Source organism: Lathyrus oleraceus, chromosome 7 (genome assembly GCF_024323335.1).
Source record: "Lathyrus oleraceus cultivar Zhongwan6 chromosome 7, CAAS_Psat_ZW6_1.0, whole genome shotgun sequence".
In the NCBI taxonomy this organism is placed as follows: Eukaryota; Viridiplantae; Streptophyta; class Magnoliopsida; order Fabales; family Fabaceae; genus Lathyrus; species Lathyrus oleraceus.
Genome location: NC_066585.1, coordinates 853,817 through 925,905, shown reverse-complemented (window position 1 = coordinate 925,905; position 72,089 = coordinate 853,817). Strand labels below are relative to the sequence as shown.

At 38.8% G+C, this 72,089-nt stretch overlaps 4 long non-coding RNA genes across 8 annotated transcripts; all 4 read left to right on the top strand.

Annotated features, from left to right (window-relative positions):
- Nucleotides 1-20,942: 20,942 nt before the first annotated feature.
- Nucleotides 20,943-21,788, top strand: LOC127108003 (uncharacterized). 2 transcript variants are annotated; one of them, XR_007795890.1, is made up of 4 exons: nt 20,943-21,086; nt 21,229-21,324; nt 21,426-21,487; nt 21,593-21,788. It is a non-coding gene; the product is annotated as an uncharacterized LOC127108003 (long non-coding RNA). The 2 variants fall into 2 exon arrangements; XR_007795889.1 differs by lacking the exon at nt 21,593-21,788 and having other exon boundaries at nt 21,007-21,086; nt 21,426-21,534.
- Nucleotides 21,789-32,779: 10,991 nt separating this feature from the next.
- Nucleotides 32,780-45,354, top strand: LOC127108000 (uncharacterized). 4 transcript variants are annotated; one of them, XR_007795886.1, is made up of 3 exons: nt 32,780-32,984; nt 44,818-45,021; nt 45,228-45,354. It is a non-coding gene; the product is annotated as an uncharacterized LOC127108000 (long non-coding RNA). The 4 variants fall into 4 exon arrangements; XR_007795885.1 differs by having other exon boundaries at nt 32,781-32,984; nt 44,864-45,021; XR_007795883.1 differs by lacking the exon at nt 32,780-32,984 and adding an exon at nt 44,525-44,728.
- LOC127108002 (uncharacterized) lies at nt 33,611-34,401 on the top strand. Its single transcript, XR_007795888.1, has 2 exons — nt 33,611-33,930; nt 34,071-34,401. It is a non-coding gene; the product is annotated as an uncharacterized LOC127108002 (long non-coding RNA).
- A 160-nt stretch (nt 45,355-45,514) lies between the features above and the next one.
- Nucleotides 45,515-46,145, top strand: LOC127108001 (uncharacterized). Its single transcript, XR_007795887.1, has 2 exons — nt 45,515-45,674; nt 45,815-46,145. It is a non-coding gene; the product is annotated as an uncharacterized LOC127108001 (long non-coding RNA).
- The last annotated feature ends 25,944 nt before the right edge of the window (nt 46,146-72,089 follow it).

Here is a 72,089-nt window from a genome sequence, read left to right as displayed (position 1 = left end):
CTTCTTAGCGAACAATCTAATATCATGGTTTAGCAAGAAACAGAATTGTGTATCTCTATCCACTGCTGAAGCTGAGTACATAGCAGCTGGGAGTAATTTTTCTCGACTGGTCTGGATGAAACAAATGTTGTCTGAATACAATGTCTCACAAGAAGTCATGACATTATACTGTGACAATCTGAGTGCTATAAATATTTCCAAGAATCCTATTCAGCACAGCAGGACAAAGCACATTGATATTCGTCATCACTTCATTAGAGAACTTGTGGAAGAGAAGATCATAGCTATGGAGCATGTTACTACTGAAAAACAATTAGCTGACATATTCACAAAAGCTTTGGATGCCAATCAATTTGAATGTTTAAGAGGGAAGTTGGGATCTGTATTCATGAGAATCTATAGCATCAAAGGAGTTTGTGGTTAATATCCCAAAGGATATTTCTGACAAAAATAGCAAGGAGTTTTGCAAGGTGGTTGTAAGAAGAAGATATTACTTCCTCAGATTATATGGAAGTTGGTCCCCCTGCTGTTTGGATGCTGAATAATTTATTGTTTTTTTGAAATATGTGTAATTTGTGGCAGTCCTTACTGATGCCTTTATGTAATATTTTGGGCTCTTAAAAAGTTCCATGGAGTTTTCATTATCTCAGCTATCACAGCTGTGTATAATGATGGTTTGTATCTCCTAACAATTATGTTTTAACATTTTAAATGTTATGACACCTGTTGTGACATTCTCTGCCAGGCTAATTGACATTTATTTTGTCTAATTGATCACCTTTGGTCAAAATTTTGACTAAAAAGGGGGAGAAGTGATTATGTGGAGCAGTTAAAGATGTGAAGATGTGTGGAGATGTATGTGCTGGTGTAGCTGAACAAATGAACAACTATTATTGAAGGAGATGTGTTTATTGTAAGACAGAATGATGTTCTGTTTACAGATGTCAAAGGGGATGTCTGATGTGGTGCACAGGTGATGTTGAAGCAGATGTCAGAATGACATTCTGATTGATACAGGTGTTGTGGTTACAGGTGCTGTTATTATTAAAAGAGATGTATATGGTGCACAGATTTAGGGGGAGAAGAAGTACCCTTGTGCATTTGTGTGTCTTACTAGTTGCCTCTATAACTAGTAATTCTGTTTGTGTTGCACAAATTTAGGGGGAGAAGAAGTACCCTTGTGCATGTGTGTATTACTAGTAGCTATAGCTAGTAATTGTGTTTGCTTCTGCTGCTGTTTAAACTGTTGTTTAACTGCTGATAGTTTTCTTGTGAACAAAAAGGACAGATATATGTTTTAGCCAAAATTTGCCAAAGGGGGAGTTTGTTGGTTCTAAGTATTGGCATCAATTTTGGTAAAACAGAGAGTGTTCACAAGATGTTGTATGTGATGTCTTAACATAAGATATCTATGTACCTATTGGAGTTTAAATGGAAAACATAATTATGCAGGATTGTTTAAGGATGTCATACACGATGTCATGATATCTGATATTATGTACCTGCTGGAAATTATAAAAGGAATTATGGAATTATGCAGGATTGTTCCAGGATGTCAGACCCAATGTCATGACATCCTGTACACAGAACATTCAGGGTGAATGTTATGTGTTATGTGATTGCGCATTTAATGGCAATCTATGTATGATTGAAGATCTGATTTGCAGGCGCATTCAATCATTGGTTACAACCTGATTTACTTATTTTCCAAGGAGATCTAACCAGTTGTTATGAGAAGATTTAATTGGAAAATAGTTTTAGGGTTTTCAAGACGTCCAAGCCCAGCTGAAAGCTTCTATAAAAAGGGACTTGGAAAACCTGATTGAACATACAACCAATACTGAGAGAAATATTGAGAGAGAGAGAGCTAGGGTTTGTGTCTTGTTTAGTCGTGATAATTGTAAGCCATTCAAGTCATCCATAGATGATTGAATTGGTCTGATTTGTGGTTGTAATTTGTCACTCAAAGCTTGTAAGCAAGAGTGTTTGTCTACTTGATCAAAGCTGTTAAGCAAGACCAAGTGTGTGTCTACTTGATCAAAGTTGTTAAGCAAGATCAAGTGTGTGTCTACTTGGTTGAAACTGTGATGTAAAATCAAGTGTGTGTTATTGAAAAGTGTTTTCTTTTCACAAGGAATTGTTGTTTAAAATCACAGGGGTGATTGAAGGGAAGTGAGTGGGTTCTCATATCTAAGAGTGCTTAGGTAGAAATTGCACGGGTAGAGATTAGGTGAGAAAGACTGTAACTTGTTGAAGTGTACGGAGAGTCTTTGAACTGATTCTATTTAGTGGATTTCCTTCCTGGCTTGGTAGCCCCCTGACGTAGGTGAGCTGCACCGAACTGGGTTAACAATTGCTTGTGTCTTTTGCATTACCATTCTTTATCTTTATCCTGTTTGCGTTATTCAGATATTAGTGTCGTGACATTACCTTCGACATCTCATATCTGATACCAGAATTTCACACAGTAATTTATGAATATGAAAAATCCTTTCAAAATTTTCTAAAAAATGGGATAGAAAGAAGCAGAATGGCATCCATGATTTATGGGGTCAGTCAGAACAATAGAAGAGGAATTGGGTATGATCCTAGTGAAGATAAAACTTCAACTAATGACAAACCTAAATCTCCGTTTTCCTATCACTATTCACATACACAAGCTCAACGCTTTGATAATGCTAGAAAACCCAAAGTGTTAAGAAACTCTAGGGAAACTAATCACAAAGGACCCAAAGGATTCTGGGTACCAAAGGATAAGATTGTTTATGTTGCAGATATCTTATGCAGCAGAGTTAAGACACTAGTCATGGTACCTGGACTCTGGATGCTCGCGACACATGACGGGAAGAAAGTATATGTTCCAAAACCTGGAACTTAAAGATGCTGGATTCGTAGGTTTCAGAGGGAATCAGAAAGGAAGGATCAGAGGCTCCGGAACTATTGGTAATGGTACTCTTCCCTCTATAACTGATGTTCTCTATGTAGAAGGATTAATGCATAATCTGTTATCAATAAGTCATTTAAGTGATAACGGGTATGATGTAATCTTCAATCAAAAAACATGTAAAGCAATAAATCAGAATAATTGAACAATCCTATTCACTGGCAAGAGGAAAAACAATATTTATAAAATCAATCTTTCAGATTTAAAAGAACAAAATGTAAAATGTTTAATGTATGTTCATGAAGAGAAATGGGTATGGCATAGACGCTTGGGCCACATTAGCATGAGAAAGCTATCTCAGCTAAATAAACTCGAGTTAGTCAGAGGTCTACCCAAGCTGAAGTTTCCTTTAGATGCTCTATGTGAAGCATGTCAGAAAGGAAAATTTTCAAAATCATCTTTTAAAAAGAAGAATATTGTTTCTACCTCTAAGCCTCTGGAACTTCTTCACATTGATCTGTTTGGTCCTGTGAAAACAACACCAGTCAATGGGAAGAAATATGGACTAGTTATTGTTGATGATTTCAGTCGCTGGACATGGGTAAAATTCTTAAAGCACAAGAGTGAGTCTCACTCTGTATTCACTAGCTTCTGTTCCAAAGTGCAAAACGAATTTGACTCTAAAATCATCAGAGTCAGAAGTGATCATGGTGGAGAATTTGAAAATAAATTTTTTGAAGAATTATTTGATTCTAATGGAATATCCCATGATTTCTAAAATTCTGGTATCAGATATGAGATGTCGAAGGTAATGTCACGACACTAATATCTGAGTTATGCAAACAGGATAAAGATAAAGAATAGTAATGCAAGAGACACAAGCACATGTTAACCCAGTTCGGTCCAACTCACCTGCATCTGGGGGCTACCAAGCCAGGAAGGAAATCCACTAAAATAGAATCAGTTCAAAGACTCTTCGTACACTTCAACAAGTTACAGTCTTTCTCACCTAATCTCTACCCGTGCAATTTCTACCTAAGCACTCTTAGATATGAGAACCCACCCACTTCCCTTCAATCACACATGTGATTTTAAACAACAATTCTTTGAGAAAAGAAAACATTTTTCAATAACACACACTTGATTTTACTTCACAATTTCAATCAAGTAGGCACACACTTGATTTTGCTTAACAGCTTTGATCAAGTAGACACACACTTGATCTTGCTTAACAACTTTGATCAAGTAGACGCACACTCTTGCTTACAAGCTTTGAGTGATAAATTATAACCATAAATCAGACTAATTCAATCATCTATGGATGACTTGAATGGCTTACAAGTCTCACGACTAAACAAGACACAAACCCTAGCTCTCTCTCTCAGTATTTCTCTCAGTATTGGTTGTGTGTTCAATCAGGTTTTCCAAGTCCCTTTTTATAGAAGCTTTCAGCTGGGCTTGGACGTCTTGAAAACCCTAAAACAATTTTCTAATTAAATCTTCTCATAACAACTGGTTAGATCTCCTTGGAAAATAAGTAAATCAGGTTGTAATCAATGATTGAATGCGCCTGCAAATCAGATCTTCAATCATACATAGATTGCCATTAAAAATCGCAATCGCATAACACATAACATTCACCCTGAATGTTCTGTGTACAGGATGTCATGACATCAGGTCTGACATCCTGGAACAATCCTGCATAATTCCATAATTCCTTTTATAATTTCCAGCAGGTACATAATATCAGATGTCATGACATCGTGTATGATATCCTGAAACAATCCTGCATAATTAAGTTTTCCATTTAAACTCCAGCAGGTACATAGATATCTTTATGTTAAGACATCACATACAACATCTTGTGAACACTCTTTGTTTTACCAAAATTGCTGCCAACACTTAGAACCAACAAACTCCCCCTTTGGCAAGTTTTGGCTAAAACATATATCTATCCTTTTTGTTCACAAGAAAACTATCAGCAGTTAAACAACAGTTTAAACATCAGCAGAAGCAAACACAATTACTAGCTATAGCTACTAGTAATACACACATGCAGAAGGGTACTTCTTCTCCCCCTAAATTTATGCAACACAACCATAATTACTAGTTATATAGGCAACTAGTAAGACACACAAATGCACAAGGGTACTTCATCTCCCCCTAAACCTGTGCACCACATACACCTCCTTTAATAATAACAGCACCTGTAACCACAACACCTGTAACAATCATAATGTCATTCTGACATCTGCTTTAACATCACCTGTGCACCACATCATACATCCCTTTTGACATCTATAAACAGAACAACATACAACAAACACATCTCCTCTAATAATAGTTGTTCATCTGTTCAGCTACACCAGCACATACATCTCCACACAGCTCCACATCTCCAACATAATCACTTCTCCCCCTTTTTAGTCAAAATTTTGACCAAAGGTGACCAATTAGACAAAATAAATGTCAATTAGCCTAGCAGATAATGTCACCACAGATGTCATAACATATAACATGTTAAAACATAATTGTTAGGAGATACAAACCATCATTATACATAGTTGTGATAGCTGAGATAATGAAAAATCCATGGAACTCATTAAGAGGCCAAAAAATTACATAAAGGCATCAGTAAGGACTGCCACAAATTACACATATTTCAAAAAATAATAAATTCTTCAGCATCCAAACAGCAGGGGGACCAGCTTCCATAACAGCACACACAACAGCCACACCAGAACAGTCTTCCTCACAACACAGTCTTCAAAACATGGAGAACCATTACCACTTAATCTGAGGAAGAAGTATCATCTTCACCTTCATAATCAGAGTTGCCACTAGATTGAGCATTGGATCTCTCACTTGAGGTGTTGACATCTGAATCTTTGGTCTCACTAGGCTTCTCCATCTCTTCCTTCTCTAGGCTACTAATAAGAACCTCCAAAGCCTCTTTTCTTGCCTTGGCAACCCTTATACCATTATCCAGTTCCTTGCAGGTTTCCTTTAATTGATCAATCAAGCTATCTTGAGATGCAGGCTCCTTTCTGGAAGATGTCATGACAACATCATTGACATGACTTCCCTCAAACAGCTTGTAGTGAATAGATAGTGGAGGCTTTCTTCTGCTAGGAATGTCACTTGTATTGAGAATTCCTGGTTGTTGGCTCAAGATAATACCACAAATGATGGATGGGAATGCAATGGGCAGCTTCACTGCATTTGTGGAGGCATGTCTGACAATTTAATCAAACATACACCTTCTAAAGCCAAAGTTTATCCTGGTTCCAACAACATGAATGATTCTTCCAAGACCAACGGAGATGGTTGAGATATGATTAGTAGGCACCCAGCTGGTTGAACCAATCTTGTGCAAGATGGCATATTTGACAGTTAGCTTGCCAACTGATAGGTGATTACTACTAGGCCATTCCTTAACTTGGCCAGCTGTAATAGTCCTACATACCTCATTGTCTGTAGCCTCTAAATCCACTCCTTCATCAGTTCCTCTCCCTAGGAACTTGTTGATTATGGTTTGAGAGAATCTCACACATCTACCTCTTACAAAAACCTTGCAGAATTCTTTGCTGCTCTTTTCATAAATATCCTCAGGGATATTCACAACAAACTCTTTTACTAACCCCTCATAACATTGGGGCAGAGCAACCACAGTCTTCATCAGTCCAACACTCTTGATCAAATCCATCACTTCCTTTACCTCTACAGCCTCCTTTCCCAGCTCCCTTTCAACAACAACCCTCCTTTGAATGACAAACTTCCATTTGTCAGCACCATCTTCTAAATGAAAGGAGATATTGTCTAAGTGCACAACTGCCACTTTGCCTGGAGACTTCTTAACATCCTGCTTTTTAGCAAGGGAGATGTCTGGGACATCGTCTTCGACATCCTCTTCAGAGTCAGAACTCTCTCTTTCTTTCCTCTTCCTAACCTCAACTTTACTCCAAGATTTGGAGGGTCCTACACCATCAACATTTTTCACTCTTCTTGTTGTCCTCATTTCAACCACAATCTTCCCTTTTCTGGTCCTCAGTTTCTTTACTACACTTGGTTTCACAAGATGAACCAAGGTGTCATCTTCTCCCTCATAACTTTCTTCTTCCAAATCAATAATATTCTCAGCAGTTTCATGAGACACATTTACTGGTTTCTTGCTAGGTAAGGTTTTACCTAGAGAACATAATCCATCAGCAGCCACTTCCTTTTCTGGTCTAGACGAGTCATCATCTTTCTCAACTTGGGGTTCCACCTCAGGAGAGGGGTCCCTTCTGGACAGAGGGGTAGAGACACCCTTGACTGCATGCCCTTCATTCAGAATCCTAGTAACTAGGTTCCTAATGATACGATCAGTAAAGTGCATGTCAACTTTATGAGGAGATTTTTCAGGAATGTTACCTTGCTTACTTCTAGCCATGGAAGAAGGACCTTGGGCGTTACCTGGTATCACACAAAGAGGAGTAACATCCAACACGTCTTCATCTAGAAACTCCATGGAGGGAGTCCTTGCATGATGAGTGGGTTTTGATCCTGAGGATGAAGGATGTTGAGACATGTTGTTGAACTTTTGAAAAAAATTTATTTGCCCTAGCAGAGGTTCTCTGAGAAGTTGGATGAAGATGGAAATAATTGTGTTTAGGTAGCGTGTGGAAATGGTATAAATACTAGTTCCAATACTAGGTAATGATTCTTCATTAATGTGGCTCTTTCTTTTAAGTGGGTAGACACTATTTTTATTTCCTTTTCCACTCCACTTTAATTGCCATAATTTCACAAGAATCCAAATCCCTAATTTCCCTCTTACATATTCAAATTGATTATCATCCAAATCCCTTGCAAACTTGTCAACTAATTACATTTCATGCTTTAGAGCTATGAATTTGTCTTCCCCAAATTTTCTAATGGAGTGATGACAGAAATTAATGTGCTTGGTCCAGCTGTGCTGAATAGGATTTTTGGACATAGTTGTAGCATTCAGGTTGTCATAGACAATGTCATGACATCGAGTGTGACATTGTATGCAATCATCAGTAGTTTCAACCAACCCTGTTGAGAACAGCTACTTCCATTTGCTATATCTTCAGCATAAACACCATTTTCATCTTTCAAATGTGTAGGAGCATGTGTCCTTTCACTCTCCATCTCAATCTTCTCAACATTTCTCTTGGCACTTTTGCTTTGAGATAGACACATAGGCCCTTCTATCTGCTTGACTTGTAGCCCAAGTCCAACAAGGCTCTTTCCAACTTCAGACTGCATACGACTAGTAACATGTTCACCCATATGATCCAACCTCCTATCTATTTGAGCCATCATGAGCTTTTCTCCTTTGGAAGTGATGTTAAGTCTGAGCTTCTGGTGTGACATCCTTGTCTGACATTTCCCACAAACTTGTCTTTCATCACTCTTAAGAGTTCCTCTAGCAGATATACTCATCTTCATCCCCTTGACATAGGTACACTTTGAGGAATAATCAATTTGAGAGTTCCACAAGTAACAATTGTCTTTGGTCCTGATTCCTTTCATAATCACTTCACTGTCTTTGTTAGTAATCAGACATTCAGTTTTGGTAAAGTTAACATTGAGACCTTGATCACATAGTTGAATTATGCTTATTAGATTTGCAGTCAAGCCCTTAAGTAGTAGGACCTTGTCAAGTTTAGGCACTCTAGGACAATCAAGCTTCCATATCCCCTTGATTTCACCCTTTGCTCCATCACCAAAGGTTACATAGCTTATGGCATGAGGATGAAGACCAGTTATCAGGTCTTTGTTTCCAGTCATGTATCTGGAACATCCACTATCAAAATACCACTTTTCTTTGGCTGAGACTCTGAGGGTAATGTGAGCTATTAGACTTGTAACATTAGTCTTAAGAACCCATTACTTCTTGTTGACAGACATGTGTTGTTTGGGTCTGGGTTGATAGTGAGTCTGATGATGAACAGGGCTAAGAAAACCATACAACTTATAGCAGAAGGGCTTCAGGTGACCAAATTTCCCACAGTAATGGCATCTCCATCTTTGGTGTTTCCCTTTCTGTTGTCTTCTCTTCTGATGTTGTGACATATGATGTGACATCACAGGTTTTCTTTTACTATGGCTGCATTTAGGTTTGGCTTGAGGTTTGCAACCAGTGTAACTGCACTCAGGCTTAGATTCATTATACCCAATGCCAGATTCGTCTCCTGTTATTTGTCCAGTTTGGAGAATCTTGTCTAGGGAGTCAGATCCATTGTTTAACATTCTTACATACTTGGTCATCTCTTCTAGTTTAGAATTCAAGAACATAGCTTCAGTTTTTAACTTGGAGATGGTTTCCACATGGTCTGCCTTCTCATTCTCCAGCTGTACTATCTTCTGGCTTTCAACTTGTTGACTTTCATCTAGCTTGGCATTCTGAACCACTGCTTCTGTTTTTAATTTGGAGATGGTTTCCAAGTGTTCTACCTTCTCATTCTCAAGTTGAGTTATTTCCTTCTTCTGGCTTTCAACCTGTTTACACAACTCTACACTTTTGTGACACAGCTTTCTGTAGGTAGTGGCCAACTCTTCAAAGGTTACTTCATCATCACTTGAGTCTTCATCAGAACCCCATCTTCCAGTCAAGGCAGTTACCAAATTTGCAGATTCTTCTATTTCACTCTCATCAGACCAAGTGGCAGCAAGGCTCATCTTCTGCTTCTTTAGGTAGGTTCCACATTCAGTTCTAATGTGTCCATACCTATCACATTCATAGCACTGTACTTATTTTCCTTCTTTGGGCTTATCATCTGACCTTGCTCTTCTTCCAGCATTGTTGGATTTACTGATGTCAGATGAGATGATCTTGACATTAGCCTTGGATCTTACATCCATCTTTTTCAACAGTCTGTTGAACTGTCTTCCCAACATTGCTACTTCATTGGCCAAATCTTCATCAACATCTTGACTATTTTCCTCTTCTGTGTTTGATATGAAGGCCATGCTTTTGAATTTCTTTTCAGAACCATCATTCAATCCCATCTCAAATGTTTGGAGGGAACCAATTAGCTCATGAACTCTCATGTTGGAGATGTCTTGAGACTCTTCTATGGCAATCACCTTCATAGCAAATCTCTTAGGGAGTGACCTGAGTATTTTTCTTACCAATTTTTCATCTGACATCTTCTCTCCCAGGGCTCCTGAGGCATTAGCAATTTCAAGGATACTCATATGAAATTCATGAATATTTTCATCTTCTTTCATCCTTAAATTTTCAAACTTGGAGGTGAGCAGCTGTAGTCTAGACATCTTTACTCTAGAGGTGCCTTCATGAGTGGTCTTGAGAATGTCCCAAGCATCTTTAGCCACTTCACAGTTGTTTACCAACCTGAAAATATTCTTGTCTACTCCATTGAATATTGCATTCAATGCTTTAGAATTTCCTAAGGCTAGATCATCCTCCTCCTTGGACCATTGTTCTTCAGGTTTCTTATCAGTTGTGGCTTCTCCTTCTTTAGTAATTACAGGATGTACCCATCCTGTTAACACAGCCTTCCAAGCCTTGTTATCAAGAGATTCTAGGAAAGCTACCATTCGAGGTTTCTAATAGTCATAGTTAGATCCATCCAAAATTGGTGGCCTGTGAACAGATCCTCCATCTCTCTCCATTGTACCAGAAAGTATTGTCCCTAGATCTCATCCAGAACCAGAGCATGATGCCTGCTTTGATACCAATTGAAATTCTGGTATCAGATATGAGATGTCAAAGGTAATGTCATGACACTAATATCTGAGTTATGCAAACAGGATAAAGATAAAGAATAGTAATGCAAGAGACACAAGCAATTGTTAACCCAGTTCGGTCCAACTCACCTACATCTGGGGGCTACCAAGCCAGGAAGGAAATCCACTAAAATAGAATCAGTTCAAAGACTCTCTGTACACTTCAACAAGTTACAGTCTTTCTCACCTAATCTCTACCCGTGCAATTTCTACCTATGCACTCTTAGATATGAGAACCCACTCACTTCCCTTCAATCACACCTGTGATTTTAAACAATAATTCCTTGAGAAAAGAAAACACTTTTCAATAACACACACTTAATTTTACTTCACAGTTTCAATCAAGTAGACACACACTTGATCTTGCTTAACAACTTTGATCAAGTAGACACACACTTGATCTTGCTTAACAGCTTTGATCAAGTAGACAAACACTCTTGCTTACAAGCTTTGAGTGACAAATTACAACCACAAATCAGACTAATTCAATCATCTATGGATGACTTGAATGGCTTACAAGTCTCACGACTAAACAAGACACAAACCCTAGCTCTCTCTCAATATTTCGCTCAATATTGGTTGTGTGTTCAATCAGGTTTTCCAAGTCCCTTTTTATAAAAGCTTTCAGCTGGTCTTGGACATCTTGAAAACCCTAAAACTATTTTCCAATTAAATCTTCTCATAACAACTGGTTAGATCTCCTTGGAAAATAAGTAAATCAGGTTGTAATCAATGATTGAATGCGCCTGCAAATCAGATCTTCAATCATACATAGATTGCCATTAAATGCGCAATCACATAACACATAACATTCACCCTGAATGTTCTATGTACAGGATGTCATGACATCGGGTCTGACATCCTGGAACAATCTTGCATAATTCCATAATTCCTTTTATAATTCCCAGCAGGTACATAATATCAGATGTCATGACATCGTGTATGACATCCTGAAACAATCCTGCATAATTATGTTTTCCATTTAAACTCCAGCAGGTACATAGATATCTTTATGTTAAGACATCACATACAACATCTTGTGAACACTCTTTGTTTTACCAAAATTGTTGCCAACACCTAGAACCAACAATTTCTCCTGTCCTAGAACTCCACAATAAAATGGAGTTGTAGAAAGGAAGAATAGGACACTCCAAGAGATGGCCAGAACCATGATCAATAAAACAAATGTGGCTAAGCATTTTTGGGCTGAAGCAGTAAATACAACGTGTTATATTCAGAATAGAATCTCCATAAGACCTATTCTGGAGAAGACTACCTATGAACTGTGTAAAGGAAGAAAACCCAACATTTCTTATTTTCATCCTTTTGGATGCTCTTGCTTTATTCTAAATACTAAAGAACATCTGAACAAGTTTGATTCAAAAGCACAAAAAGGTATTATGTTAAGATACTCAGAACGCTCTAAAGGCTACAGAGTATACAATACAAAAACCAAAATTATGGAAGAATCAATTCACGTCAGATTTGATGATAAGCTTGACCCTGAAAAGTCAAAGCTAGTTAAGAAACTTGCAGATCTGGAGATTACTCTTACAGGTTCTGACGAGAAGATCGAAGCACCAGAAGCATCTTATATACAAAGTTCAGAAGGAACTAAAGCCCCAGCGATCCAAAAGAAATCAAAAAATTGCCTCAACATATCTGAAGAGTTGATTCTGGGAAACAAGGATGAACCTATCCGAACTAGGTCAACCTTCAAGGTACCTGAAGAAACTCCTCTGGGAATAGTATCTCTGATCGAGCCTACCTCCTGTGATGAGGCACTTCAAGATGACGATTGGGTTCTAGCCATGCAAGAAGAGCTAGATCAATTCTCAAAAAATGACGTCTGGGATCTTGTTCCTAAACCCAAAGGCACTCACATTATTGGAACCAGATGGGTGTTCAGAAACAAGCTAAATGAGAAAGGAGAAGTTGTCAGAAACAAAGCTCGAATGGTGGCTCAAGGGTACAATCAACAAGAAGGCATTAACTACAATGAAACCTTGCCCCAGTCGCCAGGTTAGAATCTATTCGATTACTTGTTTCATTTGCTGTAAATCATTCTATCAAACTATATCAAATGGATGTCAAGAGCGTATTTCTTAATGGCTATATATCAGAAGAAGTGTATGTCAATCAACCTCCAGGTTTTGAAAACTCAAAGTGTCCAGAACATGTTTTTAAACTTAAGAATTCTTTATACGGATTAAAACAAGCTCCTAGAGCTTGGTATGAAAGACTAAGTAATTTTCTTCTGGAACATGATTTTATCAGAGGAAAAGTTGACTCTACACTCTTCTATAAAAACATTAATAATGACCTCATGATATGCCAAATATATGTTGATGACATCATTTTTGGTTCAGCTAACCCCTTTGTATGTCAAGAGTTCTCTGAGCTAATGCAGGCAGAATTTGAAATGAGCTTAATGCAAGAACTAAAGTTCTTTCTAGGAATTCAAATTAATCAAGCTTCAGGAGTCACCTATGTTTATCAAAGTAAATACATAAAAGACATTCTGAAGAAATTCGAAATGGATGAATGCAAACCTGCTAAGACACCCATGCATCCAACTTGCATTCTGGAAAAAGAAGAAGTTAGTCAGAAGGTTTGTTAGAAGCTCTATCATGGTATGATAGTCTCTCTTCTCTATCTGACTGCTACACGTCCTGATATTCTATTTAGTGTTTGTCTCTGTGCCAGATTCCAATAAGATCCTAGAGAGTCTCATTTAACAGATGTTAAAAGAATACTCAGATATCTGAAAGGAACTCCTAATATGGGCCTGATGTATGTGAAAACATCAAAGTATAGACTATCTGGTTATTCTGATGCAGATTACGTAGGGGACAGAAAGGAATCTGATATCCCGGGCCAGCAAAAGATAATCAACCATAGCTTTGTCCACTGCAGAAGCAGAATATATTTCACCATCATTATGCACTACTCAGATGCTCTGGATGAATAATCAACTAGAGGATCTTCAAATCTTTGAGAGTAACATTCCTATCTTTTGTGACAATATTGCTGCCATCTGTTTAAGTAAGAATCCTATTTTGCACTCCAGAGCTAAGCACATAGAAATAAAACATCATTTCATTAGAGACTATGTTTAGAAAGGGGTAGTAATGTTGAAATTTATTGATACAGACCATCAATGGGATGACATCTTTACCAAACCCCTTGCTGGAGATAGATTCTATTTTATCTTAAAGAATCTGAACATTCAAAATTGTCCTGAATAAAATGTGCCTCTGAGATAGCAAAATATGATTCTGTTGTAAACAGTTGGATTCTGTATCTGACTCTGATGCTACTACCAGTTAGAATTCATCTGAGTTAGAAATCTCCAGGAACCAACCCTTTGGTATTCCTGAAGATCAGATAAAGTAACACGTGGAACATCATGTGTCTGACCTTGGAACTTCTAGACAACTGTCTAGCAGTAAACAAGAAACAGTCTCTTAAGATCTCCTCGTGCAGTGTGCTGATTTTGGGATTAAACATCATTTATGAGCTGTAATCATTCTCCCTCTAACGTGCGTACTTGGTTTTTGTGCTAAACTCAATTATGTGTGTCGTTTTGCATGCGCCCTAATTTGGGTATTTAAACGCTTCTCTTCACAATTGCACACTTTTCACTCACAAACACTCCTAACCCTATCGTAAGTTTTCCTCTCTCTCAAGGCATTTCTGCAGTGTTTACTCAAGTTCTTCAACTTTCAACCCAAGTTCATCAACAATCTTCATGGATTCTCAACAACAGTCTGTGTACAACCTCTCTCAACAGATGAACTCGAATGAGCAAGCTCCAAGTTCAAGCCATCCAAACCCAGCAATCACCGGCGTCGTCTCCACTCCCATTTACAAAGAACCTCACATTCTTGATCGTAAGCCTCATATCCATCTTGAAACACCCTTTGAAAAGCTGGAAGTATTGTGTGAAACATTAGTAGATTTTGAAAACATGAGAAGAAATGGTATCGACCTCACTGATGAATTGAAGAAACAAGGGTGGGAAAACTACTTCCAACGCCTCTATGGCCCAGTCTATACAAATCTGGTAAAAGAATTCTGGAGATTCGTTGACGCTGACGATCACTACATTGTCTCCTACGTTCTGGGAGTCAAGATGGTAATCACAGAGGAATCTATTGCTGCTCTTCTGGGCATGGAGAAGTCTGGAGGAAGACGCATTTACAACATCAATCCTAGGGAAAAGTATCTGTCCCATGAGATAAACCCTACAATATTTCAACAGAGTGCTGAAGGCAAGCATTCCAAGAACAAGGTACTGGATCAGAACCTCCGGGTATGACTGAAGATCATTTTAGGCACCATCCATCATCGCCCAGCTTCCAACTCCTCAGATTATATCAACACAGACCAGAAATGCATTATGTACTGCATTCACAAGGGTCTTAAGCTCTGCCTTCCTGCACTCCTCTTCAAATACCTCAGAGACTCCGTGAGAGATAACAGAAACAACATGAAGACAAGAAACTACATTCCTATGGAGAGGCTTATCTCTGACGTACTGATCGAAAGTGGCCTCGTGGACCATCTGATACAGTTCAGACTCATGGAAGACGTGATGATAGATACTGGAAGACCTTTGAACGTGCGCAATCTGAAGAGCATGTGAATTATAAATCAAGTAAGGGTCAAACCAACTCTGGACACCTCCTGGGAAGCTCTTAAAGATCAGAGGAAGATCCCAAATGGACTCTATCTGTTCTCAAAGATCGACCCTCAAGAGGTAGTCATGTACTACTTAGATGATCTGCGCAAACAAGGAGTAGACATCTCAGACTTCACCTTAGACTGGTTGCCAGAATTCCCTCCAGATTTCATGAAGAGGACACGAGAACCATCTGAGAAGACAAAGCAGGCGAAGAGAGCAAAGCTGGGAGAATCATCTGGATAAAGACCTCCAGTACCTCTGGTTGGATCACCTGGTAAGTTTGTACCTCTCCCTCCTTCTGTAATAATTAAACCAATTGCTTCCTCACTTCCTCAACCTTCGCCCATATACACAACCTCTGAAACTCCTCCCTCAACCTCTAGACCATCTAACCAACCTTCTCAAAAATTCAATCTGGCTACCACATATCTACCCATTTCAGAGACAGAAATGCTGAACGAAACCATGTCACCCTCCTCCTCATCATCTCCAGAATCCCCACCTTACTACACCCTTTCATCTGACACTGAACCCTCTGACCCTCATTCCCCAACTCTGGCTCAGCTTCATCATCGTGCTTTGGCCTCTCAACAACCAACACAATCTAACCCTGAACCAGAAGTTACCTCTCCACCCACAGAAAACCCAAACACAACCACCTCTGACCCTCCACCATCTGAACCAATCAACTATGAATCACAACCATTCCAACCACAAAACTCTGAAATACCCCAACCAACTACCTCCGTTGACCCACCAACTCCCACACTTAACTTAAGCCCCCCCACTTCTCCACCCCAAGCCTCTTAACTAGAAACCACCCTTCTGACCCTTGAGGAAGCAATAAAGGTTTTTGCAGAAGCTTCAGTTGACAAGGTCAAGTCTCTGACCATCAACTCTGGCATCAGTGATGATCCCTCTGCTGTAAGGACTCACTGGAACAGAGTGATAAGTTGGATGACCTCTGAAGCCTTCAAGCTGAAAGACCTCTCTGAACAAGTCCGCAACGACTTCATCAGAGACGCTGAGCTCAGACTCCAGGAGCGTCTAGACAGAGAAGCTGAGGAGCAGACACGAAAAGAAGCTGAAGAGAAAGCAAGGCAAGAAGAACTTCAGAGGATCAAAGAAGCTGAGGCCAAAACTCTAGCTGCTGCTGCTGCTGCTGCTGCTGAAGCTGAGGCAAAAGCCAAAGCCGTCGCTGAAGAAGCAGCTCGTCTTGCTGAAGAGTCTGCTGCCAGAGTCAGAAACGATGCATTGACTCAGGGGGAGTCCTTCACCTTCGTCCCTCTGGTACTGAAGACCCTCGAAGAGCTGCAGAAAGAACAATAGGTAGTTCGAGCCAGACTGGACCAACAGGATTCTGTTAATGTCAGCATTCAAAACATGCTGACCCAGCTGCTCCAGAGGATGCCTCCACCTCCAAACCCTTAGGCACCTAGGATTTTCTGTGTTCTTTCTGATTTGCTTGTTGCTTCTTTCTGATTTGCTTGTTGTTTTTATCTATTTTGCTTGTTGTTTTCTGCTTCTCTATTTGCCTTTTGCGTTTCTGGCCTCTATAATTGATATCTGTTAATATCAATCTTTTGCTCATATGTTTTTGCTAAGTCTTTTTGATTCTGACAAAAAGGGGGAAAACTAAAAACAATTCTGATGAAAGCATATCTAATTTCTTTCAAACTCTACAAACATTATGACTTAAAGATATGCAGGAAAGTAACTAGAAACACCAAACGATGGAAGATCCGGTAAGAACTTATGAACTCCCAGATCTAACTCAGGGGGAGCTCACTACAATCTGATCTAAGACTCTTATCTAAAAATGTTTCATCTCTAAATTAAATTGTTTTGTCATCATCAAAAAGGGGGAGATGGTAAGAACAAAAATTGGTTCTACAATAGATTCCTAAGATTTTGATGATAACAAAGGATGAAACCAAAAATGAAACTCTAACGAGATTTTTTCTAAGTATGCAGGACTCTGAATATTCATACAGGACTCTGAATAGTAACGAAGGATTCTGATCTCTTATCAGATACAAACACCTGTCAGATACAAAGTGCTAGAGGATCAGATGCCGCTAAGGAAGAAGTACGTCCAAGAAGTTCTGATTCTGTTCAAAGAAAGACAACAAAAAGAACCAGAAGCTCCAACAAACTACTGGTCCTAGACTCTGATGATTAAGAAGACTAGTACTCTGAGAAGCTCTGACGAATTCAGACGTGATCACCCTCTGAAGAATAACTTCGGTACAACAAGACTCTGATGAAGACTCACCTAGTCCAGAAAGCATAACGGAAATTATTCTCACTATGGAAAGGAAGTATTTTAAGAAAGAATTTAAAAGGGAGACAAAATGGTTATAGCAAGAAACACAGAAGTAATGACATTGAATACTCATCAAAGACCAAGATTCTGTCATCACTCCAACGGTCCTTTTCACTACTATATAGAGGACAACCTACCTCACTGAGAGATACACCTGCAATGCACAGAAAATTCATTCACATTCTCTCTCATTTTTCACGAGCTGCTGCTCTTACGTGAAAAACTCTTGCTATAATACCTTGATGTAATACTTGCTTACTCTTAGAAGCACCTTACATTACAAATCTATTTTGCTTAAATTGTTTTTGTTCCTCAAGTGACTCTGCGCAGTCTGTATACTTGAGAGGGCTAAGAGATTATTCTTTTAGACGATTGCTTGTGTAATCTTTCAAGATTAGTGGATTAAGTCCTTTTTGAAGGCAAAATCACCTTGGTCAGGTGGACTGGAGTAGCTTTGTTTTCTAAGCGAACCAGTATAAAATTCTGTGTGTTCTTATTCTTTAAAAAGTTTTTATTTCCAAAACAATTCAAACCCCCTTTCTTGTTTTTCTCACCTTCAGAGATCCCATCAATGAGAGTCTTGATGGAATTCAAGTTGACTGAGGTTGAATGGGTTCAAAGTCATTATGACCAACTGAATTTGATTGAAGAGAAGAGATTAACTGCCATGTACCATGGTCAGCTATATCAACAAAGGATGAAGAAAGCCTTTGATAAGAAGGTCAAGCCTCGTGTGTTCCGAGAAAGTGACCTCGTACTCAAGAAAGTCTTGTCTTTCGCGCCTGATTCCAAAGGCAAGTGGACTCCAAACTATGAAGGTTCATACATTGTTAAGAGAGTCTTTTCAGGCGGTGCTCTGTTACTCACAACTATGGATGGGGATGATTTCACTCGTCCTGTGAATTCAGATGCAATCAAGAAATACTTTGCCTAAAAAATAAAGACAGAATAGCTGGCTAAGTTGAAAACCCAAAAGGGCGACTGTCGCACCTCGAAAAAAATATGGGGATATGACTTCAAAGCGAAGCGCGATCGTACGCTCGCAATGATGGACTGAACAGAGTCGCCACCGAACTTTATTTATTCCTAAAAAGGAAAGGGGAAATATCGATAAAACCCAAGACAAATGAAAGGATAAGATATGGTCATCGCAACCAATATCAGGGTTCGGGAGTCGATTACGCAAGGGGAAGGTATTAGCACCCCTCACGTCCGTTGTACTCAACGGGAACCATTAGGTCAGTTGTGTGCATTAGTGTTAGTTAAAATATTAGGCTTTTCGAATTATTAGGTGGGAAAGAAAGAGTAAAAGAGAGGAAAATGTTTTTGGATTTTTGACGAAGGACTAAACCTAAGTTTTTTATTAGTGGGCCTGACAAGATTTACAAATCCTGCTCCTACGTATCTCAATAGAGAAGTCAAGGCTTACGTAGTTCTGGGTAGAAAAATGTTTGTTTGTTGGTCGATTTTAGCGAAGGCTATACTGTATTAATCGACGAAAACATTGTTTTACCCAAAACAGATGAGGAGTGGACGCATACCACACATCGAACGGATTTATAAATCTACATTCGGAAAAGCGTCATTTATCTCTACTCAACAATCGTGGTCGAAACATTGTTTTGTATCACTTAAGACAAGATACCTTTCGTTTATGAAAAAGGTTTTTGATTAGTCGCACGGCGGCGAGAAAAGAGTTTGATTGGTTGGATGTATTTTGAGTGATGGCGAGAACTTGGATGAGCGAGATATACATCTCGAATCCTAGCCTCAGGAGTGCATGGTATACACCATGTTCCATTTCCATCTTTATTAAAAAAAGTTAAGATAGGAATTAAGTATTTTTGGAATTTGACTGGGAAAGGGTTTGAAGAAACCGCATTGACAGTTTTAGAAGATGGCGAGAGTTAAGATTGGCGAGGCATACGTCTCGAATCTTAACCTCAGGAGTGCATGGTATACACCATGTTCCATTTCCACCTTTATTGAAAAAGTGTTAAATAAGAATTATGTATCTTGAGTTTTGTTGTGAAAATGACTTGACCTAGATCAAGTATTGATGGACGTTTAAGAGAAATTTGAATGAGTGTTTGAGAGAGCAAAGTGGATAAATTTAGATGATGGCGAGAGCTAGGATTGGCGAGATATACATCTCGAATCCTAGTCTCAGGAGTGCGTGGTATACACCACGTTCCACTTCCATCTTTATTGAAAAAGTCTTGACTATGAATTAATATATTTTTTTTTGAGTTTTTATCAGGAAAAATGGCTTGACATTAAATCAAGCGTTTGATGAAAGTTTGAAAAATAAGTGGAATAGAATTGGGGGGAGAAGTGAATTGACTTGTTTATGGAGAAAATACTCGACGTTGGATCGAGTCATATTTTTGTATTTTTTTGGAATTTGTTGATTTTATTCTTGTGTTAGTATCTAGCTAAACAGTCAAGTAATAAAGAAATAAAACAGTACCAAATTATTACACATCGGGGGAGTGGGGTACATCTTGTTAAATGGGGATTAAAAAATCATGAAATAATTAAATCGGGCCCAAACAACAAATAATGTAATGCATGAGTGTAAGTGCAAGAGAACCGGCTCATTGTAAGAAAGCCCAAGAGTAAGCTATGTGAGGTTGATGGCGATGCTTAAAAAAGCAATCGACTTACAAGGGTGTGAAAATGGGCTCGATATTGAATCGAGAAAAATGTGATTTTAATAGTTTTAAAATGGTTTTGAATGAATGATGAAATTAAAAGAAATCAAATTTGCGTTATTAAACAATAATAAAAACTATGAGTATAGGAGAAATTAATATAAAACATAAACATGAAAAAAATGCTAAAAGGAAATAAAATGCTAGATACGGGTATCGAACACAATCCACTAAAACCTAGAAACTACCCTCTCTCCACTAGACCATTTATCATTAGTTATTATTTACCACAACCCTTTGAGTATATAAACCAGAAAGGATTGGAACAAAAAATATTAAAAATAAAAACTAAATAATAATAAAAAGACCTATTGGATTACCCAAAAGAAACCCAGCCGCCTGGCTGTTGGGTTCTAGAGGTTAATGGGTTGGGAACTCTAAACAAAATTAACCAGCATTAATATACACTATATAAAAAAAGAAATACTAAACATATTAAAAAAATTTTAGTTTTTTTTTTAATAACTTAAAGGTTTGTTTGGCTTGAACTAAATAAAATAAAACAAAAAAAAAACAAAAGCAACAGCAACGAATTGCTTCATCGTCCTCCTCTCTCCCAATCTCACTTTCACGAAATCAAAACTCACAATCTCCGTTTTTCTCTCTCGCTTCCCTCTACGAATCTCACACCAAATCCCTCTCACAACTCGTCTCTCTCCCAAACGCGTGAAACTTTGAAAGAAAGCTCACCTTTGTGGTGAATCAGTAGCTCAGGTAACGACTGAATCTCCTTCCTTCGCCTCTTTCAATCGATTTCTTTTCTGGTTTGGGGGTTAGGGTTTTCGCTTTTGAAGTTTTTCGCCGCTAAATTTTTCGTCCCCTTTCTCACTGATTCGCTTTCCCTATTTATGTTTAGGGTTTCGTTTGGTCTTTGGTGAAAGAAGCATCCCTGCGAACTCCTTTCCGGGCTCAGAATTCGAATTATCCTGTTTGATGCTACAATTTGGAAAAGGTAATCTGAGCTCAAACTTTCTCTTTGAGTTTTGTCTCTATTCCAATTTGGGAATTTTTCGAAATTCTGCAGCTTTGACTAATTAATTTGTGTTACTGCAGTGAAATTTGGAGCAAAAGCTTCTCTGGTTTCAATGTAGCTGCTGATAAAATTTTGGTGACAGGTACGAGTTCTAAACGGAATATGGCTCAATTGGATAGCCCATTGGTGCAACTCTCAGAATGATAAAACGTAGACAAGGTTGTAATCAAGCTTCTGTGTATTGAAGGCTGAAGTTTCGTTGACTGAGCACAAGTTTGTAAAAGGCATCCCAGTCCATCTATTATCAAGTCCTTTGGAATGTAATCTAGAGTCATGAGTGAAACCCGTCTCAAGCCCACTTATATCAACAGAATAATCGACCAGATTGGATTTTGCAATAACTGTTGCCGTAGGTGAATGAACCATTACAACTTCCGCAACCATATATTTTCTCTGCTTTCTGCTGTTATTAAAGTCTGGCCAGAAAAAGTTTTCGAGCATATACTTGATATTCTTCCGGCTATTGAGGTATCAGCTGTTACACAGATTGACAGTCATTCAAAGCATGTTTTTGAGGATCTTATATCTGCAATTGTTCCTGTTTCTTCCTCTGGATGGCTCGTTCCTGTTGTTTTACTCTGACTTGTTGAATGTGCGGTTTTGATAGTGACCAATGTGATTTGGTTTAATTTTTTTGCAGGTTATGGTTGGGTAATTTGGTGAGGAGATGTGCTATAGTGATGAATGGCAATGGCGGCAGTGAAACAAATGTGAGATTGGAGTTTGGTTGCTGCGACAACAAAACGGTTTGAGCATGAGGACCAAACTGGTGCCATTTGGTATGTGTCATACGGTGAACTGGACTTTTTGTGTTTTTAATCGCAATGTCGCGGTTAGCAAGAGTCGCCATCGACTTTTCTTTTATCCCATAGAGAAAGGTGGAAAAGAACAGGAAAGACCTTAATTTAGATTCTTAGGTTCGGGAGGTACATTATACAAAGGGAAGGTGTTAGCACCCTTTGTATCCATGGTTATCCATGGGCTCTTAATTGCTCAATCATTTATGTTTTCCCGGTTTGAAAAAGTGTTTTGAGAAATGTGTGAAAAATGCTTGGAAAATGAGAATTTAACTTTGTAATGATTCTTGCATGAATGTATACAAAGTGGTTATCTCGTTTAGATTTGAAAGTTATTCAGAAAAATATAACTCAGCAATGATCCTAGTACGGATGTATGCTAAGTGGTGATTTTCCAAAAAGGATGTTTGAAATGTGTAAGGTGTGAAAATTATTTTTAGGTTATGAATGAGCAATTAAGGGTTATACCTGTCCGAGGTCTTTACTGTATTTCCTATCCTTGTGAGGGTAAAACTGTCCTTACTATTGAGAAATAAGTAGTTTTATCCTTGGGATGTAAAGGGTCATCGTAGGGTCATCGGCTGGTCATTGAAGGCAACAGTTATGAGGATACCTTAGCATTCGAAGGGACTATCATCATTTAACCGTAGGCTACACCGAAGGGTCATCGAGGGACAAAATCGTATTTTCGAAGGCAACATCCGAGGGACCATGATGATTTAACCGAAGGGTCTTTGCTAAGGGTATCCCCATATTCGCGGGACATGACCGTATTATGTAATCGAGGGGTAACAAAGAGAGGTCCGATACCATTTATTTAAAGTCCGTATTTTAACGTTCATTAGGTAATTATGATGAATCTCCACATTAAAATCAACACATTAAAATCAATACATTAAAAATTAATACATTAAAATTAATTAGGCAATCAATATGAATCTTCACATTAAAGTGAAGTAATTTAGAATCCATCTCCATGAAGGTCTCCCCACACATAAAGTGGAGTACCTAGCCGGCCACTTCATTGAGGATATGGAAGCCTTTACACCATTCAACACACGGGTTAGAGCATTGAGATAAAGTATGATTTGACAATTGCACCATAAGATAAACATAACAGTTATGAGTTCAGGCCAAGTGATGCGAAAATCGTAATTAGATAAGCATAAGATAGAACAGCAAAGGGACAAAGCAGCCACTGTCCCGTTCGCCTCTGCTTCGCCTAGCGAAGGCTCAGCGAATGCTCGCTGCAGGCTCGCTTAGCGATGAGCTAGCGAGCGGCCACGGGTTTGGAGTTTGATAGCAGCATGACTTCCGAAAACCTGCACTCTTATGGCATTTGATCACAGGCATAGCATAGACAATTATACAGGATATTCATACTTAGATTCCCGTACGAAATCGAATTACATATCAAAACTTTAATCGGAATGCATCATGTATGTGAAGAATATCAATTGGAAACGTAAAACAGCGGTGATACGCAAACCTGTGTACAATTGCGATATTGAAAGGGACTGATTGCTTGGAGGCCGGATTGAGTTGGGCGGCGGTAGCTTCGGCGCGGATGGGCTGCCTTCAGGTTAGCAGGGTTTTTGCACCAGGGATTTCCGTCCTGCGTCCTGGTCTCTCCGTTTCGGTGTCCGTCCGTCTGTCTGTTTTCGTGGCTGAAGAGCTGGTATTTATAGTAGTAGTGGTGGTGACCTAATAGGCTTAAAATGAGGTCCAAAACTTCAGATTTTCGCAAACTTCGCTAGGCGAAGGAATTGCTCGCCTAGCGAGCAAGCTAGTTTTGGGCTTTTTTCTGGATCGGATGCTTCGCTGGGCGAGTGTCATGATGAAGTGTTCGCTAGGCGAAGGAATTGCTCGCCTAGCGAGCAAGCTATTTTGGGCCACTTTTGGATTGGGCCTGTTGTGAGCTGGGCTTTTGTCCATTTGATGTTAGTGCCTTGCAGAACAAGTCGGAGAGTCTTGAGGAATGCTTTGTAATATCAACGGGCAAATTTTGGGGTATGACAGCTGCCCCTGTTCAATATTCTTGAACCGAGAGAGTAGAATGGTATGTGCCGTTCGTGGTCTGGAGGTGAAAGATTATTGAACACTAGATTGCCCCCAAAATTTGCGCTTGTCCATTAGTCTTGATGGGGATGGCCTTAAAGATGCCATCCAGGAAGTTTGGTGATGGGAGCTTCAGGTTGTGTCGTACGTTAGACGATATCTGAAGACATGGATGTCATACCGGGTCATACGCTAGACCGTATAGTGAATCATCCATCATGCTGTTGACTTCGCTGGGGAGTCAGAGTATGCTATATACTGCTGGGGATAAGGGATCAGAATGGATCATACACTGGACCGTATCTGAATACCAGAGTGAGTTGTTCGTTAGGCGGATGACTTAGTCGAGGATGAAAAATCAGAACGGATCGTACGCTAGATCGTCTCTGAGTTGAAGATCCCAATGGGTCTTATGATAGACTGTATTGGAGTTGCAGGATGAGCCGTCCGTTAGGCTGTGTCTGATGATGAAAGGGGGTAGTCGTACGCTAGACTACAATTCAAAAATGGACCTGTCACTAGGTAGCATCTGAGGAGATGAAGGTCTAACTTGGTCGTACATTAAACCGTATCTGAGCAGGATGAGCCGTCCATTAGGCTGAGTCTGCTTAAAAGGGAGTAGTCGTATACTAGACTACCATTCAGAAATGTACCTGTCCGAAGGTAGCATCTGAGTAACAGAATGAGCCGTCCGTTAGGCTGAATCTGCTTAAAAGGGAGTAGTCGTATACTAGACTACCATTCAGAAATGTACCTGTCCGAAGGTAGCATCTGATAAGGGAGTAGCCGTATACTAGACTACTATTCAGAAATGTACCTGTCCGAAGGTAGCATCTGAGTAAGGGAGTAGCCGTATACTAGACTACCATTCAGAAATGTACCTGTCCGAAGGTAGCATCTGAGTAAGGGAGTAGCCGTATACTAGACTACCATTCAGAAATGTACCTGTCCGAAGGTAGCATCTGAGTAAGGGAGTAGCCGTATACTAGACTACCATTCAGAAATGTACCTGTCCGAAGGTAGCATCTGAGTAAGGGAGTAGCCGTATACTAGACTACTATTCAGAAATGTACCTGTCCGAAGGTAGCATCTGAGTAAGGGAGTAGCCGTATACTAGACTACTATTCAGAAATGTACCTGTCCGAAGGTAGCATCTGAGTAGATGAAGGTCTAACTTGGTCGTACATTAAACCTTACTTGAGTTGTTGAAGATCAGAATGGATCGTATGCTAGATCGTATCTGATTTGAAAGTCCAAATGGGTCGTCCGTTAGACCGTATGGGCTGTTGATAGTCAGAATGGATCGTACGTTAGACCGTATCTGAGCTGAAAGAGTCACATGTTGGGCCGAGTCAGAATGAACCGTATGTTAGGCTGTATCTGATGATATTTGTTGTATTTGGAGTGAATATCTGGGGTGGGCTTAGAGATGCCACCATTGGGAGGATGTCAGAACGTTCGTCAGATGGATTATATCTGAGAGCTGTATTCGAATCTTGAATGTGATCAGGAGGATAATTAGCCTGAAAAATAAAGTTAGTTTCACGCAATGTCATGATGCATGAGATGTTTTATGCTTTCGAAAATAACTGCGAACGATGTATGCATGCGTATGCTGTGAAATGATGTGATGAGCGAATTAGGCGTCTAGAATAAATGCGAGCATTGTATGCATGTATATGTTACGAAATGATGTAATGTATATGATGCGGTATGTGATGTGAAATGATGTAATGAATGCACTATGCGTCTGAAACGTTCCTCCAGGGAACTCTACTGGGGAGATAAACCTCAGTCTGCTGGTCGGAGACATTGGTATTGATGACCCTGTCTCGGCTGGGGGATACTTGATTTCTGTCTGACGATGGAAACACTCAACAGAGCCTGGCTGGGGATGGAAGAGATGACCTGTCGGTATGGTGGTGCCGACCTCTTCTGGGGAATGATTGGCGTCGCCGGGGAATCGAATTAGCAACGGATTCATTGGAAAGCGTGGTTAGACCTTCTCCTTGGTCCCGAAGTCTTGTAGTAATCGCTATTTCTATTTTAAGCATGCATCTTTGTAAACATTGATCATATTCAAATGCATAAATCAATTCAAATTAAATCAATGGACATTTACGCAAACAAAACAGAGGAAGTAAAACAAAAGCATCTTTTTGGAAATAAAATTGGATTGATTTTGAAAGAGGGCCTATAAACAGGCAATTTGCGTACAAGGAGACAAAAATCCTAGTAAGAGGAAATTGTCAAGAAAACAAAGAGAAAGCTATGCAGAAAAAGTCCTATTGATTTTAATTCCACTACTGTCATCATGTCTTCAAGCATCTCATCTCCTGCTGTCGGATAGAGGTGATTAGCTTGTTCAGTCCTTTGAACTTGGATGGAGCTGTCTGAGAACGGGACATAGTCATACGCTTTGATCCCTAATTTTTGCCTGGACCGCCTTTTCAGGTTTTCGATCCACCAGGATACCCCTTTTTGCCCAAGCCGCCTTTTCAGGTTTTCGACTTGCCGGGTGCATATTTTTTTTTTATGTTTATCCCTAATTTTTGCCCGAACCCTTTTGGTTCGCCGGGATGCCCCTACTTTTGCCTAGATACGTCGACCTAGCGGGTCTCTTTTATGCGTAGTATTTTTTGACTATGTCTGCGTTCACGGGATGCGGGAAGTCTTCGCCATCCGTTGTAGCAAGCATCATGGCTCCACCAGAGAATAACTTCTTAACTACAATTGGCCCTTCGTATGTGGGAGTCCATTTACCTCTGGGATCACCTTGCGGTAGAATGATACGCTTGATCACCAAGTCGCCAATTTGATATACCTGTCTCTTGACCTTCTTGTTAAATGCCCGGATTATGCGCTTCTGATATATCTGCCCATGACAAACAACCGCAAGTCTCTTCTCAAAGTTATCTGATCGAGTCGAGTCTGAATCCATTCATCTTCATCTAAACCCGCGTCTTTCCTGATTCTTAGAGAGGGAATCTGAACTTCCAATGGTAAAACGGCTTCCATTCCGTAGACTAAAGGGAACGGAGTTGCCCCTGTCGAAGTGCGCACTGAGGTGCGATAACCATGGAGAGCAAATGGTAACATCTCATGCCAGTCTTTGTAGATTACTGTCATCTTTTGTATAATCTTCTTAATATTCTTATTAGCAGCCTCCACGGCGCCGTTCATCTTTGGCCGGCACGGAGAAGAGTTATGGTGTTTTATTTTGAACTGCATGCAGAGTTCAGTTTAGTACCATTGTCAGTGATAACTCTTTCAGGAGACAGCAGGTTTCTCGAACGTATATTTGATAAGATCCATCTTAGAAATCAATAAAGTGGTATAATTCAACATATACTGTCTTAGTCGGCGAGCAGCCCAAGCCAAAGCGCAGCAAGCTTTCTCGAGCTGTGAGTATCTTGTTTCACAGTCGGTACCTTTTGCTAAGGCAGTGTATGACATGCTCTTTTCGACCAGACTCGTCATGTTGCCCCAGCACACCCTATTGAATTTTCTAACACGGTCAAATACATGATTAGAGGTCTTCCTTCAAATGGTAGCATCAGAAGTGGAGGTTCTTGGAGATACTTCTTGATTTTGTCATTCATCATTCCATACCATCTCTTGATTTTAGTAATTTGAAGATGGTTTGCAGGTAGCAGTCAAGTGTGGAATGAATCGGGCAATGTAATTCAAGGGTCCCAAGAAACCTCTGACTTCTCTCTTGTCTATTTCAGTACCTAGATTTACAATTTCAATTGATTCCTCATGCGGCTGTATGGTCTTTTCTTCTTGTAGTACCAGTCTGGCAAGTTCTCCAGGGACTTCACAATCTTCCTCACTTCCATCCTCGGCTTGGTAGATCGGATTTTCAAAGTCATAATGAACAGTAGCAGAACTATTATCAATAGGATCCAGAGTGGGTATGAATATGGAATTTGTTACGTGAGTGTGTGCAAGAAAACATAGCTTGTTTGAAAAATGACAGGAAAGATAAAGAGCGCAATATTTGAATGCAAAAAGTCCATTGATTTATTGAATGTAAATATGCTTATGAAAATGACAAAACCCTTGAAAAATTAGCTATTATGCCCCGGGTATAGACACAATGCTTTGAAGCACTAAAATAGCAATAACAATTATTCCTGACTAAAGGAAATCGGGATAGTGTCTTCAGCCTTCCAATTATTGAATCCGTCACCAATTGTTGGGAAAATCCAGCTATCCAAGTCATAATCGTTATCAGTATCTTCCACAGCATTGACAGTCTCGTCATGATTAGGCAGAGGGGCAGTAATGTCATTAGGAGTCTCCGGAGGATCAAAGGTAGTCGCCTGTATCTTTCCACTTCGAATGCCACTTTCAACATGTTCACCTGTTAATATAAGTTCAGTGAAACCCAATGAGGAACTCCTCAACAGATGGCTGTAGAATGGGCCAGTCAGTGTGCTCATGAACATGTCCACTAATTCTCGATCAGTCATAGGGGGTTTGACTCTGCCAGCCAAATCTCTCCATTTTTGAGCATATTCTTTGAAGCTTTCTTTAGATCCCATAGTCATATTCTGCAACTGTAGCCGAGTAGGTGCTAGTTCAGAGTTATACTGGTAGTGCTTGTAGAAAGCTGTTGCTAAATCAGTCCAGGTGCGGATGTCAGAGCTCTCGAGCTGATAGTACCACTCCAACTGTGTGCCAGACAGACTCTCTTGGAAGAAATGGATCCATAGCTTCTTATTAGTGGTGTACGGCTGAATCTTTCTCACATAAGCTCTCAGATGCATTTGAGGACAAGATGCCCCATCATACTGAGTGAAAGCGGGGACCTTGAATTTGCGAGGAATGATCACATCGGAGACTAGACCCAAACTTTCGAAATCCAGACCGGGCGCCTTCTGACCCTCCATAGCTAGCATGCGTTCTTCCAACAACTTGTACTTGTCATCTTTTGGAGAGTACTGTTCATTCTCGTAATCTTCATCGTCATCCTCAGGGTTGAAAGGATCAGCATTCTCATCTTCTGAATCATTCTCCGCCCCCTCTTCTGGACCATTCGGGATTCCAAACTTGACTCCTGTGGCCTGTCCTTTACGCCTTCTTCCCGGGTTAATGAAACTCACCGGTTTCTTGTCTTCCTTTTGCTCGAGCAAGAGAGCTTTCAGTTCCTCCTGCCCCTTGGATAATTTCAAGATCATCTCCTGGAGTTGAGCATTCTGAGCCTGGAGATCTTTGACAATTTGTTTGAGGTCCATTTTTCTGTTTGGAGGAAAACCGTGAGAACATTGATCCCTTTAGAGTACCTGTTATGCAATGTTATGTCATGCTATGCAATGTATGAAATGTTTTCAAGGCCTTTTGGAATTTAACTTTGTATAGACTACCAAAAAAAGAGACTTTTTTTTTTGTTTTTTTTGTTTTTTTTTTGTTTTTTTTTGTTTTTTTGCAAAATAGAGTAAAGTTAAATCCCTAAGTCCTTGAAATGGTTAGTACAATGCCATGATGTCATGATGTTATGATGTTATGTAAGTAACAAACACAAGCAAGTCACACAACAATCATTCCTAGGTTTTAAGGCTTGCATGAGTTCCATAGGTAAGTACCCTCCCCACTGAAGTTTAGTTGGTTCAACCTGTCCTAGAATAGTAACCGGGTTCTAGAAGGATCTCAAATCATTGACCTTCCTTTAAGTCCACTTCAGTGCAACACCAAGTGGTTGACCGAAGCTTCCCTAAAGTCCAATCTCAAAGAGTGTAGTATCGAGTCTCAACCAACCGCAGTCGGAACCGAAGCCAGTTATCTCACTACTTTCTAATGGCTAGGATGAGTCAATTAGGGTTCTAAAGGTCTGGTTAATGCTTTAATGACACCACGCGGGAGCCAAATTTTTCCTCAAGTGAACATGAGGAACATCAGGACATCCAAAGTGTCACATTAACCGTAGCCATCATTTTAACCATTCCAGTATACGCCGGATAGTCGCGATGATCTACTGCTACTTACCTAAGGTACACTAGATCCGGGTGTAGGATCTTTCACTCAAGCATAAAATACCCTCAAAAGAAGGAACAGTTTGAAAACATAAATGATTTTTTAAGGTGACCTCTCTTTGTAGTCCCCAGCAGAGTCGCCAGTTCTGTCATACGGTGAACTGAACTTTTTGTGTTTTTAATCGCAATGTCGCGGTTAGCAAGAGTCGCCACCGACTTTTCTTTTATCCCATAGAGAAAGGTGGAAAAGAACAGGAAAGACCTTAATTTAGATTCTTAGGTTCGGGAGGTACATTATACAAAGGGAAGGTGTTAGCACCCTTTGTATCCATGGTTATCCATGGGCTCTTAATTGCTCAATCATTTATGTTTTCCCGGTTTGAAAAAGTGTTTTGAGAAATGTGTGAAAAATGCTTGGAAAATGAGAATTTAACTTTGTAATGATTCTTGCATGAATGTATACAAAGTGGTTATCTCGTTTAGATTTGAAAGTTATTCAGAAAAATATAACTCAGCAATGATCCTAGTACGGATGTATGCTAAGTGGTGATTTTCCAAAAAGGATGTTTGAGATGTGTAAAGTGTGAAAAGTATTTTTAGGTTATGAATGAGCAATTAAGGGTTATACCTGTCCGAGGTCTTTACTGTATTTCCTATCCTTGTGAGGGTAAAACTGTCCTTACTATTGAGAAATAAGTAGTTTTATCCTTGGGATGTAAAGGGTCATCGTAGGGTCATCGGCTGGTCATTGAAGGCAACAGTTATGAGGATACCTTAGCATTCGAAGGGACTATCATCATTTAACCGTAGGCTACACCGAAGGGTCATCGAGGGACAAAATCGTATTTTCGAAGGCAACATCCGAGGGACCATGATGATTTAACCGAAGGGTCTTTGCTAAGGGTATCCCCATATTCGCGGGACATGACCGTATTATGTAATCGAGGGGTAACAAAGAGAGGTCCGATACCATTTATTTAAAGTCCGTATTTTAACGTTCATTAGGTAATTATGATGAATCTCCACATTAAAATCAACACATTAAAATCAATACATTAAAATTAATTAGGCAATCAATATGAATCTTCACATTAAAGTGAAGTAATTTAGAATCCATCTCCATGAAGGTCTCCCCACACATAAAGTGGAGTACCTAGCCGGCCACTTCATTGAGGATATGGAAGCCTTTACACCATTCAACACACGGGTTAGAGCATTGAGATAAAGTATGATTTGACAATTGCACCATAAGATAAACATAACAGTTATGAGTTCAGGCCAAGTGATGCGAAAATCGTAATTAGATAAGCATAAGATAGAACAGCAAAGGGACAAAGCAGCCACTGTCCCGTTCGCCTCTGCTTCGCCTAGCGAAGGCTCAGCGAATGCTCGCTGCAGGCTCGCTTAGCGATGAGCTAGCGAGCAGCCACGGGTTTGGAGTTTGATAGCAGCATGACTTCCGAAAACCTGCACTCTTATGGCATTTGATCACAGGCATAGCATAGACAATTATACAGGATATTCATACTTAGATTCCCGTACGAAATCGAATTACATATAAAAACTTTAATCGGAATGCATCATGTATGTGAAGAATATCAATTGGAAACGTAAAACAGCGGTGATACGCAAACCTGTGTACAATTGCGATATTGAAAGGGACTGATTGCTTGGAGGCCGGATTGAGTTGGGCGGCGGTAGCTTCGGCGCGGATGGGCTGCCTTCAGGTTAGCAGGGTTTTTGCACCAGGGATTTCCGTCCTGCGTCCTGGTCTCTCCGTTTCGGTGTCCGTCCGTCTGTCTGTTTTCGTGGCTGAAGAGCTGGTATTTATAGTAGTAGTGGTGGTGACCTAATGGGCTTAAAATGAGGTCCAAAACTTCAGATTTTCGCAAACTTCGCTAGGCGAAGGAATTGCTCGCCTAGCGAGCAAGCTAGTTTTGGGCTTTTTTCTGGATCGGATGCTTCGCTGGGCGAGTGTCATGATGAAGTGTTCGCTAGGCGAAGGAATTGCTCGCCTAGCGAGCAAGCTATTTTGGGCCACTTTTGGATTGGGCCTGTTGTGAGCTGGGCTTTTGTCCATTTGATGTCAGTGCCTTGCAGAACAAGTCGGAGAGTCTTGAGGAATGCTTTGTAATATCAACGGGCAAATTTTGGGGTATGACAGTATGCGACACAACAACTTCTGAGGTTTATGATTATTATAGTAATAAACATAATAAATGGGACTCTGTCTCCAAGGATCACATTTTTTGCTTCGAAATTGTTCTCTTTGAAAATATTGAAATTGCTTTCTTCCACTGAGGTTTCCTTAATTTTGTAACAATTTGACATTGTTTGTTGTTGTTTTGGCAGGATATTGCTCTCACCCGGTTTCTTCTCTATTTTCTGCTCCTGGATCTCAGGTTCTGCTACAACAAATGGCTTCAGCATACGGTTGCCAAATGCACGAGACATTGCTAGCACTCTTAAATTAACAACAAGCAGATAACAATCCCGCAAAATCCATGCCTCCTTTCTAGAGAAAATTGAGAACCAACCAACAAGTCATTCCGACACATCCCGAAAACATACTTTTTGTCGCGAGTCTGGAACTGTTTGGTTGATTTTGTTGGGCCACATGTTTGTAATTATCATCTTTTGTTGTAAGTTTCAGGATGAACACCAGGGTCTTTCGTCAACCAAAGAGCCATCAACCTTCTGAGCTACTAATTGCCATGGAACAATTGCACTGTAATGTTCAACAACGGTAAGCATGATCTCCAGAAAAGTATGCCCCGATGCACATTCGAATTGTAAGCTTCATAATAATTTGCAATTCCTTTATAACAATTGTAGGCTTCTGAGAAATTGTCGTACTGTTATTATGTCTTGCATTTGACAGCAAAATTAACAACGGCATCAAGTTATTCTTTCTCAATTCTCAATGCTTCACCGGTTGTCCACAAGAGATTGTCAGCAGTGCAAGCTTCGAAGACTTTCTATTGTGAAAACTAAAGGTCCTTCAAAGCTGATTCAAACGACCCATCACTTAAACGAAAGGTAATCCTCCTCTGAGTCATTTGTGGCTTTTCCTTTTTTTACGGAATACACTGTGATATTTTCTTTTTGGATTTTTTTCTAGTACTACTAGAAACGATTTTGGGATCTACCCAGCCTTCAAAACCATTCAAATTTTTTTAATTTGCTTCTTCTGCTTGTTGATCCTCTTATTCTCCTTTTTTATGGTTTGAGTTTGAATTTCTCAGGACTCCTTAAAGAAGAGGTTAAGGCAGATTACATCTTCATATTTTGATGTCGGCGACAGGCGTCGAGTGAGGCTCCCCATATATCAGGCCCAGCTTGCATTGGCATGTCGTTAATTACGTCCGAAGCCGTATTCAACTCTCCCATTCGACCAAGAAGATCAACCGTTATCGCATAATGCTTTGAGTTTGGTACCAATTGATACTCGCTAATCATGATATCAAACATTTGTATCCCTTCTTTAATTAAACCTGAATGACTTCAAGAAGATAGAATTGAGATAAAAGTTACGTTGTTAGGCTTAGTATCACAATCATTAGCCATCTGATAAAATAATTTCAAAGCCTGTTTGGTCATGATTTTGGTTGATGCTGCTGTGATTTCACTATGGCTTTGTTGCAGGGTTCTTGTGTATCAACCGAAAGCTGAACAAATTGATTTGAGATCTGGTTAGAAGCAATGACACCGTTTTTTATAATATCATGTTGAGATGACTGCGGCTGTTTCTGCGGTTGCCGTCGGTGTTTGAATGTCTCCTCTGTTGTCTTTGCTGCTCGCTGCTGATATTGTTATGGTTAATATTGTGCAGGAAGTTTGTCGGAAGAAAATGAATCAGCTGTTGTGTTGGATTGTTTTGGCTGATGTTACATATTTCTGGACTGTTGAAGATTGGTTCAAGGAGTGACGGGTGAGTCTTGTGCATGATGATGGTGGAGGGAGACGGTGAGGGAAAAGGTTGAAGAGTTTTTTTTTGTTGTGGAATTTTTCCTCCATATTTCCTTTTAATTCCAACCAATTATTGTAATATGTATTAGTCACTAGGATATAATAAGTTGTAATAGTATTTAGCTTATGTAAAATGATTCACACAATGCCAAATTTCATGTAATGCAATGCATATGGACATGTTTATGGGATCATGCTTGGTTATAAAAAATGGATATGGATTTTAGAAATAATCTGAGACTAATCAAAATGTCAAGTTAAAATCAAAAAAACCAAATAAAACCAATTAAAATCAAATTAATCTATAATTCGTTAAAATTACTTTGATATCAACTCTAACATTTATTTGGAAATTAAAATCAATTAGAGTTTGAATCATTAGTAAAAACACAATTAAGATTAACTTGAAATTTGGAATTAGATTTACTTTGAAATTAAATTAAAATTGAAAACTAAAATCAAATAACTAAAATCCATTTTGTAATCACAAAGCACCATGATCAAAAAGCTAAATAATAACCGATGTTTATCACAAAATATGGATTTGGGAATGAATGTATGCAAATGAACTTTAGGCCAAGTGTCAAATAAAAAATGAAAAAAAATGAAAAAATTTCAGGGTCAAAATCGGGGTATGACAGTTGCCCCTATTTAAGTATCTTCAACTAGATCATATGAAGCAAGACAATCTTTATATGATCATAGTGGGAGATGGTTAAATACTAAGAAGACCCGGATTTTAATCCTGAATCCCTACGACATGATATGATATGATATGATATGCATGACATGATATGCGTGGATGCATGACTTTTTTTTTTTTAATTTTCTTCCCTGCTAGGGATATGGTGGACCCTTGACAGGGGATGCTACTAGACAGACCAAGTTGTGGGGAATGCTGATGGTCCACAGGAAGACAGACAAGTGGTAAGAAACAAACTCGCTGGGGAAAACCAAATCCTATTGGAGAGTCAAACACACATCGGGGAGTAATCGGAGTGGAATTTGATAAGCAGCATTCAGAGTACAAGAGATTTAGGGAGTAAGTTCACAGATGACTTACCAGACCTGACAATGCTGGGGAATAATCATGGAGAAAAACTCTTCAGAACAGGTTCATGTATGACCTGACACCGGAATAAAGCTCAACAACAGGTTCATATATGACCTGAATAGTATTGAACAAATAGAGAAAAAATCTTCAGAGCAGGTTCAAGTATGACTTGACACCGGAATAAAGCTCAATGACAGGTTCATATATGACCTGAATAGTATTGAACAAACAGAGAACAATCTTCAGTACAGGTTCAAGTATGACCTGACACCGGAATAAGGGTTCAACAACGGGTTCATATATGACCTGAATAGTATTGAACAAACATAGGAAAAAAACTTCAGAACAGGTTCAAGTATGACCTGACACCGGAATAAAGCTCAATGACAGGTTCATATATGACCTGAATAGTATTGAACAAACAGAGAAAAATCTTCAGTACAGGTTCAAGTATGACCTGACACCGGAATAAAGGTTCAACAACGGGTTCATATATGACCTGAATAGTATTGAACAAACAGAGAACAATCTTCAGTACAGGTTCAAGTATGACCTGACACCGGAATAAGGGTTCAACAACGGGTTCATATATGACCTGAATAGTATTGAACAAACATAGGAAAAAAACTTCAGAACAGGTTCAAGTATGACCTGACACCGGAATAAAGCTCAATGACAGGTTCATATATGACCTGAACGGTATTAAACAAAAAATTGGAAAAACTCTTCAGAGCAGGTTCAAGTATGACCTGACCCCGGAATAAAAGCTCAACAACAGGTTCATATATGACTTGAATAGTATTGAACAAAAATTGGAAAAACTCTTCAGAGCAAGTTCAAGTATGACCTGACCCCGGAATAAAACTCAATGACAGGTTCATACATGACCTGAATGGTATTGAATAAAAATTGGAAAAACTCTTCAGAGCAGGTTCAAGTATGACCTGACCCCGGAATAAAACTCAATGACAGGTTCATACATGACCTGAATAGTATTTGAACAAACAGAGAAAGAATCTTCAAAACAGGTTCATGTATGACCTGATACTGGAATAACAACAATTGGACTCTGACCGTAAGCAATGGACTACAACCACCCTTTAACGGATTTTGCCAACAACAATTGGACTTGAAAATGACCGGGAAAACCGGATGTTGGTTTAGGGATACCAAAGACAAGCTGGAATTAGAGGTCAAAGGATCTAGGATCGACAACAAGACCTGGGTCAATGCAAAATGAGCACGAAGTACATTTCGGCTATGCATGATTTGAATTTCCTTTTATGCATGATATATGAATGATCATGATTATGAGAATGCTGACACTGGGCAGACTGGGAGTTTGTAAAGGCTTTTTATGGAAGCTCATGATTCCTCAACACCGAGAACTCAACCGAATATTTTATGATAAATGTTGTCAAAGGAGGATTCTATCCAGTTTGATAGCCACAACTTAGCCAATGGATCCTTTTGGAGGATTAACGGATCGTGCTAGCATAATTTTCGGGCACGCGTCTTAAACTCAATAGTTGTTGACGTATGGCAAAATTTGTTTGAGCAGTTTGAAAGCACGAAGAAAGAGGTTCTTCCCCTCTGTGGCTCATCTTGCCCCAGTCTGTTGGGACTTCGGAAATGTTCACCTTGAAAGTGGGTTTGGAAACAACTTGCCATGAGACTACCTCGAGATGGCTTGCCCCAAGTGTTTGAAACTTTGCAATGGTCCGAACTTGACTAACCAAATGTTGGAATGGAAGACTCTTGGTTGACTGTCCTTTGGATAGTTGGACTTATTGAGCTCTGAGGTGGCTTGCCCCAGGTGTTTAAAACTTGCAATGGTCCGAACTTGACTAACCAAATGTTGGAATGACAGACTCTTGGTTGACTGTCCTTTGGATAGTTGGACTTATTGAGCTCTGAGGTGGCTTACCCCGGTCTAAGTCTTGAAGCAAATTACTCTTGGCTAGATGACCCTTAGGGTGATTAGCTCGAATTAACTGATGCTCAAAGTGATTTGCCCCTGAATAGACTTCTTTCACTCCATCAAGTTCCTCAACTGTGTATTGAATTTCTTTGATGCTAAGTGTTGACTCGCAAATAAGATTGTTCATTCAAAAATGGTAATTTTAATGCAGTGTTTATGCAAAAATTTGAAATCAAAATTTATTGATATGAACGGGTGAAATACAATGAACGAGTCGTTGATCAAGTCATTCACAGTATGCAAGTTGGTGCCATCAAATGATTTACAAAAATCGTTTGGAGTCAAGTTAACACAACCTTGTTATAGTATGCTTTCAAAATAAACCCTGCCTCAATTAGGTCTTTTAAGGGTTGTAACGTGGTCTGGTTCACGGTTTTTTTTGAAACAAAAGGATATAAGGCTCAAAATTTATTTTTACCCACCCCTTCTTCTTGATGATCTCCAGTTCCTACGTTCAGTTAATTCAATACACGCATTTGACTTCCAAGAGGGTTCGAAGGTGTGATGAGGATTCAAGACTAATTTTCTTGAAATGGCAGTCACCATATTTTTTTGTCGAGGATTTAATGACCCCTTTTGATTGATTTTCTTTATCCCTAATTTTGCCTGGACCGCTTCTTTGAAGCTTTTGGTCCATCGGGATGCCCTAACTTTTGCCTAAGTCATCTTGTGGTATTGACCTAGTGGGCTTTTTTCTATTTTTTTTAAAGGTGTTGACTGCCACATTATTGGTGGATGAGGATCAACCAACATTAATTTTATCTTTTCTCAACTTCTTCGACACTTCAACATGTGCGCGAAGGATAACATGTGGTTGAACCTAATTGGAGGGTGTTCATATGGACGATTTTTTTTTGAAAGATCGAATGCATGATCAAACTATCTGAACACAACTACCCTGCCCCAGGTTAAGATTAAGGGTTTTAGATCCGAAATAAACACCAACTTCTAGGCTCAAAGTGGTTGACTAGGGATTAACTTCTTATCTCTTCAGTGTTTGGGGATTTGAAACAATGCCCTACATCATCGACAAGGTTTTCTTCAAAAGCATACCACAACAATTTCAGGTGTTTTATTTTCATCATCCTCCCTCCAATCTTTGTTAGCACAACGGTTTGATAAACAAAAGTGAATGAGAGAAGTATTTTTGTTTTTAACATAAATGAGAAACGAGTGAATACGAATGGATCAATTCAAAAGATGCATAAACATTCCATTAATCTTACCAATTCAAATAAAACAACAATGTTTAAAAGCAAATAACAACCAACATGCAAAGAAACTACAAAAGAAGTGTTGAAACAACCAAATGATTGCCAGCTTTAGGGAATTGATTTCTTCAAACTTGAAGATTGGGATCAACCAGTTCTTTGACATGATGATCTTCAAATTCTTTTCTTTCAATCTCATCGTCGAATGCAACCCTCTTGGATCCACTACTCACTTCTTCTTTTCTTTCATTGGTATAGGTCGTGACATTGGAAATCCAAGGCGGTATCTCAATGCTCTTACTAGGAAACAATGATAGCTCACTAGCCACATCCCTGACATCTTCCTTGTGGTACAAAACCTTGAGGGGTCTCAAGGGTCCTTTCCCTTTCTCATTATCTGGCCCAGAAATCAAAGTATATGTACCTGAGCCCTCCTCCTTGAGTGTTGGTGACCTTATGTCAATTAATCCTTGCAACTTGAGCTTAAAACTCATGCATTCCTCGATGGAGTGCCCCATTGTTCCAGTATGGTATTCGCACTTGATCTTCGGGTGATCTTCTTCAAAAACTAAGCTCTTTTTGTTAATCAGTCCTCGTACCAAGGCTTTTAGCGCAAAGCAAGAATCTAGGTCATGTCCCAATGCCCCTTTATGGAATTCACATGTTGCATTTGGATTGTACCATGGCAGGTATGGTGACACAGGCGTGAGAGCTCGAGGTGTCACCAAAGCATTTTGGATCAATTGCGGGTAGAGCTTGCTATATGGCACCGGAATCGAGTCATTGTGATCCTTGTTCCTCTTGTTCTGATTCTGATTTTTATTCTGAACCTGGCTTTGGTGACTTTGAGGAGCAATAGCCAGAGGATGTTGCTGATGACGTCTTGAGGGAGGTCCATATACTGGTAAATGAGGAGTTGCCACATAGAATTTCCCTTGACTTGGGGTGACACCAGATGGATGCGGGGTAATAGCTCTCTTTGTTGCAGCAGTGTATATTGGGTGACCCTCTTTTCTCAACAAGACTTGCAGGGTTTCCAAGACCTATCTCATTTGGCTCTTCAAAAGGTTAAGTTCCTCCTTCAGTGCTTCTTGGCTTTTCCTTAGCTCGTCCATCATCTCCTGAGACATGGTTCTTTGTTCTAAACGCGTGTTGAGAATCACTTCGCTTCACGGACAAAAGATGGATGAGTTTTTTTGGTATTTTGTCTGGAAAATGACATGCGTTATGATGAGATGCAGATGCAATGAAATGTGAATGAATGCAATGCAAGCCATGCATATTTGTGTTTTTTCTTCAATACACGGGTTCAAAAGTCCAAGGTACTGATAAATTTGATTGCTTTTCCAAAACGGGGTTCTCACTGGGTATGATCTAGGGCTTTGTTACAAAGGATCCCTAGAGTCATTGATTCACAAGAATGTTTGACGCTTACGGGAAATACTTTCCGGTCGTCAACTCCATCAAGGGAATCTATTCTGGGTGAGGTTCTCGTACCGACTCTTACGAAGTATTCACCTCGGGAGTCCGTACTACGCAACCATCGACTGGGTTCTAGACAGGGTACTCCGAGTCATGGATTCAAAAGACTGTTTGACGCTTACGGAAAATACTTTCCGGTCATCAACTCCATCTAGGGAATCTACTCTGAGCGAGGTTCTCGTATCGATTCTTACGAAGTATTCACCTCAGGAATCCATACTACGCAACCATCATTTCTAGTTGGCCAAAGGTTCAATGTTCTAAAAGGTCCTTAGAGTCACGGACCCTTTTGAAACATCGGCGCTTACGAGGTATACACCTCGGGCGACAATATTTGCAAAAGAATCTATTCTAAGTGAGGTTCTCGTACCGACTCTTACGAAGTATTCACCTCGGGAGTCTGTACTACTCAACCATCGTCCTATCTTATGTTATTTTTTCACTCTAGACTCGGGTGTAGAGTCTTTCCCACATGGTTTGCAATCAAATACCCAAGTACCAACAATCACAATAGAACCAATATACAACAAATATCAATATAACAATAAAGATATTAAAAGCAATAAATAAGGGAAAAGCCATAAAATTAAACAAACAAAGGCACACAAACGTCCTAACTAGGCTTGACTCGCTTAGAATTTATCATTCCCCAGCAGAGTCGCCATCTGTCGCACCTCGAAAAAAATATGGGGATACGACTTCAAAGCGAAGCGCGATCGTACGCTCGCAATGATGGACTGAACAGAGTCGCCACCGAACTTTATTTATTCCTAAAAAGGAAAGGGGAAATATCGATAAAACCCAAGACAAATGAAAGGATAAGATATGGTCATCGCAACCAATATCAGGGTTCGGGAGTCGATTACGCAAGGGGAAGGTATTAGCACCCCTCACGTCCGTTGTACTCAACGGGAACCATTAGGTCAGTTGTGTGCATTAGTGTTAGTTAAAATATTAGGCTTTTCGAATTATTAGGTGGGAAAGAAAGAGTAAAAGAGAGGAAAATGTTTTTGGATTTTTGACGAAGGACTAAACCTAAGTTTTTTATTAGTGGGCCTGACAAGATTTACAAATCCTGCTCCTACGTATCTCAATAGAGAAGTCAAGGCTTACGTAGTTCTGGGTAGAAAAATGTTTGTTTGTTGGTCGATTTTAGCGAAGGCTATACTGTATTAATCGACGAAAACATTGTTTTACCCAAAACAGATGAGGAGTGGACGCATACCACACATCGAACGGATTTATAAATCTACATTCGGAAAAGCGTCATTTATCTCTACTCAACAATCGTGGTCGAAACATTGTTTTGTATCACTTAAGACAAGATACCTTTCGTTTATGAAAAAGGTTTTTGATTAGTCGCACGGCGGCGAGAAAAGAGTTTGATTGGTTGGATGTATTTTGAGTGATGGCGAGAACTTGGATGAGCGAGATATACATCTCGAATCCTAGCCTCAGGAGTGAATGTTATACACCATGTTCCATTTCCATCTTTATTAAAAAAAGTTAAGATAGGAATTAAGTATTTTTGGAATTTGACTGGGAAAGGGTTTGAAGAAACCGCATTGACAGTTTTAGAAGATGGCGAGAGTTAAGATTGGCGAGGCATACGTCTCGAATCTTAACCTCAGGAGTGCATGGTATACACCATGTTCCATTTCCACCTTTATTGAAAAAGTGTTAAATAAGAATTATGTATCTTGAGTTTTGTTGTGAAAATGACTTGACCTAGATCAAGTATTGATGGACGTTTAAGAGAAATTTGAATGAGTGTTTGAGAGAGCAAAGTGGATAAATTTAGATGATGGCGAGAGCTAGGATTGGCGAGATATACATCTCGAATCCTAGTCTCAGGAGTGCGTGGTATACACCACGTTCCACTTCCATCTTTATTGAAAAAGTCTTGACTATGAATTAATATATTTTTTTTTTGAGTTTTTATCAGGAAAAATGGCTTGACATTAAATCAAGCGTTTGATGAAAGTTTGAAAAATAAGTGGAATAAAATTGGGGGGAGAAGTGAATTGACTTGTTTATGGAGAAAATACTCGACGTTGGATCGAGTCATATTTTTGTATTTTTTTGGAATTTGTTGATTTTATTCTTGTGTTAGTATCTAGCTAAACAGTCAAGTAATAAAGAAATAAAACAGTACCAAATTATTACACATCGGGGGAGTGGGGTACATCTTGTTAAATGGGGATTAAAAAATCATGAAATAATTAAATCGGGCCCAAACAACAAATAATGTAATGCATGAGTGTAAGTGCAAGAGAACCGGCTCATTGTAAGAAAGCCCAAGAGTAAGCTATGTGAGGTTGATGGCGATGCTTAAAAAAGCAATCGACTTACAAGGGTGTGAAAATGGGCTCGATATTGAATCGAGAAAAATGTGATTTTAATAGTTTTAAAATGGTTTTGAATGAATGATGAAATTAAAAGAAATCAAATTTGCGTTATTAAACAATAATAAAAACTATGAGTATAGGAGAAATTAATATAAAACATAAACATGAAAAAAATGCCAAAAGGAAATAAAATGCTAGATACGGGTATCAAACCCAATCCACTAAAACCTAGAAACTACCCTCTCTCCACTAGACCATTTATCATTAGTTATTATTTACCACAACCCTTTGAGTATATAAACCAGAAAGGATTGGAACAAAAAATATTAAAAATAAAAACTAAATAATAATAAAAAGACCTATTGGATTACCCAAAAGAAACCCAGCCGCCTGGCTGTTGGGTTCTAGAGGTTAATGGGTTGGGAACTCTAAACAAAATTAACCAGCATTAATATACACTATATAAAAAAAGAAATACTAAACATATTAAAAAAAATTTAGTTTTTTTTTAATAACTTAAAGGTTTGTTTGGCTTGAACTAAATAAAAAAAAACAAAAAAAAAACAAAAGCAACAGCAACGAATTGCTTCATCGTCCTCCTCTCTCCCAATCTCACTTTCACGAAATCAAAACTCACAATCTCCGTTTTTCTCTCTCGCTTCCCTCTACGAATCTCACACCAAATCCCTCTCACAACTCGTCTCTCTCCCAATCGCGTGAAACTTTGAAAGAAAGCTCACCTTTGTGTTGAGTCAGTAGCTCAGGTAACGACCGAATCTCCTTCCTTCGCCTCTTTCAATCGATTTCTTTTCTGGTTTGGGGGTTAGGGTTTTCGCTTTTGAAGTTTTTCGCCGCTAAATTTTTCGTCCCCTTTCTCACTGATTCGCTTTCCCTATTTATGTTTAGGGTTTCGTTTGGTCTTTGGTGAAAGAAGCATCCCTGCGAACTCCTTTCCGGGCTCAGAATTCGAATTATCCTGTTTGATGCTACAATTTGGAAAAGGTAATCTGAGCTCAAACTTTCTCTTTGAGTTTTGTCTCTATTCCAATTTGGGAATTTTTCGAAATTCTGCAGCTTTGACTAATTAATTTGTGTTACTGCAGTGAAATTTGGAGCAAAAGCTTCTCTGGTTTCAATGTAGCTGCTGATAAAATTTTGGTGACAGGTACGAGTTCTAAACGGAATATGGCTCAATTGGATAGCCCATTGGTGCAACTCTCAGAATGATAAAACGTAGACAAGGTTGTAATCAAGCTTCTGTGTATTGAAGGCTGAAGTTTCGTTGACTGAGCACAAGTTTGTAAAAGGCATCCCAGTCTATCTATTATCAAGTCCTTTGGAATGTAATCTAGAGTCATGAGTGAAACCCGTCTCAAGCCCACTTATATCAACAGAATAATCGACCAGATTGGATTTTGCAATAACTGTTGCCGTAGGTGAATGAACCATTACAACTTCCGCAACCATATATTTTCTCTGCTTTCTGCTGTTATTAAAGTCTGGCCAGAAAAAGTTTTCGAGCATATACTTGATATTCTTCCGGCTATTGAGGTATCAGCTGTTACACAGATTGACAGTCATTCAAAGCATGTTTTTGAGGATCTTATATCTGCAATTGTTCCTGTTTCTTCCTCTGGATGGCTCGTTCCTGTTGTTTTACTCTGACTTGTTGAATGTGCGGTTTTGATAGTGACCAATGTGATTTGGTTTAATTTTTTTGCAGGTTATGGTTGGGTAATTTGGTGAGGAGATGTGCTATAGTGTTGAATGGCAATGGCGGCAGTGAAACAAATGTGAGATTGGAGTTTGGTTGCTGCGACAACAAAACGGTTTGAGCATGAGGACCAAACTGGTGCCATTTGGTATGCGACACAGCAACTTCTGAGGTTTATGATTATTATAGTAATAAACATAATAAATGGGACTCTGTCTCCAAGGATCACATTTTTTGCCTCGAAATTGTTCTCTTTGAAAATATTGAAATTGCTTTCTTCCACTGAGGTTTCCTTAATTTTGTAACAATTTGACATTGTTTGTTGTTGTTTTGGCAGGATATTGCTCTCACCCGGTTTCTTCTCTATTTTCTGCTCCTGGATCTCAGGTTCTGCTACAACAAATGGCTTCAGCATACGGTTGCCAAATGCACGAGACATTGCTAGCACTCTTAAATTAACAACAAGCAGATAACAATCCCGCAAAATCCATGCCTCCTTTCTAGAGAAAATTGAGAACCAACCAACAAGTCATTCCGACACATCCCGAAAACATACTTTTTGTCGCGAGTCTGGAACTGTTTGGTTGATTTTGTTGGGCCACATGTTTGTAATTATCATCTTTTGTTGTAAGTTTCAGGATGAACACCAGGGTCTTTCGTCAACCAAAGAGCCATCAACCTTCTGAGCTACTAATTGCCATGGAACAATTGCACTGTAATGTTCAACAACGGTAAGCATGATCTCCAGAAAAGTATGCCCCGATGCACATTCGAATTGTAAGCTTCATAATAATTTGCAATTCCTTTATAACAATTGTAGGCTTCTGAGAAATTGTCGTACTGTTATTATGTCTTGCATTTGACAGCAAAATTAACAACGGCATCAAGTTATTCTTTCTCAATTCTCAATGCTTCACCGGTTGTCCACAAGAGATTGTCGGCAGTGCAAGCTTCGAAGACTTTCTATTGTGAAAACTAAAGGTCCTTCAAAGCTGATTCAAACGACCCATCACTTAAACGAAAGGTAATCCTCCTCTGAGTCATTTGTGGCTTTTCCTTTTTTTACGGAATACACTGTGATATTTTCTTTTTGGATTTTTTTCTAGTACTACTAGAAACGATTTTGGGATCTACCCAGCCTTCAAAACCATTCAAATTTTTTTAATTTGCTTCTTCTGCTTGTTGATCCTCTTATTCTCCTTTTTTATGGTTTGAGTTTGAATTTCTCAGGACTCCTTAAAGAAGAGGTTAAGGCAAATTACATCTTCATATTTTGATGTCGGCGACAGGCGTCGAGTGAGGCTCCCCATATATCAGGCCCAGCTTGCATTGGCATGTCGTTAATTACGTCCGAAGCCGTATTCAACTCCCCCATTCGACCAAGAAGATCAACCGTTATCGCATAATGCTTTGAGTTTGGTACCAATTGATACTCGCTAATCATGATATCAAACATTTGTATCCCTTCTTTAATTAAACCTGAATGACTTCAAGAAGATAGAATTGAGATGAAAGTTACATTGTTAGGCTTAGTATCACAATCATTAGCCATCTGATAAAATAATTTCAAAGCCTGTTTGGTCATGATTTTGGTTGATGCTGCTGTGATTTCACTATGGCTTTGTTGCAGGGTTCTTGTGTATCAACCGAAAGCTGAACAAATTGATTTGAGATCTGGTTAGAAGCAATGACACCGTTTTTTATAATATCATGTTGAGATGACTGCGGCTGTTTCTGCGGTTGTCGTCGGTGTTTGAATGTCTCCTCTGTTGTCTTTGCTGCTCGCTGCTGATATTGTTATGGTTAATATTGTGCAGGAAGTTTGTCGGAAGAAAATGAATCAGCTGTTGTGTTGGATTGTTTTGGCTGATGTTACATATTTCTGGACTGTTGAAGATTGGTTCAAGGAGTGACGGGTGAGTCTTGTGCATGATGATGGTGGAGGGAGACGGTGAGGGAAAAGGTTGAAGAGTTTTTTTTTGTTGTGGAATTTTTCCTCCATATTTCCTTTTAATTCCAACCAATTATTGTAATATGTATTAGTCACTAGGATATAATAAGTTGTAATAGTATTTAGCTTATGTAAAATGATTCACACAATGCCAAATTTCATGTAATGCAATGCATATGGACATGTTTATGGGATCATGCTTGGTTATAAAAAATGGATATGGATTTTAGAAATAATCTGAGACTAATCAAAATGTCAAGTTAAAATCAAAAAAACCAAATAAAACCAATTAAAATCAAATTAATCTATAATTCGTTAAAATTACTTTGATATCAACTCTAACATTTATTTGGAAATTAAAATCAATTAGAGTTTGAATCATTAGTAAAAACACAATTAAGATTAACTTGAAATTTGGAATTAGATTTACTTTGAAATTAAATTAAAATTGAAAACTAAAATCAAATAACTAAAATCCATTTTGTAATCACAAAGCACCATGATCAAAAAGCTAAATAATAACCGATGTTTATCACAAAATATGGATTTGGGAATGAATGTATGCAAATGAACTTTAGGCCAAGTGCCAAATAAAAAATGAAAAAAAATGAAAAAATTTCAGGGTCAAAATCGGGGTATGACAGCGACTTAGGGAAAAATGAGCGTCTCGGTGGATTGAAAACCCGAAAGGGCGATCCAGGCGAAAGTTAGAGACATGAAAAAAAATGAATATATATATATATATATATATATATATATATATATATATATATATATATATATATATATATATATATATATATATATATATATATATATATATATATATATATATATATATATATATATATATATATATATATATATTATATATATATATATATATCGTGCTAGATTGAGTACCTCACCCTGGGGCAATCTAGGCAAAAATTAGGGATTTGGCAAGTAACTGCATCCTGACAAGACTTTTTTCTACAACTGTCGCCTATCAAAGATTTTCGCTCAGTCATCATCAACTGAAGTTTCAAATACAGTGGATTCAGAGTTGGTGGAGAAACGGTCATTATGTTCAATGTAGCCCTTTTCCATGTATATCACCAATTTCAAATTTGTAAAGATCCATGGAGTCTCGCCATTTGCGGACTACCATTCTCTTAAATAAATTTGAGCCTTTATCCAATTCTTTGCACTCTTATTTTGTTTCTGTTTAACAAATGTTTACATGTTTTAATTAATGAATATCAGTGTTTTAAACAAATAAAGTTCTCATGAATAAACAGTTTTTAAACAAAGTGAACATTCACAATGACTGAAAGGATAAGTGGAATGTCCTCAGTGCTTTCCCAAGGATAGTATGATCACCAAAAGGTAAGACATTTGTTCATATTCTGGCATTCTTATATCCTCTTCATCAGCTTTCAAGTTGTCTCCCCAACCGAGCACAGAAAGAATGATATATCATCAGCTTCCCAGAGAGTCTGGTATGAGAAGTTCTCCTTGATGGCAGTGGATTGATCGGTCTTATGGATTGCTTTCCCCTAGTTGGATCTTCATCAAATGCATTCCTGGTAGTTTGTTTGTGTATGCATACTTGTTTCTCCCGCGGAGTTGTAGCAATCCATGATTGGTATATTGGTAATTTGTGAATGGTCCCTCCTTTTCCAATTTTCGCCTCGATCTTTTAGAGATGTGTATACCTATATATCAGGCACTAGCATTTGTGATTTATCATCTGTATGGTTGTCATCCCCTGTGTGTACTGACCTAAAATCCCTTATAGATTGATAAAAGTTGACGTACTCGCGAGGAAGTTTGTCTTTCCCCAGCTTGAGTAAGAATCTCCAGTGGAGTAAGCATGTGTTCCCTGCAGAGCTATCTTTCCAGATATTTGTCTCCTCAGCAGGAAATTGCCTAGTGCAGTTGATGAAAGGCTTGTTTCCCTTTTTATTTATTTTGAAAAGAGGTATCCCCGTTATGTCGCTTGTTGATGAAGGATTCATTTCCAGTTTCTCCAGCGAGGGTAGTTTCCTCAAGAGCATTTGTAGCTTGTCCCCAGTAGGGTTTCCAGATCAGAGTTTGATGTTTGTATCTCCTCCAAGTATGAAGATTTCTTCTAGCATTAAGAGCTGGTGGTGAAGATGTTTATTTCCTTCCCCAGTGGAGCAAAATGCTATTATATCCCTTTTGCAGAGTTTCCTCTCTGGCAGATAGAAAGGAGTGTTTTGATTTATGTACACCTGATTTGTGGTTGTTCCCCACGGAGTTTCACATCGTTCCTTGATAAGTTTCCCCAGTAGAGCTTCTTCTCTGGCGGATCTTATTGTTATTTAACCACCTGTCCCCGAGAGAGTTGATGGAAACTCCTCGACAGATTTTTCTGCATCTTTCTGATGTCAGGACTGTTTGCTCCTGGAAGACTTCTCATGTATAGAGTATTATTTCTCGCAGTTGGAAACTTTGACTTTTCCTAGAGATAATCCCCTATTTACTCTTATCCCAGAGATAATCCCCATCAGTGTTGAGTTCTCTGTTTGATTTCTCCTCTTTCGCTTCTCCTGAATACATCTTCTTTGTATCCTCAGCGAGTGTAGCTTTTGGGATAGGGTTTGATACCCCTGATGATTTATTTTCATCCTTCTCGGGTTATTCCCAAGCTGAATTCTCCAGTAGGCTTCGCCCTTCTTGTCGAGATGTTTGCCGAGTGTTTGTTCGTGATTCTTGGAATTGTTTGTGTTAGATATGTCTGTTTGTTAGCACTAATCATACACAAATCATGCATATACATGCATAATCATAGCATTCAGATATTCATGATTGCATTCTTTGCCATATATATTTGCTTGTTATCTCCTGCTATTGGTGAAATGTTCTTCCCCAAGCAGATGTTTGAGTCTGATCTATCCATATAAAGTCAGTCCCATAGGCAGAAAGTGTCTATCTTTCCTTCTTCCTTCCCCACTGAGTTATGTCCTCGTGGATGATTATTGTTTCAGTTTCCTCCCCAATTGTGTATCGGGATGGAATTACTCCTATGAGTTATATCCTCATTGGGTTGAGTCTTATTTGATTGTGTCTTTCTAGTTTGTTCCTAGATTGATTTTCCTCTCTTGTTATCCCCTGCAGTTCCCTGTGGTTCAGTTGTTCAATTGCTCAGTAACCAGTAATTGTTCATCCTTTCCCCAGCGGATTTTGTGGCCTTCTACCCAGTAACCGGTAGTTGTAAGTCCTATTTCTGTGGTTTTCTACCCAGTAATCGGTAGATGTAATCCCCTCTTTGTTGGTTGTCTTTACCCAGTAATCGATATTGATATTCCTTCGTTTTTTAGTATACCACCTAGTAACCGGTGATATATCTCTTGGATAATCTCTTTTGTCAGGCGATTTATCCCTAGTGAGTCATCTTTCATTTACCCTTGTTTGGTAATGGTTGTTGCTCCTCCTGATTGGTCATCATTTTATACCCAGTAACCGATATCCCGATGTCCTTTCTTTTCGGTCGATTTATCCTTTATTAACCCAGTAACCGGTTGTGGATAATCATCCATGCGAGTATGTTATCTACGTTTTACCCATATAACGGTAGTAGATAATATATCTCATGTGCACTTCAGTCGAAGTATTTTTCTTCCCCAGTCGAGTAAGATTCGTATTTCCTTGTGGAATCGAATGTCCATCCTGTAAGTCGAGTTTGCTTTTTCAGCCCTCCTTTTGGATGATGAGTGTCTTGGATATGTTCCCAATTCACGCCTGGTTGGTCACCTATTATATGCCCAGTAACCGGTATCCCTGGTGTTCCTTTCTTCTGCTTCCTATTATGACTTTTTGTCCCCTGTGGAGTCAGATTTTCCTGAGTTGAGATGTGTCATTTGGGTCCTCCTCAGATGTTTCGGATGATTGATATCTTTCACCCTTATACCGGTCTTACATATTCTTTGTCCCTGAGCATGATGTTCTCCCACCCAGTAACCGGTGTTTTGATAACATGTCTCTCTTTGAGTTTATTACCCAGTAACCGGTAATATCTCGTTGTTTCTTCCTCAGCTGAGTCCTTTGTGGACGTCCCCGTCTGAGTCCAGATTTTATCCGATGTATCCTTTATGGATAGTTTTACTGTATTGGCACATTCCCCAATACATGCATCTTTGCGTCAGCTCGAGTCTTTCCATCGATTTATTTTCATGGAATCCCTTCGTGTCTCCCAGCAAGTTTTCAAGTCGTGACCTGCTCACACATTTTTACCTTATTTCTCCCAGATTCTCTATCTCCCTAGTGAGTGTGTTACTCATATGGATTTTTCAGTTTCTCCCGATTTCTTTTCCTTTGTGGCAATTATTCACCATGAAGATTTATTTTGCATACATACATTTGCATCATGAGGTCTCTTAGGGACCAAAGTTCGTCTCTTTGCTATTATTTAAGCCCATTCTATCTCGTCGAGCCGAAGATTTTAACCTTCATATCTCCGGCTAGAATGACCTTAAATAGGGGCATCTGTAAGACCCTAATTTTGACCCTAAGATCCTTCATGGCATCATGTTATTGCACAAGTGCATTGCCTCAAGGATCATAACATGTTTGCCTCCTTAACCCTAGGGTTGGGACTTGTTTGAGTGTTTTGAGACCACCAAGCATCTTGTATTTTATATTATTGCATTTGATTACTAACCAAAAGCACAAAAATATGTCACTAACTCTTTTTGTTTTGAAGCTCAAGTGATCATGTGCTCCACAATGCTCCTAGGAGGCTCCTAAGCCCAATGTAATGGCTAGATGAAGATGAGAAAAAGCATGACAATGGTCCACAAATGTCCTAATCATCATATATGTCTCCCAAGTATCTCAATTTGCTAATTTTATCAAGATAACCCAAAGGGCTTGAAGATTGTTTCCCAAGGAAACCCTAATTTCACTGAGCTTTGACTATGCCTTGCCCATGAAGCAATCTCAACCTCTGATCAAATTTAATCAAGGGAAGTTCTTTCATTCATCATTTTATGCATATATGAGCCTATTTGAGTCCCCTCAATCATTTATTCATCAAGATTGGAAGTTTGACCTTGAAAAGTTGACCAGTCAAGTCATCTGACTAAACTGAGGTTCAATGAGATATAATTTTTGATGTGTTTCTCAAATGAAGATGATCCAAAGAGAACAAATGTTCCTAAGAACCATATGAAAAAATTTCATGTTCATCCAAAATCCATTTGAATCTTGTAAGGTCATCATTCATTTCAAAACATTATAGGTCATTTTGACTGAGACCCTAATTTTAGGTCAATTTACCAAGGGAATAACTTCCTTAACTTTTATGATTTTTAGGTGATACAAAAGGAATTGGAAAGCTTGAGATGTCTACTTAAAATTCTATGTTGGAAAAAATTTCATAATCCTAAAATAAATACATGTGATAATGCAAAACATTATAGGTCATCTTGGACGTAATTCATTAAATTTGAAAAAGTACCCAACTTAGAATGCCAGTAAAATTGCCATAGAAAATCCAAATGATGCAAAATTTGAGTCTAAATTGACTACCTTGAAAGGATATACAACTTTGATGTTGGAGATTTTTTCATTTGAAGCTTGTATCATGAAGACATAGGGGTTTGATTAAGCTTACTTTTGGGATAATTTTTCAAAGTGATTTGAATATGTTTTACCTTTGGACTTTCCAAGCCAATTTTGATCAATTTTCACATGCCAAATTATTTTTTGCCCAAAATGACTTTTATTCCTTGTTTCAAGAGCTTTCCAACCATTACTGACAATAGTCTTTTGGATTCACCATTTTTTAGTTTCAAAATTATCTTCATTTATGTGCATTTTTTATATTTCATGTTATAACTTGGTATGCAAGTATTTCCCATTCAATGTGCATGTCCAAATGCCTTTCATGTGAACTCAACAAGCTTCTGCAGCCATTCATGGGCCTTCCACACATCCATAAAGGCCCATGCAATCAAATTTCAAATTCTCATGCACATGAGCAAAGTGTGTGATCAGCCACATTCAGCTATAAATAAACACCTCATGAGTTTCATTTCACAACCTTCTGGAGATCCCATATGCTGCTGCACTGAAACCATAACCCTCACCAAAGGAATCACTCAATTTTTTTTCCAGATTTTCAAGCTTGAAATTCAGTATGATTAGCTGAGTTTTAAAGCTAGATTCCTTAGCCAATCATCTTCCATACACTCAAGGATCAAAGAGGAACAAAGATCTTGGAGAATTTGTGGCCATAAGTTCATCAATTCAAAGGTATAAACTCAAACTTTTTAGATCTGAAACTCTTAATTCAATGTAGTTTGCTTTTGTTTCTGTGGTTATCTGAAGTCCTCATACTTGAGGCAAGCTGTTGATGCATTCAATTTTCCATTTCATGAGCAATCCGTGTGGACACCATGATTTTCTCCTTCATTTTTCTCTCAATATAGGAAGAGTGAGGGAAATCCAATGGTACAATGATGATCTACATCACATGAGCTTCATTTCGATATCCTTGTTTCTTATTTTTGTTAAGATATATTTTCTGCAACTTTTGGCCAGAATCTATTGCTTCGTCGGAGAAGATGGTGGTTTCCACCACCACCACCACGTGTGTTACTCCCTGGCCTTTGGATCTTGCTTCCATGATCTAATCGTGTGCGTTCATTTTAATTACTTCATTTAATTCGTTTTGTGGGGCGTTTGACTTGAGTGTACCGTGTGTCTTCAGATTTGGACCATACACAAGTGTCACGTCAATTAATGAAGCGCATCATGTGGCTCAGGCTTTTTCGCTTATTTCATTTTTCTTTTTATTTTCTGTTAATTCATTTCATTTTTAAAAATTCATTAAAAATTCATTTGAAGTCTGAAAAATATGAGACCAATTCCAAAAAATTTCTTGAAAAGTCTAGTTTCATATTATGATTTTTAATTATTTTTATGACTTCATTTGATATTTTTTTATGAATTACTTGGATTTTATTGATTTTAATTCATTTTAAAATACTTTCTGACTTTTAAAAAAATACAAAAATATTTTCATAACATCTATGGATCATGATAAGTCAATGAAAAATAGTCTCAACAATTTCTTGATTGTTTTGAGATTATTTGATATTTTAACTCATATTATGCTATTTTTGGTTGTTTTTAATTGATTTTAATTACTTTCTGATTTCAAAAATTTGTGAGAAAATTAGTCAAAGTTTGTTTGACTATATTGAACCTATGGGAATTTAATTGGACTTATTGAAGTTGTTTTGAATTGAATTTGAGGTTTAACTTTGTTTGTTTATCTTTTATTTGTATTTTCTTTTAATTCAAAAAATACCAAAAAATATTATTGACTTCTTGACTTGTTATCTTCATTTCTCTTCTGTTTGGTGTTGATTGATGTTGAATTGATTCAACTTTGATCAAATTCATTGGATCTTGTGGTTTGAAAATCCTTAAGGATTATCACCTAGAAAGATGAATGAATTTAATCAAGGATGAGTTATCCCTTGATCAGTTGGGATTTGTTGTTGAATTCTTACCCCCTCCCTTTCATCTTCATCCCTTTCTTTCCATCAATGACCAATGAGTTAAAGTCTTAAGGTTGGTCTTGACAAATAAAAGTTTAATCTTCTTTGATCCAAACCAAATTCAACTTGATCGATGATCAAGTGAGTTATTTTGTGTCAAAGATAGGTTACTTTTTGGTCAAGCAAATAACCAAAAGTCAATACAAGGCCCTTCCCTTTTTGTTTGGCATGGCAAGTTTATGGAGCTTGGCTTACTAGTCATGATCTCTAACTTGTGTTCTTTGCCTAAATTCTTATTGTCCGGCCTCAGATAGGTATGACTACTACATTAGTCCACTTACGATTGCTTAACACAGCGCTACATTGTCTCATTACAAGCTAACATAACTCTACTAACTACTAACTTTAATTTGAGCTTTTAAATTCTTGTCATTTACTTTTAATGTCATTTATTTCTTGCTCATTATTCATCTTGATTTTCATTTTGCTCACTTGAGCATGTATTTTATGTTTATGCCATTTTTCTTTTGCTCATTTGAGCTCATTATTGTATATAAATATATTGCTATCTTGTGTTGTTTTTGTGTTTGTTTTGATTTGAACCAAAATGCAAAAGGAGAAAGGACTTAGAATTAGGATTTACCCATGCTTAAAGGAGTTCAAGAGCAACCAGGCCTCATGCCTTTAGAATGCAAAATTTGTTGAAGAGCAACTAGGCCTCATGCCTTTAGAATGCTAAAATTCAAAGTTGATCTCAAAGGACTTCTCCTCAAACTTATTCTTTGTCCATTCCCTTTATTGTGTTGTGAGCTTTTTGATGTTTGCTTTTGTGTGATAGGGATCTCATCTTAAGATTGTGAAAAGAGGAACATTGTCATGAGTAGCCAAGTTAAGAGCCAAGCCAAATGGAGATCCTAGGAGCTTGAATTTAATTATTGATTGCTTGTTTCTGTGTTAAGTCCAAAGGAAAGGAGCATCTTGAGTCATCTCTATGACTCCAAGAAAAGGAAGTCCAAGGGTTATCTTTCCTCACTTATCTTTGTATGCTTTAGAAATAACCCTTCTCTCTTCTCCCCACTCTAACCAAGCCAAAAATCATTTTCAAAACTTTGACTTTATTTCAAATTAGAAACCTAGGCCTTAAGCCTTTGACTTTTCAAAACCATTTTCATAAATACTCATTGTGAATAAACTTTAATCCCACTTTGACTTCATTTTGTAAATAAATTTAAGTTGTAAATATAACCCATTTCAAGTTATTTTGTGGTTCCAATGGCCAATTGTTAATTTTTTTTTCAAAACATTAGCCATAGGTTTGAGTTATCATAGTGGTTGATGTAAATCTCACCTCATCCTTAGTGTTGGATTATAAGCCTTCCATGCTTATTAGAGGATTAACCCCTCACTAGCATGTTGAAGCCTTCCTCACATGGTGGATTGTTGGTTTAGGTTGAGTTTTCTCCCCTTGATAACAAAAGACCTTAAGGCTTTTGGTTAAAATCAATTCACCCATCTTTGAAATTTTTACCCCGAACTACGAGGTTTTGATCCTCCTTTTTGATGGTACGTAGGCAATGGGTTCATCCATTCAAACAACAAAATTTGTAAATATAATTTATTCTCTTCCCATCCCTCCAATCTTTTGTTCAAATCTTTTCACAAATACCAACCTACAACACATATTTGCAAAAAGGGTTCCCTTAGAGTACAAAGGATGTTTTGGGTGCATAAAACCTTCCCATTTCATAACCAACCCCCTTACCTAGATCTCTGACCTTTTTATTAGTTTTTGATTTGAAAAACTTCTTACTTGGCTTTTGTTCGCTTTTTAGCCTTTCCTTTGGACAAATAAAAGTGCGGTGGCGACTCAAATTGTATGTTGACTTTTGGTTTAGTCAATAAACCTAAAAGTAACGAAAACCCCGCTACAATTGACTTGCTTACTGACATGTCAAATTTCTTCAGAAGATCTTTTATGTATTTTCTTTGATAGATATACGTGGCTTCTGATGTTTGATGGATTTGAATTCCCAGAAAGAACTTTAGTTCTTGCATTAAGCTCATCTCAAATTCTGCCTGCATTAACTCAGAAAATTCTTGGGAAACAGAGGGGTTAGCATAACCAAATATTATATCATCAACATAAATCTTACAAATCATAAGATCGTTTATGATGTTTTTGCAAAAGAGAGTGGAGTCCACTTTGCCTCTGATAAAATCATTTTCCAAAAGAAAAGAACTAAGTCTTTCATACCTGATGCGGTGTTTCGCAAGTATACGAACGCGTCAGAGTAATATAAAAGATTGTCGAATCCACAGAGACCAAATGTCAATCTATCGTTATCTATTGTTATGGTGTTTATCAAGGGCAATCGAAATAGGTATTTTTAGAGTGTGCAATGGAAAGTAAAGTGTTGAATAAAGATTAATTAATAAAGACAGGGTCGAATGTAATTCACGTAATCAATTAATAATCCAAGTACTTGCTAACAGAACTACTTATGGGCAGTGTTTCCTACTTTGAAAAGAACTAATTTAACAGGAACTGTCGCTTTCGCGTATTCAGAACCGAGTTGTACTCCCTAATCAAACCCTCTTATTATCACTTATAAAAAGGCGCGCATTGCGTTAGAGTAGTAAACCTATTTTTAAGAAATATAGTATCTTGACTAAGTTGAAAAGTATTATAACCTGGATTTCTTAACCAAAAGAGGTTCTCACGAACCAGACTCTAAACTTATAAACGCATCCGAAAATAGTTTTAAGATCTCTTTTCTTCTTAAATTAAAAACTCCTAATGAACTAAACAAAGCGCTTTCGTTGTTTTTGAAATAGTTAAAAACAATTAAGTTTAAAAAGATGTTGGACGACTTTCGATCTTACCCAACGGAATTGAAGTGCAGGAAAACTTAAGTTGAAAGTTAAAATATCCCTTAAGTGTTTCTACGAACAACTGTACGGATTATCGGTTCAATTACGATCCTTACATTCTAACCTTATAAATTTAGTTAGACATGGTAAAGTAAAAGTGCATTAATTTAAATAAAAGTAGTGCGAGTGCAAAAAGTAAATAAAAGTAGTGCGAGTGCGGAAAGTAAATAATTTAAAGCGAGTGCGAGGAAATAAATAAAAGTAAAGCGAGTGCGAGGAAATAAATAAAAGTAAAGCGAGTGTGAGAAAATAAATAATTTAAAGCGAGTGCGAGAAAATAAATAATTTAAAGCGAGTGCGAGGAAATAAATAAGATAAAGACAAGTAATAAAAACCTGCTCCAATCGGAGGGTTGAATAAATTGCAAAGCGGAAATGAAAATGGCGGCAGGATTAACTTCCTTCCAAAGTGCTCCAAACTCGATTACAGACTTGATTACACAATTGTGGTAACACTCCAATGCGAAGCGATTACCACTTTAAAATACTGAATATATGCCTAAGTGAAACAAAGTTGCTCTTAGTTTGCCTCTGTTCTAAGTTTGGATCATTGTAAAAGTGATTTCGAGTTTCTATTTATAAGCAAGTAAAAAGATGGGAATGACAAGGATGCCCTTCAACTTGAAAATGGGAGGGAAAACTTTTCCTCTTGTGGCGCCCGCCACAAGGCCATGGCGCCCACCACAAGGCCAATCTGAGGTGCCTTAGAGGAAGTAGTGGGGAACGTGGCAGTTGACGGAAGTTGAGCTTGGACACGTCATGGCAGGGTCTATGGCGTCAGCATGGGGTAGGCCACAAGTACAAAATGCTGAATTTTAGGGTTTTTAGCTCTTTTTCACTCCTTTTCTCGATCGGGGCTCCGATTAAAGTAAAAACCTAAAAACAAAGGAAAACATAGCAATAACACAACAAAATAACAATAAAACAACTAGAATGCATGTGAAATCGGAGTCGAAAATACGGTAAATTTCAGTGTTATCAAACTCTCCCACACTTAAACCTTTGTTTGTCCTCAAGCAAAACATTAAAAAGCTCATAAAAGAAAATTTTGTGTAAACGAGTGCTTCAGGTAAAAATTCTAAGTTCAAGTCGGGATGCCGTGATAGGTACTAACTGAGTGAACTAAGGGTATCATGATGACACTAATCCGCAAATACAGACATAAACTTCATTACTATATTAACCCACCCATATTATCCCACAATACCTAGGCCTGCCTCTTCATCTCTTTTTGTGTCCTTTTCATTCAGGCACAATCACATTAAGCCCGTTATCCGTACATGCTTCATAGTAGAGTGGCCTGTTAGTGATTATGATCTGAGCATGGGGTTTCTGGCACATAAATATGTGTAAGCCCTTTTATTGGACCCAACTGTAGTTGTGGGGGATCAGATCGTAATCCGCCCTACCGAGTTCAGTGCCAGGTACCTTTGAACCAACTATCAGTGGGTAAGTTTTTCTTTTTCTTTTTTCTTTTTTTGTAGCAAATTTTTACAATTCTTTGGTTTAAATGAGTTTGTGAGGGTCACCTATCCCGGAGTTGCCTTTTTGCTTTCTTTTATTTTTTTGTTTTGCTGGATCATTCACTTATTTGCATCGGTCCCCTACGTAGAGGATGCGTAGGCCGGAGCTGACTGCTGAGATAAACTACCGAGGACTTATACGGTAATGATGATTAAGGCCATGGTATATGGAGTTTCGGGAGTGGTTCCTATATTTGCGAAGTCTATGGTGCTAAAATAATACTGAAGTTTCGCAAAGTTCTCCCAAGTCACCGCATCTTTACTCAAAACATGTCTTTAAAACCTGAAAACTTTCGGAATAACACTATTTTCTTTTGCAATTTTTTCCCGGTGGGGCTAAAGGTATGGGGAGGTAGGATTGTACTAAAGATCTACTATATTTGGTGACTCGTCAGACTCATGCATTATACTAAAAAGCAAATAAAGAACTAAAAGGAAATAAAAATAAATAAACTATCTAAAAACAGCAAAGTGAAATTCTGGTATAGTCAGAGTTCGGATGTTCTACACGAAGTCATGACATCTGATCCAACATTGTTACTAATACAGCAAGATAGTTATAAAAAGTAAAACCCAGTACTCATATGCACATAGTCACAGATGTCACGACATCTGCTACTATACCATCATGGACAGAAGAACATCCAGTTTTATCCATCTAGTACAAAGACATAGTAGAGATCAAACATAACACTTATGTCTATTGATCCTACCCAGTTATCAACATGATGTCTCAACATTGATTTGAACATCACCTGTTCCAACATTACAGATGGTTGAACTGTAACAGATCAACCAGTCTATACATCAGTATTAGCAGTCAATGATGAATGTCATAACATTCTGTTTTGCATTCAGACTGCAGGCTATGTGTCAGGTCTGTTATTCCCTTCATAAACAGACTAAAACCAGACTGAGTTATAACCGACAGAATATAGTGTGCAGAAGGTAAAAACACCAGTAATTGTTAACCCAGTTCGGTACAACATTACCTACTCTGGGGGCATACCAAGCAGGGAAGAAGATCCACTATTAGCAGTATTAATTCAGAGTTAAACTCCCCCGTTTACAACTCTTCACTTAATCCCTACCCAATTCAATCTATACCTAGGCACTCCTAGATAGAAACCTCCAGTTTCCATTCCTATCACTACAATTACAATGTAATGTTTAAACAACTTGAACATGCTTCACAGCTTCGTTCAAGAACATAACAACTCTTGCCTACAGGCTTTGAGTTACAAATAATCTCATGCTTTCAAGCACTGAGAAACACCAGGTAACCTTCCCACAGGTTGGGAGGTTTACCTCACACACACCTCTAATTTTTACATTGTTTGAGGCTTACAAAACCTAGGTTACAATCTGCTATTTATAACCTAACCACCCAACTGGATTTGGGCCTTCAGAAATCGCAGCAAGCTTTTCCTTTGCTGTCACAAAGCTGGCAGAATTCTTCTGCTACAATCAAGGTCTTCAATCTTTTATTTCCTAAAGGATCTCCATATTTGGAAACTGTATATTCACTAAATATATTCACCAAATCTTCTGATTGAATGCGCTCGCTAGCCATATCTTCAATCAACCAATGATTGCCATTAATTATGCAATCACAGAACACCAGACATTCATACTGAATGTTCTGTGTACAAGATGTCATGACATCGGGTCTGACATCCTAGAAAAATCCTGCATAATCCAATTTCCTTTTACAGCAGGTACAGTCATATCAGATACCATGACATTGTGTATGTCATCTGAAAGAATCCCACATGAACATGTCTTCCATATAAGCTCCAGCAGGTACAACCAATATCAGAAGCCTTGTCATTGTATGTGGCATTCTGAAACAATCCTGCTTGCTCATGTTCTTTAACTCCAGCAGGTACATAGGATATCTCATGTTAAGACATCACACATGACATCTTGTGAACACTCTTTGTTTTACCAAAATTGCTGCCAACACTTAGAATCAACAAACTCCCCCTTTGGCAAATTTTGGCTAAAACATATATCTGTTCTTTTTGTTCACAAGGCAAACTATCAGAAGTTAAACAACATAACAGAAGTTTAATCAGCAGCAGAAGCAAAACAATTACTAGCTATGTCTACTAGTAATACACGCATGCACAAGGGTACTTCTCCTCCCCCTAAATCTGTGCAACAATCAACAGAATTACTAGTTATGGATGCAACTAGTAAGACACACAAATGCATAATGCACCAGGGTACTTCTTCTCCCCCTAAAACTGTGCATACAACAAACATAACATCTACTGAGCTCCAGTACCTGTAACACCCTTCTAAAATACCCCAATATTTAATTAAAACAACAAAACATAAATCAGAGTAAATATGCAATTAAGGGTGTCACACTTGACACTTCACACCATTTTCCAAATAACTGGTCATACTCATTTGCTTATCAAAATAAAACATTGCACAATACGCAGCGGATATGCAAACCATGTAATCACTTTACATGTAAAACTGTTCAACAACCACAATTGAAAACAAGTAAAACATCCCGTCCCGATGTTACATCTACCAGAGCATGACCCACTAAGGAACTACACTAGACTCCAAGCACTAGCTTCTACTCAATCACTGCTCGTTACCTGAAACATAGTTGTAAGGGTGAGTTCCTCAATCGATATAATAAGCATTATAAAATATCATGTAATGCTAAGTAAATGAACACATCTCATCACCCTAATCATATCACACATTCAGTAACGACAACATCAACTCATACTCATAATCATGCTCAACATAAACATAAAAACACACGTATAATATTGGAACACATCCATTCATATTATACACAATACATACATTATGCAATGAGACTCCATGCATGCGGTACCGACTATTCGTGAACACATAGTTCAACCTCACCGATCAAATCCAGATACGGCTACCAAGCTCACTAGTCCCACTCATTTGAGACCTAGTTACTCACATCACTAATTCCTCACCATGGGAATTAGCTACCACCCCAAGGGCCATGCTATGCACGCTAAATCACCTAGCATGCAAACATCAACAACAATCCACAATAACTCATCACTAATTCCTCACCATGGGAGTTAGCTACCACCATAAAGGCCATACTATGCACGCTAAATCACCTAGCATGCAACCATCAACAATCCACAATGGACATATGCTCACACTCTAAGCCATAAACAGTCCATTCACAATAGCATACATAATAGATATATTCACAACATTATGCACACCATCATACATCATCAATACAATTATCACAGAATCATATTATGTCATGCCACATAATCAATCACAGTATTAGCACACTCTACTAATACCTACACTGCTCAAAACAACGGGAAATTGATCCCTCCTATATCATACACCAATATAGGCCAATCATCAATTGTTCACAATATTTAAAATATCAGTTTTTCTACTTTTCCAACAGTGTTAACCGGTTAACGCCCTGGGTTAACCGGTTAACGCAACACAGAACACGCTTCCTGGCACATTTTAACAGTGTTAACCGGTTAACACCCTGGGTTAACCGGTTAACGCAGAACAGAAATTAATTTTTCTAAATCATAACAGTGTTAACCGGTTAACACCCTGGGTTAACCGGTTAACGCAAGACAGAAAGTTGTTCCTGCGCTAACACGAACAGAATGCAGAATCCCCCGCATTTTTCGCCGTCGGAGGACTTCCGGACCTCCGATTTCAATTCCGTAAAAAGCTACACGTCCAGAAAATCACAACTCATCCAAACATAGATTCAATCACAGTTTTTAACGTAATTTGGTCATCACAATTTGCAACATTCATCATCCAAATTAGGGTCAAATCAATGGCTTATTACTACCCATTACATGTTAACCCATAATACCCATTAAACGACGATAAACCCCCCTTACCTGAGGTAATCCGGCAAATCTTTAGCTTCAAGCTTTTCCCTTCTTCAACCCTTGCTCTCTTGCTCTTCCTCTTTGCCCTTTTCTCACTTTCTGTCGCTTCTCTGGTTTTCACGTGAAAAACCCTTTTTACCAAATGGAACTCTTTATATATATTCCAACTTATTATTCCAATAATAATAATAATTCCAAATAATATTCCAATAATAATCTAATTGTTTAATTAAATTAATAAATATACTATTAACTTAATTTAAATAATTATCATATTTTATCGGGGTGTTACAACTCTCCCCCACTAAAAGAGTTTTCGTCCTCGAAAACATACCTCAAGCGAATAACTCAGGATAAGACTCCTTCATCTGATTCTCAAGTTCCCAAGTCACATTGCCACCTGCTGGTCCTCCCCAAGCTACCTTTACCAAAGCAATCTCTTTACCCCGCAACTGCTTCAACTCTCGATCCTCTATCCTCATAGGTGATGTTTCAACAGTCAGGTTATCTCTCACCTGTACATCATCTACTTGGACCACATGCGACGGATCAGGAATGTACCTCCTCAACTGAGACACATGAAAAACCTCATGCAAATTCGCAAGTGACGGCGGTAAAGCGATACGATAGGCCACCTCCCCTATCCTCTCCAAAATCTGATAAGGACCAATAAATCGAGGTGTCAACTTCTTCGACTTCAAAGCTCGACCAACCCCAGTTATCGGAGTAACACGAAGAAACACGTGATCTCCCTCTTGAAACTCAAGTGACTTCCTCCTCTTGTCGTGATAACTCTTCTGACGACTCTGAGCAATCCTCATCTTCTCCTGAATCATCTTAATCTTTTCCGTAGTTTGTTTAACAATCTCCAGTCCAACCACAGCACTCTCACCGGACTCATACCAACATAAAGGTGTCCGACATCTCCTACCACACAAAGCTTCAAACGGTGCCATACCAATGCTCGAATGAAAACTATTGTTGTAGGTAAACTCAATCAAAGGTAAATAACAATCCCAAGCACCTCCCTTTTCCAAAACACAAGCCCTCAAAAGATCCTCCAGTGAATGAATCGTCCTCTCAGTCTGACCATCAGTCTGCGGATGATATGCAGAACTCAATCTCAGCTTAGTTCCCAAAGCCCTCTGCAAACCTTCCCAGAACTTCGATGTAAATCTAGGATCTCTGTCCGAAACAATACTCGACGGAATACCATGCAAACTTACAATTTTCTCAATATACAACTCAGCTAATCTCTCTAACGGATAATCCATTCTGATCGGAATGAAATGAGCCGATTTTGTCAATCTGTCAACAATCACCCAAATAGCTTCAAAATTCTTAATTGTCCTCGGTAAACCAGAAACAAAATCCATACTGATACTATCCCACTTCCACTCTGGAATAGCCAACGGTTGCATTAGCCCAGACGGCTTCTGATGCTCAATCTTTGACTTCTGACAAGTCAAACAAGAATAAACAAAACTCGCAATTTCTCTTTTCATTCCCGGCCACCAAAATAACTTTTTCAAATCATGATACATCTTCGTAGCTCCAGGATGAATACTCAAGCCACTACGATGTCCTTCCTCAAGAATACTCTTCTTAAGTTCGGTAACATCCGGAATACACACCCGATTACCAAATTTCAAAACACCATTCTCATCAACTCTGAATTCACCACCTTGACCTTGATTCACTAGAGTCAACTTATCAACCAAAAGCACATCAGATTTCTGACCCTCTCTAATCTCATCCAGAATACCACTCGTTAACTTCAACATTCCCAATTTAACACTATTGTGAGTACTCTCACACACCAAACTCAAGTCTCTAAACTGCTCAATTAAATCCAATTCCTTAACCATTAACATAGACATATGCAATGATTTCCGACTCAATGCATCAGCCACTACGTTTGCTTTACCCGGATGGTAATTCAAACCAAAGTCATAATCCTTCAGAAACTCTAACCATCTCCTCTGTCTCATATTCAGCTCTTTCTGATCAAACAAATACTTTAAACTTTTATGGTCACTGAAAACCTCAAATCTTGACCCATACAAGTAATGCCTCCATAACTTCAGAACAAATACCACGGCTGCCAACTCTAAATCGTGTGTCGGATAGTTCCTCTCATGAACCTTCAGTTGTCTCGAAGCATAAGCCACAACCTGCTTATTCTGCATCAAAACACCACCCAAACCCAACAATGAAGCATCACAGTAAACCTAAAATGGTTCCGATGGACTCGGTAATATCAGAATAGGAGCAGTAGTTAACCTTCTCTTTAACTCTTGGAAACCTTCTTCACACTTTGAGTCCCAAACAAACGCTTGCCCCTTTCTAGTCACCATCGTCAACGGTAACGCCAACTTAGAAAATCCCTCAATGAATTTCCTATAATACCCTGCAAGTCCAAGAAAACTCCTTATCTCAGAAACTGACTTCGGAGCTTCCCACTTAGATACCGCTTCTATCTTAGAAGGATCAACAGCAACACCACCTCTTGAAATCACATGACCAAGAAAACTAACCTCTTCTAACCAAAATTCACACTTAGACAGTTTAGCAAATAACTTCTTTTCTCGTAGAACTCCTAAAACCACTCTCAAATGTTCAGCATGCTCTTCTTCAGATTTCGAATACACCAAAATATCGTCAATAAACACCACAACAAACTTGTCTAGGTACGGATGGAAAATCCTATTCATATACTCCATAAATACCCCAGGCGCATTAGTCACACCAAAAGGCATTACAGAATACTCATAATGTCCATACCTTGTTCTGAAAGCAGTCTTCTGAATATCCTCAGTTTTCACACGTATCTGATGATGCCCCGATCTCAAATCTATTTTGCTGAACACACTCGCACCAACCAACTGATCCATCAAATCATCAATCCTCGGCAAAGGATACCGATTTTTGATCGTCACTTTATTCAGTTGCCTATAGTCCACACACAACCTCATAATACCTTCTTTCTTCTTAACCAATAACACTGGTCCACCCCACGGTGACACACTCGGACGAATAAATTTCTTATCCAACAGATCTTCCAACTGACTTTTCAATTCAGTTAACTCAACAGCAGACATACGGTACGGAGCCATCGACATCGGCCTAGTACCAGGTACCAAATCAATCGAGAACTCAACTTCACGCTCTGGCGGTAATTCATTCACTTCTTCAGGAAACACATCAGGAAAATCACACACCACGGCTAGATCGCAAATCACCAGTTTATCTTTAGCCTCCAAAGTCGCCAACAGCATAAACAACTCTGCCCCATCTGCTACCGCCTCATTCACCTGCCTTGCTGATAGAAACAAACTCTATCCTTCCTCAATCTCAGGAAAGATCACAGTCTTATCAAAACAGTTGATATAAACTCGGTTAAACACCAACCAGTTCATACCCAAGATAACATCAATCTGCACTAGTGGAAGACACACGAGGTCCATTCCAAAGTCTCTACCAAAAATACTCAAAGGACAATTTAAACAAACTGAAGTAGTAGTCACTGAACCCTTCGCAGGAGTATCAATCACCATACTCCCATGCATCTCAGATATCTCTAATTTAAGTTTCACAGCACAATCCAACGATATAAAGGAATGAGTCGCACCTGTGTCAATAATAGCTACAAGAGGAAAGCCATTAATATAACACGTACCTCGGATCAAACGATCATCTGCAGAAGTCTCAGAACCCGATAAAGCAAAGACCTTGCCTCCCGACTGGTTCTCTTTCTTCGGCTTAGGACACTGTGGGCTGATATGACCCACCTCTCCACAGTTGAAACAAGTCATAGTCTTCAACCGGCACTCTGCAGCCAAGTGACCACCTTTGCCACACTTAAAACACTTTTTCTCAGCACTGGTACACTCATGGAAACGATGTCCAGCCTGACCATATCTATAACACTTAGCAGGGGCACTGGAGTCTCCCCCACTAGGTCTCTTCATCCCACTCTGTCTCGGGAAACCTTTGCCAGCTGCATACGGTTTCCCACGATCATTCTGATTCTTGCCTTTCCTATCAACCCTCTGCTGATAGCTCTCCGTTCTGGCCTTGGTATCCTGTTCAAAAATCCTGCACCAGTCAACCAAGTCAGAAAACACTCTAATCCGCTGATACCCAATAGCCTGCTTGATCTCGGGACGCAACCCGTTCTCAAACTTCACACATTTTGAAAATTCCCCAGTAGCCTCATCATAGGGAGTGTAATACTTCGACAACTCTGTGAACTTAGCAGCATACTCAGTAACAGACCGGTTGCCCTGCTTCAATTCTAAGAACTCTATCTCTTTCTTTCCTCTGACATCCTCTGGAAAGTACTTCCTCAGGAATCTCTCTCTGAACACCGCCCAAGTGATCTCAGCACCCCCAGCAGCTTCCAACTCAATGCGGGCAGCAACCCACCAATCATCTGCTTCCTCAGACAGCATATGCGTACCGAACCTGACCTTCTGGTTATCGGCACACTCAGTCACTCGGAAGATCCTCTCGATCTCCTTCAACCACTTCTGAGCACCATCTGGATCGTATGCTCCCTTGAACATTGGAGGATTGTTCTTCTGGAACTCACTCAGTTGACGAGTAGCTCCCAGCCCCACAACATTCGGATTTCCTCCAAGTACTCCAGCTAGCATACCCAGAGCCTCAGCAATCGCAGCATCATCTCTACCTCTTCCAGCCATCTCTATTCTGAAAACCCAACAAGCTAAAACAATAAGTACTGATAGGGTTACACAACACCTATCACGTACAGGGAAACAGAATAATTACGACTCGACTCGACCGACTATGCTCTGATACCACTAATGTAACACCCTTCTAAAATACCCCAATATTTAATTAAAACAACAAAACATAAATCAGAGTAAATATGCAATTAAGGGTGTCACACTTGACACTTCACACCATTTTCCAAATAACTGGTCATACTCATTTGTTTATCAAAATAAAACATTGCACAATACGCAGCGGATATGCAAACCATGTAATCACTTTACATGTAAAACTGTTCAACAACCACAATTGAAAACAAGTAAAACATCCCGTCCCGATGTTACATCTACCAGAGCATGACCCACTAAGGAACTACACTAGACTCCAAGCACTAGCTTCTACTCAATCACTGCTCGTTACCTGAAACATAGTTGTAAGGGTGAGTTCCCCAATCGATATAATAAGCATTATAAAATATCATGTAATGCTAAGTAAATGAACACATCTCATCACCCTAATCATATCACACATTCAGTAACGGCAACATCAACTCATACTCATAATCATGCTCAACATAAACATCAAAACACACGTATAATATTGGAACACATCCATTCATATTATACACAATACATACATTATGCAATGAGATTCCATGCATGCGGTACCGACTATTCGTGAACACATAGTTCAACCTCACCGATCAAATCCAGATACGGCTACCAAGCTCACTAGTCCCACTCATTTGAGACCTAGTGACTCACATCACTAATTCCTCACCATGGGAATTAGCTACCACCCCAAGGGCCATGCTATGCACGCTAAATCACCTAGCATGCAAACATCAACAACAATCCACAATAACTCATCACTAATTCCTCACCATGGGAATTAGCTACCACCATAAAGGCCATACTATGCACGCTAAATCACCTAGCATGCAACCATCAACAATCCACAATGGACATATGCTCACACTCTAAGCCATAAACAGTCCATTCACAATAGCATACATAATAGATATATTCACAACATTATGCACACCATCATACATCATCAATACAATTATCACAGAATCATATTATGTCATGCCACATAATCAATCACAGTATTAGCACACTCTACTAATACCTACACTGCTTAAAACAACGGGAAATTGATCCCTCCTATATCATACACCAATATAGGCCAATCATCAATTGTTCACAATATTTAAAATATCAGTTTTTCTACTTTTCCAACAGTGTTAACCGGTTAACGCCCTGGGTTAACCGGTTAACGCAACACAGAACACGCTTCCTGGCACATTTTAACAGTGTTAACCGGTTAACACCCTGGGTTAACCGGTTAACGCAGAACAGAAATTAATTTTTCTAAATCATAACAGTGTTAACCGGTTAACACCCTGGGTTAACCGGTTAACGCAAGACAGAAAGTTGTTCCTGCGCTAACACGAACAGAATGCAGAATCCCCCGCATTTTTCGCCGTCGGAGGACTTCCGGACCTCCGATTTCAATTCCGTAAAAAGCTACACGTCCAGAAAATCACAACTCATCCAAACATAGATTCAATCACAGTTTTTAACGTGATTTGGTCATCACAATTTGCAACATTCATCATCCAAATTAGGGTCAAATCAATGGCTTATTACTACCCATTACATGTTAACCCATAATACCCATTAAACGACGATAAACCCCCCTTACCTGAGGTAATCCGGCAAATCTTTAGCTTCAAGCTTTTCCCTTCTTCAACCCTTGCTCTCTTGCTCTTCCTCTTTGCCCTTTTCTCACTTTCTGTCGCTTCTCTGGTTTTCACGTGAAAAACCCTTTTTACCAAATGGAACTCTTTATATATATTCCAACTTATTATTCCAATAATAATAATAATTCCAAATAATATTCCAATAATAATCTAATTATTTAATTAAATTAATAAATATACTATTAACTTAATTTAAATAATTATTATATTTTATCGGGGTGTTACAGTACCTGTACCAGCCAGAATGTCATACTGACATCTGCTACAACATCAACACCTGTGCACCATATCAGACATCCTCTTTGACATCTGCAAACAGAACAACATTCTGTTTTAACACCTGTGCACTTCTTTCAATAATAGTTGTCCTTCTGTCCAGCCACATACAACTTCCACATTAGCACTTCTCCCCCTTTTTAGTCAAAATTGACCAAAGGTGACCAATTAGACAAAATAAATGTCTATTAGCCTAGCAGAGAACACAAAATATTCAGGAAGTACACACCACATCCATATTTCCTTATGACTGTAAGTTTCAGAAGGAAATACCAATATTGTCCAAGGCAATGTCATGACATCCGGTCAGACATTCTTCTGCTCACTCAGCCTTGACACACACCACATCATCCCAATAACTAACAAGGTGCCATACCTTGTTATCTGAGAACCCATAGACCACAAGCTTGATGATTACTTGCAGTGCAAAGACAGAACTCCCCCTGTCATGAACAACCAACTCTCCTCTTGAAACATGGAGATCACACATGAACATATCCAACACCCCCAGGTTGGACCTTCACAAACTTCCTGATTCAAAGAGAACCCAGACAACTTGATGAATGGAAAACATAAGACGCATCTTCATGTCTTCAAGAGCACACTCCCTGTTCAACCCTCTTGGCTGAACACATCCACACCCTGTGACTATCTCTCTTCTAACCAGAACAGAAAACCACTTCACAACATCTGATATTCTTCAGATATCACTGAATCACAAGCTTGATCCAGACACAAATTGGGACATATACATTCTCATCCCATTACAAGAGATAATCTTCCATAGATAGCTCAGAGCTCTTTCCACAAGCTCCAAGAGATGAATAAAAAACACCTCATTTTGTCTTCAACATACTACTTTTCTGCTCAAAAGTAACTTGTCTCAGACTATCCTCAAGAATAATCAGTTGCCATATGTAGATTATCTTGATTCTTCGAACTCACTTCTGAGATAGACCAAATGCCACTGGTTGACTACCTCCTTCATGAATCCTCATATGAAAAAGTCAAATGTCATTTTTTTTACCTCTCCACGTTTATCAGACTTCTCCCAAAGATATTCTGACCTTCCAAGTGAGACTTGAACTTCAAGCTACATGTTGAACACAACTTAGATTTTCTAAGACATGAACATGTAACATCCTTTCTATCCAGCAACTCCAAAGAACTGCAATGAGAACGACCTTTTTGAAGTATCCAATCTACAACCCTGTAGACCCTTCTATCTCAAGTTGATGTGCCACTTCACCAACTAAGATTCTGATGTTGAACCAAATGTCATAACCTTGTGTTTTGACATCTAGTTGTTGAATTCAGCTCCTTCTTCTGCCACTTGAAAGAACTTCCTCCCTTCACAGAACAAGAGTTCAATGTTCTCATAGACTTGATTGTGGAACCAAGTTTGAGTAAACATCCTCCATCCTGCATGTTTGCAGTTAAGTCATCCAAGCTCACACCTTGATGAATCCCTGCTTCTTCTCCAAAGACATCAGACACTCTGATGCATGAGTCTTCAGAAGGACCAGTTAGAAACTATCCCTTCAGCTATACCAAGGATTCCACTTCCTAAAGCAAAGTTGTTTCCATGATGTCAAGGCTGCTGCCACTTGTTCTTGACTACGTAGTGTGCATTAGCTAATGCATTTTCTTACCTAGATCAGAAGTAAACTGATCCAAGTAACCACCATCAAGACTATGATGTTTTCTTCTTCTTGTACACCCCAAGGCTGAACATGTTTCTTGCTAGGAAACCTTTTCATAGATCATATGCTTTTGCTGCCACCAAAGTGATAGATCATAAACCAATGTACTATCCTTCCTGTGATTCTGCACAGGATCTTGAAGATGAGATGTTCCAACATCTTTTAAAAACATCATTTATCTTGAGCTCCAAGGATAATCAATTAAATACTTGTACTTGGCACAAGTGGACATTGATCTTAAATCCTTTCCCAATATTCCTTTCAGATACTTCCACCATAAGACTACTTTGAAAATACTCTTCTAGTGTCAACATCTTCTGCTTGCAAGCACCTCAACAGTTTTGAAAATCTTCCCAGATTAAATTCACCCTTAGGAATGAGAGAGATGAATTCTTCCTTGCAAATGTGTCACACAAACACCAGAACCCATGTGACACAGGTCAACAGCCAACCAGACCCTAGGCTGACCGAACGTGAGGAGGTTAACCAAAACTCCCCCTCAAATTAACAATCATGGAAACTCCACACCAATATCCATGCATTGTACAGACATGTCTCAACATGACATACACCATCCCTACCAGTGGCAACTAACTCTATGAGTTATACCTATACATACTCCAATCACACCAATCAGACTCCAGCTGACCATCAATACTAGTGAAAGAAAACAACACCAGTCAATAGTAGATATGCATTGCCAGAGCATACTACCTCAACCAACCTCTGAATCTTCATATTCTCACTCCTTGAAAGAACTGCCACTTCTGAGCGTGGTGTTTGAACAACAAGATTCATGGTCCCAATCCTCTTAAAAGAAATAGCAATCAGGTTACCCCATTACTGACTTCTAACATCCAGGGAACTTGTCTTCCAACACACCATAGTACTTTAGGGAACAACTATCCAATCCTGATCAATCTATAGGAATAAGACAGACAACAGGAAATTGCACCGTGTCACATCTCAACCAGCTCCACTTCTAGAGATCAGACGTCTAAAAGTGACCTTCTTAAGCACACAAACAGTTGACCCTACCCTTGTCAGCTTAGCACCCACAGATGTCTCCTCTTCCAGGTCAGGAGTAGGTTCCAAACAAAAGTATCCCTTTGTTTGACACCTAAACACATCTGCTCTTCAACCAGTAGCTGCATACTTGTTGAATAACATGTTCTAACATCGCATAGAACATTAGTTCCACCTCCTTGGAACAACCCCTCCTTGAAAATCTTCAAGGTCTTCATGTACACTACCCAAGAGAGTAAAAGAATCACTGATCAGGTGATTCTTACCATCCTGAAGTGAGAACGTCATGATGAGTGGACTTGAGGAGACTCAAGTGTCTTTGACATCTTCAGTAGATTATGATGAAATCTTGAATACAACAGCCTTTCATCCACATGAGGGGAACCTTCATCAGAGTTTGAGTTTAGCCAGATATTATGCAGCGGCAATCATAATACAACTCAACCTATGACCACGCACTTCACCAGATCGGCCTCTAGAAACATACCAGGTTTGAATATGTTTCAATACTAGCACATATGTTCCTCACAAAGGCAAATTGCCAACCTCCAAAGACTGATACACACAGTTCTTGTCATGAATAGTTCATCCACCTACTTCAAGGGACCATTCAGGGGGATCACAGAACCTTCCAAGGGTTCCAACATCAGTACTGACATAACTCCTTGCAAGATACCAGAAAGTATCACCCATGGATCTCATCCAGAGACAGAACAGGATGCCTGCTCTGATACCAATTGAAATTCTGGTATAGTCAGAGTTCAGATGTTC